The sequence below is a fragment of the Chiloscyllium plagiosum genome, chromosome 2 (genome assembly GCF_004010195.1).
Source record: "Chiloscyllium plagiosum isolate BGI_BamShark_2017 chromosome 2, ASM401019v2, whole genome shotgun sequence".
NCBI classification, from domain to species: domain Eukaryota; kingdom Metazoa; phylum Chordata; class Chondrichthyes; order Orectolobiformes; family Hemiscylliidae; genus Chiloscyllium; species Chiloscyllium plagiosum.
In genome coordinates this window covers 114,153,831-114,219,265 of record NC_057711.1, presented here as the reverse complement: position 1 = coordinate 114,219,265, position 65,435 = coordinate 114,153,831, and the positions used below count along the sequence as shown (strand labels likewise).

General features: G+C 40.7%; 2 protein-coding genes across 3 annotated transcripts in view; one reads left to right on the top strand and one right to left on the bottom strand.

Moving 5' to 3' along the window:
• Positions 1 to 12,273, top strand: part of LOC122563011 (dnaJ homolog subfamily A member 1-like) — a 15,204-nt gene extending 2,931 nt beyond the window's left edge. Inside the window, exons 2-9 of the mRNA XM_043716315.1 lie at positions 3,642 to 3,789; positions 4,621 to 4,801; positions 7,371 to 7,475; positions 8,847 to 9,074; positions 9,758 to 9,872; positions 9,986 to 10,101; positions 10,661 to 10,761; positions 11,859 to 12,273. Coding sequence (XP_043572250.1) covers positions 3,658 to 3,789; positions 4,621 to 4,801; positions 7,371 to 7,475; positions 8,847 to 9,074; positions 9,758 to 9,872; positions 9,986 to 10,101; positions 10,661 to 10,761; positions 11,859 to 12,077 — 1,197 coding nt within the window. The 5' untranslated portion in view covers positions 3,642 to 3,657 and the 3' untranslated portion in view covers positions 12,078 to 12,273. The remainder of the gene's footprint in view (positions 1 to 3,641; positions 3,790 to 4,620; positions 4,802 to 7,370; positions 7,476 to 8,846; positions 9,075 to 9,757; positions 9,873 to 9,985; positions 10,102 to 10,660; positions 10,762 to 11,858) is intronic.
• A 1,101-nt stretch (positions 12,274 to 13,374) lies between these two features.
• Positions 13,375 to 44,149, bottom strand: smu1a (SMU1 DNA replication regulator and spliceosomal factor a). 2 transcript variants are annotated; one of them, XM_043716296.1, is made up of 12 exons: positions 43,972 to 44,149; positions 39,756 to 39,966; positions 37,512 to 37,664; positions 36,320 to 36,430; positions 33,780 to 33,908; positions 33,306 to 33,425; positions 31,180 to 31,296; positions 27,041 to 27,168; positions 17,534 to 17,660; positions 17,025 to 17,192; positions 14,230 to 14,382; positions 13,375 to 14,064 (listed from the first exon to the last, which is right to left on the bottom strand). In XM_043716296.1, the coding sequence occupies exons 1-12, from the start codon at positions 43,995 to 43,997 to the stop codon at positions 13,966 to 13,968; spliced, it is 1,542 nt and encodes a 513-aa protein (XP_043572231.1). In that variant the 5' UTR covers positions 43,998 to 44,149; the 3' UTR covers positions 13,375 to 13,965. The 2 variants fall into 2 exon arrangements, with proteins under 2 accessions (XP_043572231.1, XP_043572240.1); XM_043716305.1 differs by lacking the exon at positions 36,320 to 36,430.
• Positions 44,150 to 65,435: the final 21,286 nt, after the last annotated feature.

The following is a 65,435-nucleotide window of genomic DNA, read 5'->3' as shown; positions in this document are numbered from 1 at the left end:
GTGGTATGTGTTTGGAATGAGCTGTCAGAGGATGTGGTGGAGGCTGGTACAATTGCAACATGAAGAGGCATTTGGATGGTTATATGAATAGGAAGGGTTTGGAGGGATATGGGCCGGGTGCTGGCAGGTGGGACTAGATTGGGTTGGGATATCTGGTCAGCATGGACGGGTTGGACTGAAGGGTCTGTTTCCATGCTGTACATCTCTATGACTCTAATTCCTTTACCTACCTTGACTATATGTCTTTTGTACTCTGTTTCCTGTAAGTACTCCATTCCTCCATCCCCACCCCAACCCTGATCGTTATTTTCAGGTTCTGCATTCAAGTGACCATAAATTGCCATTTCCACCGGAAACGCAATCCGTATTCTGCAGGGACCATTCCCCCAGGCCATCCTGGACAACTCCAAGTAATACCTTCTCCCTCCTCAGTATCCAAGGCTTCAGGCACTTTTTTTTAGGCAACGCTGTGATTTGCCTGCATCTCAATCTAATGTAGGAGAAGGTGAGGACTGCAGATGCTGGAGATCAGAGTCAACAGTGTGATGCTGGAAAAGCGCAGCAGGTCAAGCAGCATCTGAGGAACAGGAGAATCAATGTTTCGATCAAGAGCCCATCTTCAGGAATGCAGTGCTCATTCCGATGGAGGACTCTTGCCTGAAATGTCGGTTGCTCTAATTACAACTAGATAGGAGTGAAATTCAATCCCACTCTGCTGATTTGATTGACAGGCAGCAGAGGATTCTATGGTCAACCAGTCAAAGGCCAAAGATTGAGCACAAAAGCCTCGGAGTAGTTTACTTTGTAATCTGTGCCTTTCATTAGAGCTATTTTGGTACAATGGCAAGGGTAAAAATCTTGTGGCAGGATTCAGGCATGCTCTCATACATTCAGGTTGCTCTCTGACCTGCTGTGCTTTTCCAGCACCACACTCTCGACTCTCAATTTGATATACCATATTTGTGCAGGGCAGACTCCAATTCATTAAGGAGGCAAAATGCAGAACAGGTGACTCCTATGTGCAACACCTATGTCTTTTCTGTAAAACTGAGCCTGAGCTTCCAGCTATCTGCCACGTCAGCATACCACTCTTCCCATGCCAATTGTTTGTCTCGAGCCTACTGCTCCAGTGAGGCTCAATACAAGTTGGAAGAACAACACCTCATCTGCTTGGGGACCTTTAGCGTTCAGAATTCAACACTGTATTTAATTATTTTAGAGCACAACCAACACCTTCCATGTCTCTGAATCACTCCCTAACACCCCAGGTCCTGTCATGAAGTTGTTTTCTTTGTATGCCAACCCATTTTTGGCCATTCATAGTCCCCAATATCACCAATCAACTTCTTCCCTGGCTTGCTATCAATAATCCCTTTCTCTTTGTATCCTTTTATATATACTTGTATCTCTTTCTCCAAGCTCCCTATCCACCTAAACCCACTCCACACCCCACCCTGACCATAGACATCATAAATACCGCTTTGTACTAGCTGCTGTTAGTGCTGAAGAAAGATCCCTGAACTCTGTTAACTCTTCTTTTGTCTTCACGTATGCTGCCAAACATGCTGATTCTGATCAGTTAGCCTGTTTTTTCTTTCAGTCAGCTGAACTAAAATATAAACCCTTCTATTTGCCAGCATGTCAGTATCATATTTGGTCAGACACTTTGGCCAAAGAAAAGTTCTTAAGGGAGATGTGGGCATACTGAATCAGTCTTTGTATTCAAACCTAATTAGTAAAGACATAATTACAATTCAAATTGATACATTCAATTAACTGGAAAGAGGAAATTCCCTACCTGAAAGGACAATTAAAGTAGATTCAGAAATAGTTTGTAATTGGGATTTGGGTATACAATTGAAAATAGTTAGTTTGCAGAATTTTGGTGGAAACGCAAGAGCCATTACAAGCAATTGATGAATATTGTCGTCTTAGGAAAATGGGAATGAGAATAGGTCATTCACATCTTTGAATCTGTTCCACTATTCAATTAATGTCATCTCACTCAGTTGCATAACTTTTAATTCCCTTGTCTGCTGTATGATTGAGAGGTTGAGTTGGCTTTGCATCTTTCTTTACCATATGTTAGGTTTTGTTAGCAGAAATTGTTTTTCCCTCTTTGACAGTTAGAAGAGTTGGAACTTCAAAGAGGAGTCTGTGGGATATGTGGGGCATGCCTCTCTGAATGTCAAATATTCAGTTTCTCACTCCAGAAACACAAATGTACCAATATAACAACAGTGTGATTTTTGAATAGATACTATAGCATTTCCTGTAATCGGTGTTATCAGTTGAAGGAAGCTCTACATGTCCTCTCTACATAGTGGGTAGCAGTTGTATTGTCAGATACTACAGTTCTAGTTTGTAAAGAGTCTGAATTGTGTTTTAGCTTGATTATATACCTGGCATTACCCCTTTTTCAAATTAGCAGTCACTACTACTTTCCTCAAAAGCTCTTGACTCCATTACAAGCACCTCTTCAACTCAAGTTGTGCCTTCCAATCTCTGATTTCCATGCCTGAATCCTGCCACAAGATTTTTACCCTTGCCATTGTACCAAAATAGCTCTAATGAAAGGCACAGATTACAAAGTAAACTACTCCGAGGCTTTTGTGCTCAATCTTTGGCCTTTGACTGGTTGACCATAGAATCCTCTGCTGCCTGTCAATCAAATCAGCAGAGTGGGATTGAATTTCACTCCTATCTAGTTGTAATTAGATTCAGGTTTGGTGTTTCTCTATCCCCCAAGAACCCTTCCTTTGCCCCTCCTATATATCCAAAAATATTGTTGGTTTCCACATATACTTTGACTCAACCTCGCACCATCATTCCACTCTCTTGATTTCTGTATTGTCTGATTTCCAATACTGGAGAAGCAGAAATTTCTGGCTAAATATTGGGAACACTGAAGTCATTGCCTTGTTCAATCTGCTTCCTAGCCAATAACTAAATTCTTGCTGACTTCTAAGGCAGAACCACTGCAAATTTATTAGTGGGTCTCCAGATGAGCTTCCAAACACCTCCATGCCCCCACATTCCCATCTAATTCCAAATCTTTAACATTACCTGACTCTACCATGTCTCAGTGCTTTTGTTGAACCCCTCATTTATATCTGTTACTTCTAAACTTTTTCTAGTGTTCTTCTAACTGGCTTCTTGCATTGTTGCTTCCGTAAACTTGAAGTCTCCTAAAACTGTGCTGTCCCTGTCCTACATTTCACCGAGTTGCTGCTACCAACCTGGCTTAAACTGGCTTCAAGCTAATCCCTCAAATTTTTAAATTCTCATCCTTGTTGCACTTCTGTTTCTGTAATTTCCCCTCAGTCCACTGAGAACACTATACCACTCCAATTCTGGCCTCTTGAGCAAACACCTAGTTGTAATTGCTCCACAATTAATATCTGTGCTTTTGTCTGCTGTGAACCTGTGATCTAGGAATTTCGTCACTATATCTGTTTCTCTTAATCCTTGTAACATCGCTATTTAAAATGATCTTTCTTGACTAAGTTTTTTTTGTCCTGTAAAATGTTTGTGGTTAGTGTCCCATTTTGTATGTCTTGTTTGTCCTGAAGTAGCTCAGGGTATGCATCAATTGCAAAGTTATTTTCTATTTTTGTCTCAAAAAAAACTTTTGTTTTCAGACTGCTACTGTGAAAAATGGTGAAGGAGACTGTATTTTATGATGTTTTGGGGGTTAAGCCCAATGCAAGTGGTGAAGAACTCAAAAAGGCCTATAGGAAACTAGCTCTGAAATACCATCCTGACAAGAATCCAAATGAAGGTGAAAAGGTAGGTGTATTTATCCAAAACTGTTTGATACAAATCATTAGCAACAACAAAGTGTTGAGGGCTATTTATATTTATCTGGGATTAGTAACATTAATCTTAATTTAATTTACATTGTCATTATGAAAATTGCAAACTATTGTTGCTGTGGATTCACTCAGTAGATCTGTTTAGCCCCCACCTATTTCTGTTTCAGGAATGTACCTCTGGCAGCAGCTGTCATCAAGGCAGCCATCTAAACAAATGAATGATTTATTTGCAAAATTTGAATATCAAATTTTCCAACAGATTTTTTTGAGTAATTGTAGAATTGCACTGCTTTGAATATTACTTGTCACATTTGAATAAGCTACTGTGCTGAGTCGAAGATTATCTTAAAATTGTCATGAAGGTGTAATCAAATGTTCTAGTCCCACGGGAGTAATGTATGTATTTGTTCAGTGGTCGTGTTGATTATATTGGGTTTCATTTAAATTGAAATATTGCTCACTAGTGGTTTGACAATGATGGAGGTGGAATTGGTTGGTGAACCTGTGATTCTTTTGTGGTGACTGACCTATGAAGAGAAATTGCTGTGCATAAATCTAAACAATTTTCAGATACCTGATAAGTAAAGCTAATTTATTTAACAGATCTCTCTAACAAACGTTTGGCTCAAATGTGGATTTGAAATTATTGTAAAGACAGTCCATCATATTAACTATTTCAAATGGGCTATCTGTTATCTAATATCTGAAATGTTATTAACTTATTGGGTCATTCAGTTTTAGTACTGAGTATCTGTAGTTAAACCAATATGGCCTTGTAGGATAACTGGTTTTCTTTTGTGACAAGTTCAAACAGATTTCTCAAGCTTATGAAGTGCTGTCTGATCCCAAGAAACGAGAACTCTATGACCGAGGTGGCGAGCAAGCTATTAAGGAGGGTGGAGGCGGTAGTGGTGGATTTGGTTCGCCTATGGACATCTTCGATATGTTTTTTGGTGGTGGAGGCAGAATGCACAGAGAAAGGAGAGGTAGAGATTCTGTTTCTGATTCGTGAAGACTCCTTTTTTTTTAATTTTTTTTTAAAAAAGTTCAGTATGTGGGAGCAAAATTAGACATTTGACAGCCCCTATCACTTAGTGGGTGCATTAATGTGATGTGTAGTAAGACAATGGATAAGTAATTGACCTGTTTCAAATAGAAAATCTCACTTGTTGATGGTTTAACAAATTATCAAGTTCTGGATACAACTGTTCAACTGATCATACTGACAAGATCAGAATAGCTAATTGAACTTGCTTGAAGATCCAATTTCACCTAAGGTCAATAGAGCCTGAAAGCTTTTTCTTAATGGGATGTAATTAGCATTCTGTCTGTGTGTATTGGGGTAAGGTAGTGATGGCAGGAGGAATAAGAATATAACTGGGCAAACATTTTCCACATGGATCATAGTATGGATAAATATGAACTTTTGTTTTTAACAGGAAGACTAGGAAAGCAGTGTACCATTTAAATTGAAACTTGCTGGTACAGAGTTTTCAGTGTCCTAGTACATGAATTATATTATCAAGTGCAGCAAGTATTGAAGAAACTAAATACTGTTGTGCATGGAAGAGTAATGGAATAAGTGAATGCAATTCCTGTTGAAACTTCAATTTTTTTTTCCAAAACCTACAAAAAAAAATTGATAGGGTTCACTGGATTAAACTAGTCAGGCCTGAGTGACGTTGGAAAAGACAAAGGAGTCAACAACTCATGAGTACTACAAATGGTGGTAGAATTGGGAATAGCCAATGGGCAGTCTATCATTTCAGACTTCCAGTTACACAAGTCTGATTCCTCATTCCTGATGAAGGGCTCCTGCCCGAAACGTTGATTCTGCTGCCCCTCGGATGCTGCATGACCTGTTATGCTTTTCCAGCACCACGCACTCTCGACACTTTATCATTTCATTCCAGTCTCTGAAAGCAGTAATCAGTGGTTTTTTGTGGGATGATGGAGAATTCAAATGATCAATGTCAGTTAGATTTGCAGATGATAACCCACATTTTGTGCTTCCTAGAAGTGCTTTGAGAGCTATTAGCAATGGATATGACAGCAGCAGGATATTAGTGACCATAGGCCCCTCAAACTTTGCCAATCTTGAAGATAACTAAAACAGATTCAAATATTTAGCAACTATGATATCTAGAGATGGAAGATGCAACAAAGAATAAGGATACACGATAAAGACATTTACTTTACAAATCTAGCCAAACTTATTTGTTCTTAATGGGAGTATAATCTGCATTTTTTTTGGGGGGGGGGAGGGGGGGGGAAGAGGAGGTTGATAAAGATCTTGATTTGGATTGTTTTGAATGAATGAGAGACTCCAACCTTATCGTAGGTAGTGACCAACTTGGTATATATCTTTTGAATTGTGGGTTGGAGGAGAATGGAAAGACAAAAATGTGAAAATACAATACTATGGAGAGTGAATAAACAAATTTGTTGAATGTAGTTAGGTTGAAGAAGGGGAGGAAAAGAGACTATACTTGGAAGGAAAGTTTCAGGGAAGGCAAGAGAAATATTTGTTGGACAGCTTAAATTGATAGAAGTTATCAGCGCATAAAAGGAATGGCACAGGATAGAGAAGAATGGAAACTGTCAATGACCTGCCTTAAGGGAAAGGACGTGATTATGAAATAAAAGATGTATCTAACCTCTAAATATTTACAACATCCTGTATCAATCTGAACCTTTACAGTAAAAGTTGGATTTTAACTACTAGACCTTTGCCTAGCTGAGAGAACTGACTTTTTACACAATTTCCAATTAAGTATATCTAGGGAAAGCATCTAGTCAGTGTTTGGAGATAGTATTTTTTTTTTGTGAACTGTTTTAATGTTTGGAGAGTAATCAATTTTGAGTGCCTTTTAACTACATTGAAAACTTTTGCCATGTCACTGCCATACACTTGTATTTTCTCCAGTTGGGAAGTTTGCAATGTTAGTTTGAAATAGCAGTATTGGAAGTAATTTTAACGCACCAATCTTGATGTATTCTTACTCAGCATTAGCAGAATCCTATTAGTCTCTGACTTCTGTCCAGATGCGCGCTCATGGCATCGGCAGCAATGCTTTGAAAAGTCTGATCTCTAATTAACTTAATGGAGAAAGCAAAATGCAATGATTTTTCAGTCAATTCCTTGGCTAGAGAAAGTGATTATGTAATAAAGATAAAGTTGCATATTCCCAGAGGACGATTAGGCTGCTCTCATTAAAAAGATGACTGGGATTAACCTGAGTCACCATGTCTCCAGCAAAGGGTGAGGTTGAGAAGGTGGGATCTTCATAATGACCTCATGATATGGGAATTGAACCCACTGTTGGCATGATTGCATTGAAAATCAGCTGTCTACCTCATTGAGCTAAGCAGCCATGTAGTAAACTAAGGCAGTATTGAAACTGGATATTTATTTTGTGGGGTCTTGGTAACTTGTGCAGTTAAGGTGTTTTTCTAGGCTTTTCCTAGCAATTTTAATATGAATTATATCATGGGAATACCGTCTTTCCAGTTGATTTGATGACAGATGAAATTTCTTTTTTTAATAATCTCCAGGAAAAAATGTGGTTCATCAGCTTTCTGTATCATTGGAGGACATGTACAATGGTGCAACTAGGAAACTAGCACTGCAGAAGAATGTAATATGTGAGAAATGTGAAGGTATGCAATTTTGTTAAAATGATGGCTATGATTGGAACTTATTTTCATCAAATAGGTTACTGTAGATGTATTGAGAAATGATTCAATCTCCACATGCCTTTTTCAAATTATCGCACCATATTTTCATCACATGGTCTGCATAGATTTAGGCGAGTTGGAATACTCCTACTGACTGCTTCATCTTTATATTTCACCTTGTTGGCTTTCATATTCGATGATTCATTCTGTATCGGGTGTGATGTCACCATCGAACATAATACCTTTTAGAATTTTAAAGGAACCATTTCCTCCACAACACTTTAGTACATTCCTCAATTGCTTTCTCCCTTTCCAGTGCAAGTGCATTTCCTTCCCACCCTTCAGTGCTTCAAACAGTCCATCAGGTGAAACACCAACTTTTTGTACTTTCAATTTGGTTTACTGTTTTCTCCTCAATTATTCTGCTTTACATCGGAGATAGCAAGCACAGATAGCCGACTGTTTTGCAAGAAACCCCCCTTCAGTGTGCAAGAATAGCCTTAACAGGCACTTGTGATTATTCTCTCTACTTTCATTCTGACTTCTGTGTACTTGGTCTCTGACACTGTTCCAGTTGAGCTTTACGGAACAACGCTATCTCTTTAATTTGGGTACTTAATGACCTTCAGGACTTGACATGTCAGCTTAAAATCGTAACCTGTCTTTTTTTTTGTCCAGGTGCCAAGTGTTGTGATTCTTTTTTTTTAAACACTTTTTCAATTCCTCCAGATTTACTTTTATTGCTTTATCACATGCCTATAGCTTTGTTTATTTCTTTGTCTGCTGGCTGTCACCCTAATAAAGAGCTTCTTTCTTCTGTCTTGTTCTCTTTTCTACCCCTTCCTCAGTGCTTCCATATTTGCTTAAAATCTTAACTTTTTAATCCAGTTCTAGTATGTTGTGTCAGATGTCAAGCTCCACAATATTTTGGTTTTATAGCTTATTTTGCTTGAAATCTCTCCACTGCTAATATTGCAAAATTTCTATCACTGCAACTTAGTCCATTATCTTATTGCCACAAGTCTCCACAACCCTTTTGTCTTTCCATTAACCTCTGGAGGGTGGGGCTGAGGTTGGGAAATACTGTGTTCTCCCCCAACCATGGTATTGATGGAGCTCTACCCTGAGGATTCAATACAGGCAATCTTGATAGCAATGTAAGCTGTGTGTAAGTTATTCTGACAATTGGCCTGATATGACCGATTGCAGTATCTACCTTATTGTCACAGGAATTATATATATTAATTCTATATCCTTTCAATGATGAAATATGTGCACTAGTGGTATTTTGATTTGATAAGCTGTAGCTATTTCCCCATCTCTCTTTTTCTTTTCTATCCTCTTCCATAATAGGTCGTGGTGGTAAGAAAGGGTCTGTAGAGTGTTGTCCTGTCTGTCGTGGATCAGGCATGCAAGTAAGAATTCACCAAATTGGACCAGGCATGGTTCAGCAAATTCAGTCTGTGTGCCAAGAATGTCATGGCCAAGGAGAGCGCATCAGTCCGAAGGATAGATGTAAAAACTGTAGTGGAAGAAAAATTGTTGTGGAAAAGAAGATCCTGGAAGTTCACATTGATAAAGGTATGATAATACAGTTGTAAATGGTAGGTTTGAAACAGGGAGAGAGACTTTTCCTTCCTGTCAGCAGTTCTAGCTGACATCATCATGCAGAGCGGAAATTCAATTCAAAGTTTAATGTGATGACCTGTACAGAGGCTGGGAAGAGTTTTTCTCATCTATTTTGGTACCTTGTGCAGTACTTTGTAAGTTTTAAACTATGCAATATGTCAAAGATTTTGCAATAATAATCTGATCCATTTCTTTTCAGTACTCCGAAGCTACCTGGATGTGAATTATAATTGTATTTGACATGCTTTCGTTAAATTGCCTAAATAACTTGTTTTGCTGGAAAGCTCTTGCTAAGTCTGCTCTTGATTGATCCACATGTTGGGGATGGACCAGTTGGACTAATTTATTTTATTGTTCAAGAGCTGTATGAATATCTGAGCAACATTATGTTCAGTCTTCTGTTCATTGTCATGATCTGATGCCTTAGTAGGCTTAAAAATAGAATTTAAAGTGTACTGGCTTAATTTGCCTCCTGCCCCCTCAAATGTGTGTATCCCTATGAAGCTCTGCACTTTTAATCCTTTTGCAGCTTTCACATATTATGCAACTGGTTTTCAAGGTGTTTTTTTTTTTAAATGAAATGTTTTTGGAGAGATTCCAGTCTAACACCATTGCTTTCTTGTTGTGAAATAAAGGAATGAAGGATGGCCAGAAGCTAACATTCCATGGAGAAGGTGACCAGGAACCTGGTTTGGAACCTGGAGATATCATCATTGTTCTAGATCAAAAAGACCACAGTGTCTTCACGAGGTAATGTCTTTTTGAAGATAATAGCTGATCTCCTCATTGAGGGTAGCACATAAGCTAGTTTTATCAGTGATTTCTTGTCACATGTCTGATTTTAGTTTTTTGTTTTGCTTTAGGCAAGGTGAAGACCTTGTTATGCACATGGAACTGGAGCTGGTGGAGGCTCTGTGTGGCTTCCATCGTCCGATCACAACTTTGGATAAAAGAACAATAATCATTACATCACACCCTGGTAAGTAGGTTATTGGATAAAGATAGGACTGTCTGGTAGTACACATAACTACCATGTGTGCCTTTTTTCTGCTAACTAATATACAGTTTTCATTAGTATTGTCCGAGTGATGGAGCAGAAAATGGTGAACTTAATTGTTGTAAGAAAAACTGTTTTGAGGTAGAATAAAAGGAATTCTACTTTCACTAGCTGAAATGGGAAATGTTCCATTACATTAATTACCTGAAAAGGGTGGCACGGTGGCTCAGTGGTTAGCACTGTAGCCTCACAGCGCCAGGGACCCGGGTTCGATTCCAGCCTCTAGCAACTATCTGTGCAGAGTTTGCACATTCTCCCTGTGTCTGCATGGTTTTCCTCCCACAGTCCAAAGATGTGCAGGTTAGGTAGACTGGCTGTGTTAAATTGCCCATAGTGTTAGGTGCATTAGTCAGAGGAATGGGCTTGGTTGGGTTACTCTTTGGAGGGTAGGTGTGGACTTGGCCCTGGGCCAAAGAGCCTGTTTCCACACTGTAGGGAATCTAATCTTTTCCTAAATGATGATTCTTTGTATTTGTGACAGGTCACATTGTTAAACATGGAGATATCAAGTGTGTGCTGAATGAGGGTATACCAATTTATCGCAGGCCATATGAAAAAGGTCGTCTTATCATCCAATTCAAGGTATATAATATGTCTTATGTGCTGCTCAGTAACTTTCTCAAACTTTTGCTGAGTGTTTTAGATTTCAACGTTTACATTTGCACTTTAAATGCAGAAGTCTTACCAGCAGATTAGTCCTGTGGACTAAACCCAGTGTTGTGAAACTTCTAATATTGTCCACCCCAGTCCAACACTGACATCTTCACATCAGAACTTAAATGCACACAGAAGCATTTGGGGTGAATACTGGTTTTTACTGTTCCTAAATTGTACATAAAGTTGAGTGCAGGTGTGCATTAAATGTCAATCATTATTTCAAAAGGCCTTTTTTTTAATGTATCCTAAGAACTAATTTACAAATTTTTTTGTCAGCACATGTAGTTCCATTTTAGTGAGATCAGGTGTTTGTCTATTAAAGCTGCATATAACTTTTTTATTTTTTGAGAGTTGGAATATAAGCCTGTGATTTCGTATTGTTAGGATCACATAATATGAAATCACCCTAAAAAATCTCTGTAGCTGAAACCAGAATTGACCCCCATCAGTTTGCCTATACATTTGTGCAGTCTGGTCCATGTATAAAATTCCTGAAAATCAAAACCATTTGCTCTTGAATCTATGAAGCAAAATTGAAATGGAGTCTTATCCTCTCTGACCGGTTTCAGAGCTTCCTTTTAAATTTGTGATGCCAGTTTTTAGAATTAATAGGGCAAAGTTAATTTTTTATTGTGGGAATTGTGTGATCAAAGAGGTGGTACTAGGGATTTGATTACTGCTTTGAAATTGTTTTGGATCCCCCCTAAACAGAAATGTGGGATATGGTATTACTTGGAACAATGGCAACATTTGTGCCACAATAACAAATCAAGATTTTGAGTCATTAGTGCAACTGTTAAGCCTCTGTATGCTACAAGTATTGGGAATCTTGAAGCTTTAGGAACTACCCTAGCCTGAGCCAAAATTATCTTTCAAGCAACACCAAAAATAGATTCATTGTATTGGTGTAAATCTCTTATTCACTGCAGCTGTGGCATAGGCCTGTCTCAACAAAATTGACAGCTAACTTCTCATTTATATGCAACACAGATATGCTCTTAACACAATCATTTGCATTTTAGGTGAACTTTCCTCCAAATGGCTCCATCCAAACAGATAAACTAGCTCTTCTAGAAAAGTTACTCCCTGCACGGCATGAGGTTGATATCACTGATGATATGGAACAAGTAGACTTGGTCGATTTTGATCCACAGCAGTCGAGGCAACGCTACAATGGTGAAGCATATCATGATGATGAGGATGATCACCCTAGAACTGGAGTTCAGTGTCAGACCTCATAAAAACAAACCTTCTGTCTGACTTCAAATTGTGTTTTGTTTGTTAAAGACTTAAGACTGCAACCTCAATCATTGTACACGCTTAACATCCATGGTTGCATTTGCTGTTATTGGATGATGATGCTTTTGTGTAATGTTCATTGGTGTATTCTACAAACTTGTATTTAAATAAAACTATGCTCTTTGGGGGCTAATTTCACTTGAGACTTTTTGTGAATGTGGCTGAACAGATCAGATGAAAACACTTAAATGATTAAGGAGTAATTGGATATAGTTCTTGAGGCTAAAGAAATCAAAGGTGGGTAGTGATAGAACCTCAGCTGAAACTGTGCCAAATAGCACCAATCTACAGCTATAAACAACATTATCCTGAATTGGAACTATATCACCCTTTCAAGGAGGAGCTTAATACAATCATAAGGGCTAGCAATAAATGCTGGCCATAGGCAAAGTGTATATTATACAATGAGTTGGTTATACTAGTATTGATGAGGATTGTTGGGCTGAATGACTACAATATTTACAAAGCTAGTTGGGCATGTAAACAGGACTGCAAAAGGAGATGAAATGAGTAACATGGCAGATGAAGTATGAAAATTCTCATGGGTTTCTTTAAAAAGCATTAAATTGCTCAATGACATTCAAAAAGACTATGCTGTTAGAATTCATTTGCAAGGAATATGATCTTTATTGCACAAGTGTGTTATAACCATGTAGGGCTTTGCAACTCTTAGTACAGTATAATTTCATATCTCCAAGGATATGCTTGAGTTTGAGAGTGCACTGAAGGTTCACTAGACTGGGTCCTGTGACAAAAGCATTGTACTATCGGGCAGTGATCTCTCTCTGTGCAATCCTCAGGTTTACATGCCTAACTACCTTTGTAAATACTGACTTGACAAGAGACACTGGGTTCAACTTGCTGTGAAATAAAAAAAAAAGGTCACAAACTAGGTCAGTTATTACATACAACCGGAATTCTTCTTTAAAAGTGTTGAAAATCAAGTTGTTTTTGAACCACAGAGGGTTACGGATTCTGAGATTTTATTCTCTGGAATCAAGGCACATGAGCACACAGGAAAACTGACTTTCTTTATTCATTCATGGGATTATAGACATCACTGACAAGGTCAGTATCTGTTGCCTTGTTCCTAAATGCCCCTGAAAAGTGGCTTACTGAAGTTAATATATTTAGGGCAGCTAAGTGTCAATAACATTCCTGTGGTCTGGAGTCACATGCCAGACCAGACAAGGATAGCAGATCTTAAGACATTCATCAACCAGACTGGTTTTTAATGGCAATGGCAGATCCATATCCATCACTTGATTAGTTTTAGATTCCAGATTTTTATTGAAGATACTAGAGTGTGAACTGAGAAAAGTTCAGTGTACAGCTGTTTGTGGGTTATTAGCTACTCCTGCTCAATGTTCTTGAAAGCAAATGCCTTTTGACGGCACTAACAACAATTTTGTGAAATGTGACTTGTATTGCTTATTCGGAGGTTAATAAGTTGAATTCTGTTAAGTTCAAAGGTTGCTGCATAAAAATTCTAACAATTAGCAAAATCTTCATGAAAAATAAAATAAATCACTGCATTTAAATGAGTCTGACCACCTTCAAAATGTTGTATTTATTTTAAAATTCCTTACTGTTAAACTCCACGATGATCTCGGCTCCAACAAAAACATCCTAAAGACACTGCAAATACAGTTACTAGGTGCATTAATTACATGCCTTAAACTGAGGTTCAGCATATCAATCTATGTCAAACATTATACACTTGGAATGGGGGAATGTGAGAGCTTTAAAATTGTGTTGAAACAGGATATTCTAGAGAAAGCTCTGTGTTATAGGTGTCAGTAGATAAAGGTTTAAAAACAAACTATTCCTTTAAGGTTTCCAGAGTTTAAGGAGACCATCTTCACTGTAGGTACCAATCAAGTTCTGATGTGGATGATGAGCAATTCCAATAACATCTTTTTCATGAACCTGTAAAATTAAACAGATGGTAAATGTACCCTAATATAAATCAAAATAAAAAGATTAGAAACTGTTCATAAAACACCCCTCATTAAATTGTTGCTATCAATAATCAGCACAATGCAACTCAATAGCACTTGGATTTATAAAAATACACACAATTATTTCTCTTACCGTCAATGTTCTTTCCAGCTTTCCAGTCACTGTACTGAAACAGTACAACACAAAGTCTTCACCAACACAATAGATCCATTCACCGCGTGGAGACAGACAGCAGCATACAAAGTCACCTCCCTCTCTTTTACCAGAGCTAAAGCTTCTCACAATCTGTAACACAAAATGGATTATAGTTGTGGTCCAAATAAGAGGTTTTATTTGAAAGCTGAATCACAGAAGAGCTGCAGTGTAAAAGGCGGCCATTTGGCCACCACGTCTAAATGAGCCCTTCAAATAAGCATTATTTTGTGCCAATCTCCTGCCAACCCCCCCCCCCCCCACACAACCATACCCTTGCACACAATTTCCATCCAAATAATAATCTAATGCCCTTGTGAATGTCTCCACCACACTTCCAGGTAGTGCATGTGCAGGGTAGGTAGATTAGCCATGGTAATTGCAGGGTTAGAGGAAAACAGTGGGGGAATGTATCTGGATGTGATGCTGTTGAGGGTCAATGCAGACTCAATGGGCCTAATGGCCTTTCTGCAATGTGGGGATTCTTTGATTCTACATTCCATTGCATGATTACTCACCATATGAAAATCGTTTTGCACACATCACATTTGCTCCTTTTGCAAATCACTAAAGCTATGCCCTCTCATTTTGTTTATGTGCAGGAACAGCTTTTTTCTTTCTACTCTATGCAGCCTGCTCAATTATCAAAACCTCTATCAGATCCCCTCGTAGCTTCCTTCTCTCCAAAGACAACTGTTCCAACTTATTCGATCTTTCCTCATAGTTAAAGTTCCTAATCATTGGAACTATTCTTGTAAGTTGTCTCTGCACTCATTGCAATGAAGTCACATCCTTCCTATAATGTGGCAGCCAGAAAGGCGTACACAATATTCTAGCTGAGGTCTAAATGTGTCTTGCACAAGTTTAATATCACCTCTATGACCTTGTACTTGACACCTGTATTATTAAAGCCAAACACCATATACCTATTAACTGCTCTGCCCACCTGTCCTGCTACCTTCAATATTTGTACACAAAGAAACACACGTCCTTCCGGTCCGGCATCTCCTTCAGAATTGTACCCCTGATTTTATATTGTCTTTCAACATTCTTCCTCCCAAAATCCATCACGTCATATTTCTCTGTATTGATTTCATCTTCCATCTTTTTTGCCCATTCCACCAATTTATTTGTCCCCTTTGAGTTCTACATTGTCGTCATCACCATTTACAATTATTCTGAGTTTTGTATAATTTTTATAGAGTCATACAATATTAACAGGTGGCCATTCAGTCTATTGAGGTGAAAGTGAGGACTGCAGATGCTGGAGATTAGAGTCGAGAGTGTGGTGCTGGAAAAGCACAGCAGGTCAGGCAGCACCCGAGCAGGAAAATTGATGTTTCGGGCAAAAGTCCTTCATCAGGAATGAGGAATCAGAGTCTTCATTCTGTTCATTGAGACTACTGAATCTTTCCAAGATCCACAAGATAGTTCCACTCCTTTGCTCTTAAATCATATTCCTGTACTTTTCTGCCTCCCCCTGCCCCCAAGTATTTATGAAATTCCCCTTTGAAAGCTACTATTGAACATGTTTCCACTATGTTATTAGGCAGTGACTTCAGAATCCAACCACTCGTTCGTTCTTTTGCCAATCAAATTAAATCCATGCTCTCTAGTTAATGATATTTCAGACATTAGAAATAGTTGTTTCCTTATTTCTTCTCTCTAAAAAGCTCTCATTATTTTAAAGATCTCCATCAAATCTCTTTGCTTCCTCTGCTTTAAAGGAGAACTTTTCCAGTCTTTCCATGAGAATGTAATGCCTCATCCTTTTGATTAAAGAATCATTACATCAAATCAAATATTATCTTTAAAATAAGTAATGACAACTATTAAAACCTCAATTTTCATAGTAATTTTAAAACAATACCAGCTGATTTCATGCCTTTCCACTTAGATCATTTCGTAGAATGCCCATGACTTGAAACAAATGTGGCCCATTTGGTTTATCCCATCCCCTCTTCAATTAGTATATATTTTCTAATCCTTCCTCCCTTGTACTTCACTAGAATCCTCTAAATGCAGCTACACTATTTGCCTCAATTAAACCTCGTAATTGACATCCAGTGTTAAAATACTTTATAAAGTAATTTGTCAATTGGCATTGCACCTTTTTTCTAAACATGCCATATTAACCACAATGCTTCTGCTACTTCATCACTTTTCTCCCATTCAAGCATCGTTCCTCAAGGCTTGAGAGAGGGCCTCATGACAAAGCGGTTATTTTCTTTCTTACACAAAACTAGTTAATACTAGCAGGTTAGCAGAACCATTTGAATACCAGGTTTTGAAAACAGCCTTTTGAAAACATTAACCAGACTTTAAAGATTTTCACACTTACATACTTTTGACTAACATGTATCATGCTCACTAATATGAGAAATCAAATCCAAGGAAAGGACCAGCAGAAAAAATAAAAATTGAGATTTAAGTGAAACATGCTTTAATTTCTCCTTACACTTTTGCACATCAAAAAATTTTCTGAATTGAAAATTAAGATGATTTCAGCCTCCAAAAGTGATAACTTATATGTCTAATAATAAATGAATATCCAATAATACCCGTTTCTTAAAAAGCAACCCATCATCCCATGAAAAATCTTAAATGCTTCAATTTGAATTGAAGTAATAACTATTAAGGTTATGTAAGCTTCCTTCATAGGACTGAGGAAAGTGAAACATGATACTTATTTCATTGAAAATAAATCACTACATTGATCTAGTATGTTGCCTTACCTGTCCCTGCATATTCATGATGACTACTGTATTTGACCGATTACACACTACAAAATGTTCAGGATTCTTTGGCAGCAGGTGTACGCTGTTCACTGTGATATCAGTACCAGCAGAGCTGCCCAATGACTTGAAGGTATTTGCACACTCTGTTGTTTTCACGTTCCAGATCTGCAAGTGAGGTGATAAAAATATTTCACTCGACTCAAAAGAGATCAGCCTTTTATTGATTCAGCATGTGGAAACATACTGTTGAACATTTATGGTGCTCATTTTTGTGTCAGCCACATAGATCACACAAATTTTACGATAAACAATTCCAAATGATTTGAATAAAATAATATGGATAATTTAGAGTCAACTTGAAAACTTTAGCTGTATCTTCTCAATTCCAACACCAGAAGCATGTAATACCTTTGGCCTAATAGCACACATTAACCAGACTTTAAAGGTTTTCACACTTACATATTTTTCACTAACATGCGTCATGCTCACTGATATTATTTACATACCTTTACACTACCATCCGATGATGCACTTAAAATGTAATGTCCATCTTGTGTAAATGTTACTTCATTAACGAATGATGTATGACCTCTAAATTCCTTTAAGGTTTTTCCAGACTTCAGACCATGAATCCTACCAAAAGATCGAATATTCACATTATATTTAGACATCAGTACAGTTACCGTCTCCTCAATGTGGACCATAAGGAGGAGTAAGGTTTCTGGAAGAGTCGCAGCAGACAGTGGTCACTCCACATTGTGATAGGCAGGCAATTAGGAGTGCAGGGGAATGAGTGACCATTCGCCAGAAAGAAAGGAGACAGAATATCCAGGAAACCCAGGACTCCTTGGAGCTGTCTGACTGGTATGAAATTTTAGATGTCTATTTAGTTAGCAATATGACTGAGTTGGAGGTGAATGAATAGAGGGAAAACCACAGCACCATGGTGATTGAGGCCACTCTAGGAAAAGAGGCTGGTAACTTGATTAGGTAGTAGTAGTAGTGGGTATAGTTCAAGGGATATACTGTCTAGTTTGAAGCTGGGTTTGAGAGTCCTGTATGGTCTATTCCCTCAAATGCAAGGGTTCAGGACATAACAGAATGGCTGGATAAACTTCTAGAAGTGGAGGGTGAATAACCAGTGGCTGTGGTTCATGTGGGAACCAATAACATAGGGAGGGATAGCATGCATGACTTGCAGGATCAGTTTTAGGAGTTAGGAAATAGTTGAAAATCAGGCTTTCCAAGATGGCAATCTCAGAGATACTACCTATACCTAAGTGGTGGAAGTTGTAGCAAAGGTAAATCAAGGAGGTAAATTGAGGGATGGTGTAAAAGAGAAGGGGTTTATGGGTTTATGGGGCTTTGGGATCACTTTTGGATGTTCAGAAGTGATCAGCTTCACTTGGAGATAGCTGAGAGGGTAAATACTGCAGTGGGCTTGGATCTAAACCTATGAGACTGGGGGGGTTGGGGGAGGGGGGGGGTAAGTTCCCTAATGGGCATAGTTTTGGAAGTACTAGAGAGGGCAAAAAAGAAAAACAGACAAACAGATAAAAAGAAGTCAGGGAAGACTTGAGTGTTGACAGTGAACAAGGAAATGGTTCCTTCCAGTGGGCATGGAAGAGGTAAGTATGTACGTAAATAGTATGTATGTAAAATGTATGTCAATTGGGGAACTGGAACAGAGATTGCTCTGGGGGATATGACAAAGTGGCACGGACAGATATGTGGCTCAAATCAAAACAAAACTAGATATTTAACATCCCAAGTTATAAGGCTTTTAGTAAAAACAGGGTGGGTGAAAAAGGAGGAGGTATAGCAGTTTTGGTTAAAGGTAGTACCTTTGCCCTTGAAGATGAAGTTCCTGAATCAGAATCTATATAGTTAGAGGTGAGAAACAGGAAGGGAATAGCGACCTTATGGAGAGAATGTAGAAGAGGACATTTGTAGGCAGATTACAGCAATTTGCAAGACAAGTTGGGTTGTGCTAGTGTGGTGTAAAATTCCAAGCAGTGGAATGTGGTGAAACGGTTAAAAATTATGTCCCAATACATGTGTGAATCTAACCGGAATGGAGGTGTTGCTTAGTCCCGTGTGAATCTTATTACACACCTCCCCGTGTGAATCTTCTTATCTGTATGTAACCAGAATGGAATGTGTTTTTTAGCCTTGCTCTGCTGTTCACATGAATGTTTATATCTGGAAAAGAATAAAAAGCTGGAAAAGTCTCCAGTTCGGTGAGTCTGCTCCGGGGTTACGTTTAACCGCCGAGCGTGGGTTGTTGGCAACCGCTCTACAAGAACTGACGGCTCCCAGTTTTTGTAACATGTAGAGTGAATATAAGCCAGACCCGGGAGTCTGCTCCGGGGTTACGTTGAACCGCCGAGCGTGGGTTGTTGGCAACCGCTCTACAAGAACTGACGGCTCCCAGTTTTTGTAACATGTAGAGTGAATATAAGCCAGACCCGCAGAATTGAATGGGATTGAACTGAACTGAGTGGAACTGAAGTGAATCTAATTGAACGGAACAAAATGGAACTGAGCTAAATTGAATTGCAATGGACGGAACTGAATTGAACACAATTGAATTGTACTGAACAGACCTGAACTGAGCTGAATTGAACTACACTGAATTGACTGAACTGAAATTAACTGAAACGAATTGAACTGAATTAATCATAATGTAACACATGTATTGGGCCAAGCAGTGGAATGTGGTGTAGAATTCCAAGCAGTGGAATGTGGTGGAACGGTTAAAAATTATGTCCCAATACATGTGTGAATCTAACCGGAATGGAGGTGTTGCTTAGTCCCGTGTGAATCTTATTACACACCTCCCCGTGTGAATCTTCTTATCTGTATGTAACCAGAATGGAATGTGTTTTTTAGCCTTGCTCTGCTGTTCACATGAATGTTTATATCTGGAAAAGAGTATATCAGCTGGAAAAGTCTCCAGTTCGGTGAGTCTGCTCCGGGGTTACGTTTAACCGCCGAGCGTGGGTTGTTGGCAACCGCTCTACGAGAACTGACGGCTCCCAGTTCCGGTAACATGTAGAGTGAGTATAAATAAGCCAGACCCGTTGTGGCGACGCTGCGGGGAATAAAATGCCCATATTCTAGCAGACTCGCCTCTTGGTCGTTTGTTCTGTGTCAGACTACTCTCCTACGAACCTGACCTTGAGAATTTTTTAAAACAGCTAGCCAGTGATTTCAATTACCCAAGGGTAGATTGGGTAAAAGGTAGAGGGTTGGAGCACAGAAGGGGAGAACTTTCTTCAATGCATGCAGAACTCTACAGTGCAGTCCAGGCCCTTCGGCCCTCGACGTTGCGCCAACTTGTGGAACCAATCTGTAGCCTTCTATCCTACACTATTCCATTCTCACCCATATATTTATCTAATGACCCTTAAAGTTGGCAAGTCTACTACTGTTGCAGGCAGTGCATTCCACGCACCTACTACTGAGTAAAGAAATTACCTCTGACATCTGACCTAAATCTATCACCCCTCAACTTAATATGTCCTCTCACGCTAGCCACTACCAACTGAGGAAAAAGGCTCTCACTGTCCACCCTATCTCACCTTCTGATTATGCGTCTCAATTAAGTCACCTTCCAACCTTCTTCTCTCTAATGAAATAGCCTCAAATCCCTCAGCTTTTCTTCATAAGATGTTCCCCCCAATACTGGGCAACACCCTAGTAAATCTCCTCTGAACTCTTTCCAAAGCTTCCACATCTTTCCTATAATGCAGTGACCAGAACCATACGCAATACTCCAAGTGCGGCCGCACCAGAGTTTTGTATAGCTGCAGCATGATCACATGGCTCCGAAACTCAATCCCTCTACCAACAAAAGCTAACACACCGTATTCCTTCTTAACAACCCTATCAATCTGGGTGACAATCTTCAGGGATCTATGTACATGCACACCAAGATATCTCTGCTCATCTACACCGCCAAGAATCTTACCGTTAACCCAGTACTCTTTATTCCAGTTGTTCCTTCCAAAGTGAATCACCTCACACTTTTCCACATTAAACTCCATTTGCCACCTCTCAGACCAGCTCTGCAGCTTATCTATGTCCCTCTGTAACCTGCAACAGCCTTCAGCATGATCCACAATGCCACCGACCTTACTGTCATCTGCAAATTTACTAACCTACCCTTCTATGCCTCATCTAGGTCATTTATAAGAATGACAAACAGTGGTTCCAAAACAGATCCTTGTGGTACACCACAAGTAACTGAACTACAGGATGAACATTTCCCATCAACCACCACCCTCTTTCAGCTAGCCAATTTTTGATCCAAATCGCTAAATCACCCTCAATCCCATGCCTCCATATTTTGTGCAATAGCCTACAGTGGGGAACCTCATCAAATGCCTTACTGAAATCCACATAAACACCATCTACCATCTTCATCCATATTTCTTTTGTATTTTTTTAATTGAAAAAGATTTTGAATTTTTTTTACAAATTATAAAATTACAATAAAATAACAATCTTATAGCATAACAACAATAATAAAAAAACTACTCCTCTACTTCACAAATAAATTAAAGAAAAAAATCTACCCACACTACAATTCAATAAATAATGAAACAAAATAAAAATAGATTGAGCCAAGTTAAATTTTAGCACTCAGTGCAACCCCACCAAAGCTCACCAACACCGGGAGCATCAGTTGGCATAACCATATTTATTCAGGATTCTTCCTCTCAGGGGCCCCCGGCCTGCCAGACACAGTCCTGGCAGCTATACAAAGACCCAAACCAATACAACCAACAAGTCTGCGTCTATACAGTTTAGAAAGGGCCGCCATGTTCTATAAAAAAGTTGCGTTTACTGGTGCACCATTCTTGTAAGTAAGTCTAGGGAGAACTAACATGTGCCATCCCAAATGTCCCGGGTGATTTTCTGATATCCAGCTCATCAGAATGCTCTTCCTCGCACAACATGAAAGAATATTAAACAGCTTCTTCCCATGCACATCTGAAGACGGCAAATTCAGCAGACCCAAGAGGAGGAATACCAGATCTACCTTGATCTCGGTTCTCAAGATTGCTTCGAAAACACTCGCTGTCGCGCCCCCAATACCTACGAAGCTTGTGGCAAAACCACAAGCAATGAGTAAGAGTGCCAATATCTGTTTCATATTTAGGACACATTGGAGCGGTTTCTTTTTTAAAATTTCACAAGCCACTTTGGAGCCAAATATAGACCCTGTGGAGAACCTTCAGTTGCATAGCCTACGCTCTATTACAAATTGAAATCTTCCTCATGTTCTCCCAAATATCCTCCCGTTCTTCTGATGAGACCTCCACACCCCCCTGATAAAATTCACTCGGAAATCCAGTTAGACTAGGTGCTTTACCACTTTGTAGCTGAGTCACCGCCTCCTGTATCCCTTGGATTGTCAGAGGGGCATTCAAAAGAGACGCCTGCTCCATTGTTACACCTGGGAGGTCCAAGTTCTTAAAAAAGAACTCCATCTTCACCAACTTGTCCTCACAGCCCCCTGACTGGTACAACTCAGAACAGAATTTCCTAAATGTCACATTAATCTTTTTGGAATCACAATTAAAAGTACCAGCACACTCTCTGATGGACGTGATAGATTGGGGGGCACTCTTCTTACTGGCCAGATATGATTAGATTAGATTACTTACAGTGTGGAAACAGGCCCTTCGGCCCAACAAGTCCACACCGACCCGCCGAAGAGCACCCACCCAGACCCATTCCCCTACACCTAACACTACAGGCAATTTAGCATGACCAATTCACCTAACCTGCACATCTTTGGACTGTGGGAGGAAACCAGAGCACCCAGAGGAAACCCACGCAGACACGGGGAGAATGTGCAAACTCCACACAGACAGTTGCCCGAGGCGGGAATTGAATCCGGCTCTCTGACGCTGTGAGGCAGCAGTGCTAACCACTGTCCACCGTGCCGCCCTAGATATGCCAGGTATCAACCCGGTTTATCACCATGCTTGAATAACTTCTGTTTCCCAAAAGAGATCTCCCTCTTGGCTGTCTGAGTGAGCGCAGAGTTCAGAGCAGCCCTGAGGGCTATAATCCACTACAACTTGGTCACAGACGGCCTATCAAAGTATGCAGCTTCGGCTGCATTCAAATGGGCCACAAGCATACGCTGGTGCTCTCCCCTCTGCCGCTTCCGGGTCGCCGAGTAAGAAATAATCAAACCCTTTGCACAGGTCTTGACAGTCTCCCAGAGCACCGACGGGTTACTGGCATTACTCGAATTAACACCCCCAAAACAATTTAAAATCACGCGAAAAGTATTCAATAAATTTACTGTCCTTCAGGAGAAAAGGATCCATGTGTCAATGTTGCAAGCCTGTCCCACTGCCTCTAGCCTTAACCTCCAGATGCACTGCCGCATGATCAGAAATGGCTATGTTCCCAATTCGCCCATCTGTTTGGTCACCATCTCGAAGAACTCAATAAAGGTTTGTGAGGCACAACCTACCCTTCACAAAACCGTGTTGACTATCCCTAATCAAGTTATTCCTCTCCAGCTGATTATAAATCCTATTTCTTGTAACCTTTTCTAACACTTTACCCACAACCGAAGTAAGGCTCACTGGTCTATAATTACCAGGGTTGTTCTACTCCCCTTCTTGAACAAGGGGATTACATTTGCTATCCTCCAGTCTTCTGGCACTATTCATGTAGACAATGATGACAAAGATCAAAGCCAAAGGCTCTGCAATCTCCTCCCTGGCTTCCCAGAGAATCCTAAAATAAATCCCATCCGGCCTGGGGGTGTATCTATTTTCATATTTTCCAGAATTGCTAACACCTCCTCCTTATGAACCATAATCCCATCTCGTTTAATAATCTGTATATCTGTATTGTCCTCGACAACATTGTCTTTTTCTAGTGTGAATACTGATGAACACTTCCCCTATCTCTTCGGACTTCATGCACAACTTCCACTACTATCCTTAATTGGCCCTAATCTTTCTCGAGTCATTTTTAAAGTCCTGATATACCTCTAGAAAGCTCGAGGGCTTTCCTTGATCCTACATGCCAATGACTTCTCATGTCCTCTGTCCCCTACCAGGATACAGCTGCACTGGATCTGGTCCTAGGAAATGAACCAAACCAAATGGAGAATGTCGGAGTGGGGCAGCAGTTGAGAAACAGCGAGAAGAAATTTAAATATTAATTTGGGAGAAAAATAAAAACCAGTCAGCAATTAGGATCACAGACTGGAAAAGGGCAATTTTAGGGATCAGAAAATTGAACTGGAGGAGGTTGACTTTGGTGGATACAAAAAGTGGACGAGAAATGGGAGAATTTCAAAAGAAATGAATAGGTGCATGCTAGTACATACCCATGAGAAAAGGAAGAAAGAGCAAGGAGCCGTATGATTCACTCCAGAATACTAATAGCAATAGAAATCAGGAAGAGAGGCTAAGGCTGGAATAAGGAAGCTGAAAGGAAGTATGAGGAAAGGATGCGCAGGCTGCACTAAAACAAATAGTGAAATGTTCTTCAAACATACGAATATTAAATCAGTGAAGCAGAGTGGGGCCCATAAGGAACAAGCAGGCAAAGCTGTTCACTGAAGTAAAGAGTTTGGCAGAAGTATAAATGAAAACTTTGCTTGCCTTTACCAAATTAGAAAATGGTGACAATGACCTATTTGAGAATGTGAGTATTGAATAATTGAGTAGTACAGCAATTGATAATGAAGTGCTAAAAAGGCTGGCAGCACTCTAGGTGGAGAAGTCGTCACGCTGGGATGGGATGGAATGCATCCTAAATTGCTGAGGGTCAAATTGCAGAGCCACTGACAGAAGTTTTCCAGGCCTCTCTGAGCACAGGATTAGACCCAAGCGACTAAAGGATTGCAAGTGTGATACCGCTGTTTCAGAAAGGGGCAAAGGATAACCCATGAAACTGTAGACTTGCCAGTTTTAAATCAATAGTGGGAAAACTGATTAAACTGATGGGAGAATACAATATGGGATAAGGTTAATATACATGTAGAGGAAAACAAGTTAATACTGCACGGTCAATATAGCTTTGTCAAGGGCTGGTCCGGTGTGACAGATTTGCTTAAGTTATTTGACTAGATGGCACAGGCAGTGGATGAGGTTAGTGCTGTGGATGTTGTATATGTGGGCTTTCAGTAAGCATTTGATACAGTGTCACAGGGCAGGTAGGTTAGAAAGTTAGGAATGTTTGAGACTGATGAATCCTTGGTGACATGAATTAGAATTGGCTAAAAGGAAATAGAGTGCCTGTATTGATAGGCACTTCTCAGAGTTGAGACAAGTTGAAAGTGGTGCTCCCCAAGGATGGGTTAAGACTCTTGGTTTTTTCTGATTTAAATTAAAAAAATTGGATTTCTCCCTTCTCCCAGGGGCATGGAGAAGGAAGGAAGAAAGAAACAAAAAGCATTCCATCTCTGCTGACTCATGCCTGTATATGCTTCTCATCTATCAGATCAGTAACTTGAATATGGCCTTCAAATCGACATAGCATATAGCATACACATCTAATTCATATTGCATTGCAACATTAACGCCCTGTATTCTACGAGTTGGGGCTTCCCAAACTATGGGTCACTGCCCCAAAGGGTTTGACAGTTGAAACTTTGGGGTTGCAAACTCAGGACTAGTAATGGCTGCTATGGAGCTCTGGATCTTAAAAGATTAGATCAGATTAGATTCCCTACAATGTGGAAATAGGCCCTTCGGCCCAACCAGTTTACACCGACCCATTTCCCTCTGACTAATGCACCTAGAACTGTGGGCAATTTGACATGGCAAATTCACCTAACTTGCACATCTTTGGACTGTGGGAGAAAACCGGAGCACCCGGAGGAAACCCACACAGACACGGGGAGAATGTGCAAACTCCACAGTCAGTTGTCCAAAAAATGGTGAGTTAGATCTAACAGGCCAAATCTAGGGGCCTGATTATTGTTCTTAAGAAAAAAGGCAGTTCTTCTCTAACGCTGTAATTGCATTCCAGCGAAACTTCACTTAATAAAAATAATGGGACCGATGGGAAAAGTGGAGTTAGGGATAGACCAGCAAAGAATATCACTCATGATCACTCAAAAATCAACCAAAAAGTTTAACACAAAGTATAGCACAGCCTGAATGAAGGCATAAATTAGATTTATCAACAAAACAAACATGAATTTAACACAGCATATTTGAAAAATATTGTTAATGCAGGGACAGAGGGTCATGATGGTGGTAAGGTAGACTCCCTCATTCCTGTTAAGCAAGCTATATAACATTCTCTCCTTACATTGCATTCACCACCTGCAATTTTATCACCAGGACACTTCTTGTTAACATTCTTGTCACAATGCCCCTCCAGGTTTTCAAAAAAAAAAAGTGATAATCTAGGAGTAGTGTATCTTTCACAGGAATCTGCTCAAGGCATCTCTCTCAGAAAGCTGCTCCCTGAACAGTAGTACCTCTCACGGCAGCTCACATCAGCACATGTGCAGAACGGCGCAGAGACTTCGGCGCATGCGCAGAATGAAGCGCACAAAATGATTACAGCTGGAATCACACTATTGCAAACAAAGATAATCGTTTTCAAAAATACCATTCCTTAATTCCTCACCGACATTATAAGCAAACTGCGCCACGGAATGTGCATTATCTGAGAACCACCTGTAATTGAAAGGGTTTTTTAAAAAAAAAAGAATTTGAATAAAATAACTTTTCCCCCCATAGTGCTGATCTCAAAAGGTCTTTGACCCCACTTTCTCCATCCTTGCTCTGAGGTCCACCTTCTAACCTGTCTCAAAGATCAAAACACCCTCTACCTGCAATTCTGTTCTCACTGGTCCATGCTCTCAGCAACTTGCAAGCTTCAAAATGGGGTCTCAATGGGGAAAAAAGTTTGAGAAACACTGTTCTAGGTCATCAATCTTAGCCCTGCCTTTTGTGATTAAAATCTGAGAGTACTAAAAATATCCCAATTTATCAAATTAAAATACATCTCACCGAATGGTCTGATCAAAGGAGGCACTGAGAATCTGACTACTGTCTTTGGAGAAGCTCAGGCAGGTAACTCCCTTACTGTGAGCACGTTCAAATCGGCGTAGGCACTGACCACTCTGAATCTTCCACACCTGTGGAGCAACCAACAATTCTGTTAGCAATTTTAAATTTATAGTACAAAAATCCTGTAATTGAAAACCATCTTTTCCATTCTTGTTTAGAAAGAAGTGAATGTGGTTGACCCACACTCTGCTGCCTCCACGTTGAGAGGGAACTAAGGTTAGGGGTAGTGAAATCAGCACTACTGAGGAGTTTGGAGGTCAAGTTGCAGCTGTACAGAATATTGGTTTGGCCACTTTTGGAATATTGTGTACAATTCTGGTCTTCTCCCTATCAGAAAGATGTTGTGAAACCTGGAAGGGTTCAGAAAAGATTTACAAGGATGTTGCCAGGGTCGGAGGGTTTGAGCTATAGGGAGAGGCTGAATAGGCTGGGGCTATTTTCCCTGGAGCATTGGAGGCTGAGGGGGGAACCTTATAGGTGTTTATAAACATCATGAGAGGCATGGATAAGGTAAATAGACAAGGTATTTTCCCTCGTCCAGAACTGGAGGGCATAGATTTAGGGTGAGGGGAGAAAGATTTAAAAGGAACCTAAGGGGCAATGTTTTCACACAGAGTGGTGCGTGTATGGAATGAACTTCCAGAGGAAGTAATAGAGGTTGGCATAATTACAACATTTAAAAGGCATCTGGATGGATACATGGATAGGAAGGGTTTAGAGGTATATGGTTCAGGTCCTGGCAAAAGGGACTAGATTAATTTAGGATATCTGGTCAGCATGAACAGGTTGGACCGAAGGGTCCGTTTCCATGCTGTACAACTTTATGGCCTCTATGTTATACAAAACTCAGCAAGCGTGTGAGCACCATTACAAAACACTTTCAATGTATTGATTCATTTTGCTCTCTTTACAGGAAAAGAATAGAAAGGGAGTCATTGTAATATAGATCAAATAAATATTTAATTGCTATTAGAAATTAGCATTTTAAACATATGAACATATGAATTAAGAATAGGAGTAGGTATATGGCCCCTTGAGCCTGCGCCGTTATTTGTCAAAACCATGACTGAGCTATTTGTGGGCGCTCTCAACTACCTTCCCCCCAGCCCCAAACCCCTCCCATTTTTCTCTCCACCCCCTGGGCTCACATTCCTGATGAAGGACTCTTGCCCAAAACGTCAATTCTCCTGCTCCTCAGATGCTGCCTGACCTGCTGTGCTTTTCCAGCACCACACTCTCGACGACAATATATTCCAAATCAGGATGGTGTAGATAGGAACAAAGATTTCCCTTGATGGAGGTATCAATGACCCAGGGCTTAGATTTATGGCATGGAAACAGGCCATTTGGCCCAATTTGTCCGTACCAACTGGGTTTCTTAAACTGAACTCGTCCCATTTGCCTGCGTTTGGCCCATATCCCTCTGGACTTTTCCTATCCATGTACCTGTCCAAATGGCTTTTAAATATTGTAATTGTACCTGCAACTACCACTTCCTCTGGCAAATTATCCTATATTCGCACCACACTGTGTGAAAATACTGCCCCTCAGATCCCTTTTAAATCCTTCCCTTCTCACCTTAAACCTCTGCCCTCCAGTTTTGGACTATCCTATCCAAGGGAAAAGACCTTGGCTATTCATCTTATCTATGCACCTTGTGATTTTATAAACCTCTAGAAGGTCACCCCTGAGCCTGCTACACTCCAGGGAAAAAAAGTTCCAACCTATTCTTATAACTCAAACCTTCTAGTCTCTGTAACCTCCTTGTAAATCTTTTTTGCACCCGTTCCAATTTAATAACATTCTTCCTATACCAAAATTATACACAGTACTCCAAACGTTGGTAACATGACACCCCAACGCCTGCACTCAATGCTTTGACTGATGAAGGTAAGTGTGCCAAAAGCTTGCTTCACCACGCTGTTGATGTGTGACACCACGTTCAAGGAACTATGTACCTGCACCCCTAGGTCTCTCTTTTCAACAAAACTCCCCAGACCCCCACCATTAACTGTGTTAGTCCTGCCGCGGTTTGTCTTATCAAAATGCATTTATTGGAATTAAACTCTTTCTGCCATTCCTCTGCGCACTGGTCTAGTTGAAGAAGATCCTGTTGTATTCTTAGATCAGTTTCTTCCTATCCACTATACCACCAATTTTGGTGTCATCTACAAACTAACCATGCCTCCTACACCCTCATCCAAATTGTTTCTGTGAATGATGTACAACAGTGGACCCAGCACCAATCCACTTGATGGACCGCTGGTCACAGACCTCCAGTCTAAACAATACTACCACCACCATCACCTGTCTCAAGTCAATTTTGTATCCAATTGGCTAGCTCTTCGTGGATCCCATGTAATCTAACCTGTTAACCAATCTACCTTGTGGAACTTGCAGAAGGCCTTCCTAAAGTCTATGTAAATGTTGACCACTTTGCCTTCATCCACCTTCCTGGTCACCTCTCCAAAAAGTCTTTCAAGTTTATGAGATATAATTTCCCACACAAAAAGCCATGCTGACTATCCCCAAGCAGTCCTTGCCCTTACAAATGCATGTAGATTCCGTCTCTCAGAATCCACTCCAACACCCTACCCATCACTGATCAGAGGCTTACCAGTCTGTAGTTCCCTGACATTTCCTTGCAGCCTTTTTAAAAATAATGGCACATTATCTATGTTCCAGTCTTCTAGCACCTCATCTGTCAATGATACAAACGTCTCTGCTGGAGGCTCTGTAATTTCCTCCCTAGCTTCCTACAATGTCTTGGAATATACTAGATCAGGCGCCAGGAATTTATCTACCTATTTGTGCTTTAAGGCCTCCAGCACCTCCTCTTCTGTAATGTGGATCCTTTTCAAGTCATCACTATTTATTTTCCTGACTTCCTGAGCTTTGATGTCTTTTGCCATGACAAACACTGACGCAAAATATTTATTTGGGATCTCATCCATCTGCTGTGGTTCCACACACAGACAACCGCATTAAACTGTAAAGGGCCCTATTCTCTCCCTAGTTACTCTTTTGCCCTTAGATACTTGTAGAATTTCTTTGATTCTCCTTTATCCTATCAGCCAAAGCTATGGTCTCCTTTTTGCCTTCCTTATTTCCCTCTTAACTGTATTCCTAAACTCCATCTACTCAAGGGATTCATTTGTTCCCAGCTGTTATCAGATCTTAAAGTCCAACTCTACACAAAATTGGGAAATAACATTAACCTTGAAGCTGATGACCACTACGTTGTTTATTTGTGCCAGTCACATTTTACTCAATTGAATGAGTTAACTTCCCAAGTTGAACAGCTATTGCAGATTGGGTTAGGAAACAGTGTCTGTTTTGCAAAACAAAGTTCATGATTTTTGGATGGAACTTTAAGACTTTGCCCTCCAGCTCTTCTTATTTGAAGAAAAGTTTTTTTTCTATGCCTAACACATGTCTCCTCCATTTTCTTAACCTGAGATTCAATATCTTGAGTCATTCAGTGCTCCCTATTCCTGCTAGCCTTGCTGTTCACATTAACAGGTACATGCTAGTCCTGAACTCTCGTCACCTCGCTTTTGAAAGCCTCCCACTTGTCCCTTTACCTATGAACTGCTTCCTCCAGTCAAAAAAAAGGGGTAGAAGATTTAGAGGAAATACGACAAAAAAAATCCATTTCACCCAGACAGTGGTGGGAATCTGGAGCTCATTGCCTAGTAAGGGTGATAGAGGCACATCATAACATTCAAAATGTACTTAGACATGCACATTCAAAATGCCTTTAGACAAGGCATACAAGGTTGTGGGCCAAGTGCTGGAAAAGGAAAAGGGGATTAAATTAATTAGGCAGTCAGTTTTGACTGGCATGAACACAATTGACTGAAGACCTTCTTCTGTGCTTTAGATCTCGGACTCTAAGACACTATGAATGATTTGAAGGAGAACTTGTAAGGTGGCAATGTTGCAGAACTACTTAATGAGAATAATATCCAATGTGGTGAAACTTTTGCTGTTACAAGTAAATTCATAGGGATAATGCAAAAGAAAAAACTTTGAAAGTTTTATAATTTGCATGAAATTTCCTCAATTTAGTTACCCACCTTAATCTTTCCATCCTGTGCTCCTGTTGCCAACATTTCAGTATCACGACTGAAACACATGCAAAGAACTGCATCATCCATCATCATGAAGTTATCTTGTGCTTGGTACTTTAGATCCTAGAGAATAACATTAAAGGGGTAAAGAATCAAGTATCCATCACTGGTGCAACAGCAACACAGCCATTTGCTAACCAACCTTACTGTTGCAAAACCTTACTAACAAGATAAAACAAGTGGGAGAGATCTCTACCTAGTATGTCCACCATTTCCATCAATAAACAGCTAATGGGAAACACAAACTAACAATTCATAATACATTAATATTGATCCATTCTGTCAAATTGTACAGTTCAATCATAAGAAACAGGAACTGAAGTAAGCCATTATATCCTTCAAGCCTGCTTCCCCATTAAATAGGATCAAGCCTGATTCGGTACTCCTCATATCTACTTCCCTATCCAAAGAGTTGAGCCCCAACCTGTTCAACCTTTGCTCATAAGACAATTCCTTTATACTGGGAATCATATTAGTTACCCTTCTCTGAACAGCCTCCAATGAATTGATACTTTTCCTTAAATAAGGGAACCAAAACTACTCACTGTACTCCAGGTGTGGTCTCATCAGCACCTTGTACAGTTGCAGTAAGACTTCTTACCCTTATACTCCAACACCCTTAAAAGGGCAAACATTCCAGTAGCCTTCATGATTACCTGCTGCACCTGTGTACTAGCTTTCTGTTTTTCATGCAAGTACCCCCAAGTCCCTTTGTATAGCATGTTTCTGCAGTTTTCTCCATTTAAGTAATATGTTCTTTTGTACTCCCTTCCAAAATGAACAATTTTGCATTTTCTCCACACTGTACTCCATTTCCTAACTTCTTGCCCAATTCCTTACCTATCAACTTCTCTCTGTAAACTATTTGTATACCTTTCAGAACTTGCTTTTCCACCTATTTTTGTGTCATATGCAAAATTGGCTATAGTATTCACCTCCTTCCTCCAAGTCATAAATACACATTGTAAACAGCACTGATCCCGGTGGTACCCTACTGGCTATAGGTCAAACTGAAAAAGAACGCTTTATTCCACTTGCTCTTTCCTGCCCATGAGCCAATTCTCTACCAGTGGCAATACATTACCCTCCAACACCATGAGCTCTTCAATGACATGGTAGCTATCTGATAAAAAAATACTGCAGTACCATTTCCTGACATTCCACAAAAATACACTGCCAGCAATTGAAAATTATGGGTGCATAAGTACGAGTGGAATTGGGAGAGACCATGACTTCCTTCACAAAATTAACAAGACAATACACCTAATCATCTAAAATTAAAAAGTATTTACAGATTCCATATAACTAACTCAGCGTGTTATTCTATTATAAGCAAAGCAGTTTATAAAATCTGGATTTGGATGGTTATTTTGTACGCTTTTGTTCAGCAGTTACCAAATTGATTGACTTATTGAGCATCAGTACAGCATTCCAATTTGTTACTAAAAGAAAATCTTGCTGCTGACCTTCAGCATACAAAGTAATTTGCATTTTAAACCATTCAAAATCAAACTAAATTTACTGCAGGTAGAATTCAAAAATGTTCATGTATACTTTCTGTCATATTTGAATATTCATTTCAAATCAAAGAAAGTTTTGCCAAAAATACTCAATTTTCCAAAGCAATTCTTCTACTATTTAAATTTCACTTGCCAACCAATCAGCACCCTTTTTACTTGGTATAAATTGTCCTCTTTGATATTTAGCATCCTTCTGATTATCTTGACCAGTGCAAGACAAAAAGCTTTCACAGCATGTTTCTTTTCAGCAATAAAGAAAAACATGCTTAAATGAATCACTTCTATACATGTATTCATGTGTGCCCAGGAATTCTTTTAAACAATATTCACCTGAGCCCTAAGAATACTGAATGGTCTACCTGGGAAAAATCCTCTGAATTCAACAGCAGGAATGAGTGAACAGAACTTTGCAATTGTCAAAACACCAGAAACAGTGACAAGTTCATGCTAATTAGTTAAATTGATTTAATTCTTGGCAGTGGGGTGGGGGTGAAGAACTTGATCTACAAACTATCAGAAGATAACTCCACTAAGCCCCCTTTTTGTACTTACTTTTCTAATTTTGCCAGTGGTGAAGTTCCACACTTCAATAAAGCCATCCACAGAACCAGTAACAAGATACTGGCCATCTGGCGAGAATCGAGCACACTCTACATGGGACTTTTGACCAAACTGTTAAAACAAAAATTGCTCACATCATTCAATGCAAGTGTGTCATTCTGAATATTCCAAAGAACTGTGTTACCTATATGGCGTCTAGATTTTCTGAGTTAAAGGCACTTAAGTCCCCTAACTTCCTTCAAATATCAATGTTACACTTAAATAATGAATGAAACTTATTTCAATATCATTTCTCACCCACAGGAAATTTATGATAAGTTCTTAAAGACTTGAAAACAAAACATCAAGACAAGTTTAGTTGTACTTGGTTATTAAATGGATGCTTGCATGAATGGATTTCCAAAATTTCCATTTTGGGATGGGTGCAGGCACCAGGTATTTCACAAATCAATATAAAACTTTTACCTTGATGTGCCTGCTAAGTTGAGTTGGGAATTTCTCCTCTTCTACATCTTTCACAGCTGCTTTACCTCTAAACAAGTCAATTGTCATACCTGGAGGCAGAAGCCCCTGGTGTTGCTGCCATTTTAATGCCTGGAACAATAAAAAAGTTACAAGAGGAATAGCATTTTTCTGTATTATAAAATGATTTTAAACACACTGTAAAGGAGAGAAAGCTGGTCATAAATAGTTTCTATTCTTTAGTTGTTGCCTAGGTTTTCCAGTGACAACACTGATTTAAACTGGACAGGTTTCAATGTGTTACCATGGAAATTATTGAACTATATCAATATTCCTCTTATGGCTTTAAATTGCCAATGTACAAGAACTAAATGACTTTTGCAGTGCAATCACTCTCGCTACTCAAATGAATGAAGAACACAGCACCGGAACAGGCCCTTTGGCCCTCCAAGCCTGTGTCGACACATGCTGCCCTACCTTACGAAAGCTGTCTTCACTTACAAGATCCGTATCCTTTTATCCCCTTCTTATTCATTTATTCATCCAGATGCTTCTTGAATGTAGTAACAAGAACTGCACACAATATTCCAAGTGTGGCCTAAAGTTCTATAAAGCTACAGCATAACTTGCCTATCCTTATACTTAATGCTCCTTCCAACGAAGGCAAGCACGTCACAGGCCTTTTTTTTTTTACGACCTTTCTACCTGCACAGCCACCTTCAGTGATCTGTGGACCTGCACACCCACATCCTTCAGCATATCAATACTTCTGTCGGTTCTGCCATTCACTGAATAATTACCTGTACTTGATCTTCCAAAATGCATCACCTCACATTTATCCAGATTAAACTGCATCTGCCATTTCTCTGCTGATACCTCTAACTGATCTATATTCTGCTGTGTGTTCTGACAATCCTCTCACTATTCACAACTCCTCAAATCTTTGTATCATCTGCAAACTTGCTAATTAGGCCAGCCAAGTTTTTCTCCAAATCATTTATTTAGACCACCAACAGTAGAGGTTCCAGCACTGATCCCTTTGGAACTCCACTAGTCACAATCCTCCATTCCAAAAAGCATTCTTCCACTGCTATCCTCTCTCCTATGACTAAGCCAGTTTTATATTCATCTTGCCCTGATACCAAGTGACTTCACCTTTTGTACCAATCTGTCATGAGGGACTTTGTCAAAAGGCTTGACTGAAGACCCTGTTGACAACAACGGCTTTTCCCTCAATCATCTCCATCACGTCCTCAAAACATTTGATCAAGTTAGCGAGGTACAACCTCCCCCACACAAAACCATGTTGTCTATCGCTAACAAGTCCATTTGCTTCTAAATGCATATAGATCTTGTCTCTAAGAACCTTTTCTCATAATTTCCCTAACACAGACATGAGGCTGAAAGGCCTGTAATTTCCTAGGTTATCCCTGATACCCTTCTTAACTAATGGGGCAACGTTGGCTTTTCTCCAGTCCTCTGGGACCTGACCTGTGCCCAAAGAGGATACAAAGATGTTTGTTAATGCTAAACCTAAATGCTTTTCTCGAGAAATTTCATGGCAATTATTAGCACTAAATTATCACAGAAAATGTAAAACACTTACTTGCACGCAGAAGTCAGGAAAAGGTCAATGTCATTCAACCCAAGCTTGTTCCATCATTCAATTAAATCAACAAACGACCTACTACTTAACAGAACTACCCGCTGTAGTTTTATAAACATCAATACCCTTGCCTAATAAAAATCCACTTCAAACTTTGTGTCCAAATATCTCAAAATATGCTCATTCCATAACAAGGGCTTCTGATAAGATTTGAGGAATAAATGTCTGAATGCATGAAAGTCTCATTTTATTTTTTTCTTGTGACTGTTCCACAGTGGTATTAGAGTCAGATACATTAGGGACATTTAAGAGACTCTTGGATAGGCACATGGATGATAGTAAAATGAAGGGTACGTAGGATCGTTTGATCTTAGAGTAGGATAAAAGGTCAGCACAACATCGAGGGCCAAAGGGCCTGTACTGTGCTGTACTATTCAACGTTTTATGTTCCATTTCTGATAGCAAACCCAACGCAGACTTGTTTCAGGGTATTTTCATTCTGAAACCAGTTTCATATCTCATCCAAGATATGTGATGTTGGCTATAATTTTAACCCCAGTTTGAAGATTTAATTGGTTATAAAGTCAAAGTTACAACCATTCAGATCAAGTTGCTCTCCGTTCCCTCCCTTAGAATAATTAAGAATATTGAACATTCAATTAGCATGGAAGAAATTTGTAATAATGTGATGAGAAGAAATAGAGTTGTGTTATACCTGAATGGAAAAACAAATAACATTGTCATCTACCATCCATTATACTTTATAGATTAGTTACAGCATGGGAGTAGCAGTTCTACTAATCTCAAAAAAATACAACAACGGAGGATATGCCTTTTGAAGCTTTCACTATTTATCATTTAACACCTAAATTTTATTTACCTTCCACGCAGGAACATAAACAGAATGCAACAGGTATAGCAAAACAGGCACATTTACCTGACCCAACAAAGCCATGAGACGCGAAGGGGGCACTACACTGACTTCCCCTGCCAAAGCCTGAGCAATGGCTGCTCTTCGCTTCTCTTTACTACTGCCATCTGGGTAAGCCTAAAAAGTAGCAAACAACAATGCAATGAGGCATGATGGATAATCAAGTAGCAAACGTCTCGGTGTCAACTTACCATACTTGGTTAAATATATTCCATTCACCTACCTCATACCACCTCTGCTACTATACAGCTGGCAAGGTGCTTTTAAGGTTTTTTTCTAAAATGCATAAACATATTCAGGAGGATGCAGCTGCAAGATGCTGGATGTTACACTGACATGAAGCCAAAAGGACTTCTAAAAAGTGAGTTGCCGTGATCTAGAATGAATGTTACGTGAACGGGTGAAAACAGATTTACTAGCTCCTTTCAAAAGGGCACTGGATAAATATTAAAAGGGTACAAAAAATGTAGGGCTGTGGGAAAGAAACTGAATAATTAGATTGGTCTTTCAAATTGCTGACAGCCACAATGGAACAAATGGCTTTTGTGGGAGCACAATAAGACACCCACAAGTCCATGCATTTGCATGGAAATACCACTGCCATGCCATTGAAAAGGAAGCAGCGATCAGAGATCAATTAGATTTGTAGTTTGAAACACATATGAAGCATTGCAATCGGGAGCATCTGATGTCCACTACACTCCTTTAACATAAAACTACCTGTGGCAACAAAGTGCAGTAGTGTTCAAACAAAAACCCCTTGATATGCACATCAGGAATGAACAGGTTTCATGTGGCTACATCATGACCCTGCTTTTCAAATGGTTATAACCTCATTGCAATTGCCAAAGTGACAATGGTCTGAATATGCAGCACAGAAATAAAATACACTTCCGCTTCATCTAATATTCAAAAGACACTAATTAAATATGGATCATTAAAATTATTATAAATTTAAAACTCATCTTTATTCAGGTGGTACATTTGGCAAAGAAAATTAGTTGGGCAGTACATGGCAATGAAGGGTGGAGGAAACATTGCAGATTTTACTGAGAGTAATTTGGAAATTCACCAGTAAAAACAATAGAAAGTTATTAATAATCTACACTTGTACATGAAAAGTAGTATGCATTCAACAGTTCTCTCAACACTGTTACCCTTGTGCCTTCTAAAAGCTTGATGAGAGAAGTTCAAGTACCTCACGTGGATCAAAGTAGGATCTTGCTAACAGGTTCTCCAGATGAATATACCTCTCTGGTTGGGTTTGTTTTAGCATAATCATGGGGTCAGTCTGTCGAAGCAAAGATCGAGCAGCACCTAACTCACGAAGTTCAATCAGCTCTAAAACCACCTACAGAATGAACAAAAAAAATTTCAAAACTTTCAGTAACATAGTGAAGCTTATTTTTGGATACACAGAAAATATGTTTTTTTAGTTAACCCCACAAAAAGGAAAGATATGCACAAAAACAGGAAATATCTGGATTCTAAAGTCATTTGCCCTACATAAGACCACTTGTTAAACCAATCATGAAATCATACATTTTAAGTCGAGATAAGTCGAGCTATAATTTGTTTTGCATTCATCTGAGACAGCAGATAGAGGTGCAATTCAAGAAAACATCTAAAAGATCACTTGTTCAATAGAACACAGGAGGTGTGGTTAGTAAATTTGGAGACGACACCAAAATTGGAGATGTAGTGGACAACAAAGAAGGTTACCTCAGAGAACAACAGGACCTTGATCGAATGGGACAATGGGCCGATAAGTGGCTGATGGAGTTTAATTTAGATAAATGTGAGGTGCTGCATTTTGGAAAGGCAAGTCAGGGAAGGACTTATACACTTAACGGTAAGGTCTTGGGGACTATTGCTGAACAAAGAGACCTTGGAGCACAGGTTCATAGCTCCTTGAATGGAGTCACAGGGAGATAGGATATTGAAGGTGGCATTTGGTATGCTTGCCTTTATTGGTCAGTGCATTGATTGTAGGAGTTGTTGTGGCGGGCGGGCGAGGGGAGGGGTGTAATGTTGCAGCTGTACAGGACGTTGGTTTAACCACTTTTGGAATACTGCATGCAGATCTGGTCTCCCTGCTATAGAAAGGACATTTTCAAACTTGAAAGGGTTCAGAAAAGATGTACAAGGATGTTGTCAGGGTTGGAGGGTTTGAGCTTGAGGGAGGGGCTGCTTAGACGGGGCTATTTTCCCTGGAGCATCAAAGGCTGAGGGGTGACCTTGTGAGATTTATAGTCATGGGGGAATGGATAAGGTGAACAGTCAATGTCTTTTCCCTGGGGTGGGAGAGTCCAAAATTAGAGGACACAGGCTTAAGATGAGAGAGAAAAGACTTAAAAGGGATCAAAAAAGCAAATTTTCACGCAGAGGATGGTGCATAGAATGAGCTGCCAGAGGAAGTGGAGGAGACTGGTACAATTACAACATTTAAAGGCAACTAGATGGATATATGAATAGGATGGGTTTAGAGGGATATGGGCCAAATGCTAGCAGATGGGACGAGATTTATTTGGGATATCTGGTCGGCATGGACGAGTTGGACTAAAGGGTCTGTTTCTGTGCTGTCCAACTCTATGACTCTACAGTACTCGCTCAAGTCTTGCAACAGAAGTATTACCTAGTGATTGCGCACAAGTGAACTTTGCTGTTCTCACACTAAGAGACCGATGGTAAAATACTATTGTCGGAGGTATCTCTGTTTACATGGCTTCCAACACAAAAAATTGCATTGATTGTTTATTATTTCCAATGCATTGTCAAATAATGTTAATACCATTTTAACTTTTAAAATGCTTTTTCCTAGCATCAATTTTGTCTCACTGCACATTGTGCTTGGTGCATGATTGTTGAGATCATGTGCTATCTGCCTTGATACAGGATTTGTACAATTTGCAATAATGCAATCTTAATCCAATGAGAAATAAAAAAGCTTGATCACTGAAGAAATGTGACTCCTTGGTGAAAGCTATAAAATGTCTTTTGATGGTAATTAGTTAAAAATCGCAACACCAGGTCGTAGCCCAACAGGTTAATTTGGAAGCACTAGCTTTCAGAGGTGACAACCACTTGATGAAGAAGCAGCGGTCTGAAAGCTAGTGCTTCCAAATAAACCTGTTGGACTATAGGTGTTGTGTGATTTTTAACTTTGTACACCCCAGTCCAACACCAGCACCTCCAAACAATGGTAATTAGCTTTCAGTAACAGTGGAAATTGCTTGCTACCTTTAGCATTGGCACTGGGAGCCTTAATATTCCTGTCAGATTTAGAGAACTGATAATTAAAAGAGTGGGAGGGCAAATGGGGCAGGAATGAAAAAGTCACAAACACATTTTCTCTTTCAGGTAAGAATTACCCACCACAGTACAGAAACATCAACACAATCCCTTTCTCTATCTATTAATCATGTTTGATCAATAATCTTACCTGTTCATACAAATCAATAAGTGTTTTATCAGGCAGCTTCAGTGACTGTATGGCCTGTAATACAGTGTCCCAGTGGCCACTGTTTATATCTGCTACAAAACTCTCAATACTGTCCACAGTGTTTAAAGACACTGTGGTCTCTTCTTGTAGAGTTGCTAGGGTCCGATGCAAATTATTCTCCTTCAAGTACTGCATGATCAGACGGACAACACTATGAATAAAGAAAAGCAACCCTATTAAACATTAAGAGACCAGATTTGTTAAATGTATTTATATTACAAATCTTGCACCTGCATTTACTTCCTAATTTTCCTTTCATAAATGCCTATCTCTATACTTCGAAAAAAATAAACTTGTACTCTACCTTTTGCAACCTCAGGGCATCTCAAGGTACTTTACCTAGCAACTGAATGCTTCTGAAGTACGGTCATTGTTGTAAGGTAGGAAATAGGGTACCCACTACATTCACAGCAAGCTCCCACAAATAGCAGTGTGGTAACCATTGGGAAAGGATGCGTACAAAATAAAGCTGTATGTTTTGGAATTTTGGAGGGCCTTCCTAAAAGCACTGGAAGTACTTGCACCAGATAAACTGAAGTGGCTCAAAAGGTGGCTCCCCACCATTATTTTTTCACAGGCAACTAGAGATAGACAACAAATGCTGGCCTTGTCACGAGCACCCACAGTCATATACGTGAAATAATTTTTAATATAAGATCAAGGGTGATTTGATTTAACTTTCAGACATTGAGGGAAACAAACTATTTCCACTGATTGGGGACTCTTGGACTAAGGAATATAATCTAAAATTAGAATCAGATCCCAGAGGAGAAATAAGGAATAATTTCTACACACAAAGGAAGTTAGGTGCTTGGAACTCTGTTACACAAATAACATGCTTGATCAATTGATAACTTAAATTCTAAGACTGATAGATTATTAAATTATTCCACAGTAAGTGATACGGTGCAAAAACAGGTAGATGGAGTTAGATCAAATCAGCCAGAATCTCACTGAATACTGGAACAGGCCCAAGGAGATGAAAAGCCTGTACATTAATGCCTAATGGCTCCTGCGGCCAAGTTACCTGCTCTTTCCCCTAGTTCATGCATACATATGCTGTCAATAGTGGACAGAAGTACTGACAAAACCAGACATTACTCATTTTACAGAAATTGTATTCTAATTTCATTTTCCAGCTCTTGATACATAGCCTTGCATGCTTTCGCATCCAAGTGCATATCTAAATAATTCTTAAATGTTATGAGGGCTTCTGCTTCTAGCATCCTTTTAGGCAGAGAGTTCCAGTTTCCCATTACCCTCTGGGTGAGTTTTTTCCCTCCCAGATACCCTCTAAACCTCTTGGCCCTTACTTTAAATCCATATCCCCAGTCACTGATCCCTCCAACAAAGGGGACAAGGTATCACAATCAGCAAGAGCCCCAACACTGATCCCTGCAGAACACCACTGGACATAGGCTTGTAGTCACAATAACACTCCTCTACCATCACCCTCTTCTTCCTGCCACTCAGCCAATTCTGGATCCAATTAACCAAAGTTCCTTGGATCCCATGGGCTCTCATCTCCCATGTGAGACTTTATCAAAACTCTTGCTGAAGTCCAACTAAATTATTCCAAATGCATTGCCCACATCAACACATCTGGTCATCTCTTTGAAAAATGACATGATCTCCCTTAACAAAACCATACTGATGCTCCTTGATTAGTCAATGCCTCACCGAGTGCAGATTAACAAGACTTCTTGGAAATTACAAAGTTCTTCCAGTTTGCTGATCAACAGCTAGTACTCACAAACATGTAAATTCCAGGAAGAGGTAAGATCTGTACATTGACACTTCAACGTAGAAACATGCCATTTGGCTTATACTGGTGTTCACGCTCCACACAAGCCTGGGTCACCTCTCTTCATCTCATCACAAAAGCATATCCTTATATTGCTTCCTTGTATTTTATTCAACGTCCATTTCAAATGCTTCAATATTACTTGTTCCCCAAGATCCACAAGCCCAAAGACACCGGCTGACCCATCGTCTCCGCAAGCTCCTGCCCCACTGAACTCAAGTCGTCCTATCTCGACTCCATCCTCTCCCTCTTGGTTCAGGCACTTCCCATCTCCACCTGCTACCAACCGCGCCCTCCACCTTTTCAGTAACTTCCAGTTCCCCAGCTGCCCTCGTGCTTCATCTTCACAATGGATGTGCAGCCCTTATACCTATCCACACCCCACAATGATGGCCTTCAGGCCCTCAGCTTCTTCCACTCCAACAGATTCATCTAGTCCCCCTTCACTAATATCCTCCTCCACCTCACCAAACTAGTCCTAGCCCTTAGTAATTTTTCCTTTAACTCCTCCCATTTCCTCCAAATCCAAGGGGTTGCCATTGGCACTCGTCTGGGCCCCAGATACACCTTATCGGCTAGGTTGAACAGTCCCTCTTCAATACCTACATAGGCACTGTGCCCCAACTCTTCTGCTGTTAGATCGTGACCTCATCGGTGTAGCATCCTGCACACAGGCTGAACTGGAGCAGTTCATCAACTTCGCTCACAACTTCCACCCCATCCTCAAATTAACTTGACCCATCTCGGACACCTCTCTCCCATCTTGACCTCCATTTCCATCTCTGGTGACAGCCTCCAGCCGGACGTTTACTATAAACCCACAGACTCTCAACTATCTGGACAAGACCTTCTTCCACACAGCATCCTGCAAGAACTCAATCCCGTTCTCCCAATTCCTCTGCTGCATCTGCTCGGATGAGGAGACATTCCACTCCCAAGCATCCCAGATGTCCACCTATTTCGAACAATGTGCTTTTACCCCCTGTCATCCAGACAGCCCTCCATTCCACTGGTCTAACCCACGCCCTCCAAACTCAATAAAGACAGGGCCCCACATGTTCTCACCTACCAGCCCACCAGTCTCCACATCCAATGCATCATCTTCCCCTCCCCACCCCTCTTTGCCTTCTGCAGGGACTATTCCCTTTGCCAATCCTTGGTTTGCACCACTCTACCCACCACCACCTCCTTCCCCGCTCCCCTCCCAAACCCCCAGGTACCTTCGCCTGCAAGCGTGAAAAATGCAAAACTTGCTTGCACACCTCCCCACTCACCTCCATCCAGGGCCCAAAACTGTCTTTCCAGGTGAGACAGAGGTTCATCTGCCTCTCCTCCAACCTAGTTTACCGTATCCAGTGCTCCGAATGAGGTCTTCTCTACATCAGGGAGACCAAATGTAAACTAAGGGAATGTTTTGCTGAGCATTCAGCTGGGCCCATGGGGTAGACCTAACCTCCCAATCACCGCCAATTTTAATTCCCTTTCCTATTCCCTTTCAGACATGACCATCCTTGGCCTCCTCATTGCCACAACGAATTAAACTGCAAAAGGGAAGAATAATACCTCATCTTCCGCTTGGGCAGTCTACAGCCTGACAGACTCAACATCGAGTTCTCCAATTTTATATAACTTACCTTCCCATCACCCGACTCCCTTCCCAGCCCCTTGCTACTCCTTTCCATTCCACTCATCGACCCTCACTTCTAGCTACCAAGTGGATTCATTCTTCCCATCGAACAACCAGGTCGTACCCTTTACCCATCTTCACCTATCCCCACTTCACCACCCTGCCCCTCCACCTCCTTTATCTGCAGCTTCCCTTACACCAACCCCCAGTTCTGAAGAGTTACACCCAAAATGTTGACTTCTCAAGCTCCACTTGCTGCCTGGCTTGCTGTGTTCTTCCAACCTCCTGTTTGTCTACCTCAATATTACTTTTCTCATCTAATCACTGTGGTAGCAAATTCCAGAACCTCACCACTCACGGGCTGAGGAAACCTCTTTTGAACTTGCCATCGTATTTATTATTGATTGTCCTATATTGAGGCCCCTTTAGTTTTGGTCTAAACCACAAGGAGGAACATCTCCCTGCCTGACAATAATATGGTAATGTGAGCCAGGTTGTAATAAACAGCTCCAGGCTTCTTACTAATGCAAATTCAGAGCGACTATATTATCAAACACAGCCACGAATGCAAATTACAAATTAATTAATTTAGTTCACTACACTGGGATGTATGTGTTAAACAAATAGCTCAGGTTGTGGCGGCCTTGTTTTTGTCCACAGTCACAAACCGCCCCACGTTCCATTAACGGTTAACTCTGAGTTTGAACTCAAACTGCTTCGCTTACTCCGCCGATTCGATTTCGATCGACATGTTGGCCTGCACCCAGGACGCTGCCTGCCTCCTTCACCGTCCAAACAATAAAAAGAGGAAAAAAAATATATGATCCAGAGAAACAACTCCTAAAGGCCCGCTGCTTCAAACAGCGAACTTCCAGTTTCCCCGATCATCTACTTCCGGGGTAAGTGTAAACGATGTCAGATCTCCGCCAATCAGTGAAGAGGATCCTGTTACACGTCCAACAAACCTTAAAGGGAAAGGACATCTCGTTTAACAGTATAAGACCTTCAGAAAAAGGAACAGGAGGAGGAAATCTAACCCCTTCAGTCTACTCCATCATTCAATAGGATAATGGTTGATCTGAAACTCCTGACATCCACATTCCTGCACTTTGCCCATAACCCTTGATTCCTCTACTGACCAAGAATCTATCTATCTCAGCCTTAAATATATACAAAGACTCTTAGCCCACAGTTCTAATGGCAATGAGTTCCAAAGACTCACAGAAGAAATTTGTGCTCAACTCAGTCTAAAATTGGCACCCTTTAATTCTGACATTATGGACACTGGTCCAAGACTCTCCCATGAAGGGAAACATCCTAGGACAGAGAACATTTATAGCGCAGTACAGACCCTTCAGCCCTTGATGCTGTGCCAACCTGTGAAACCAGTCTGGAGCAATCTAACCTACACTATTTCATTATTGTCCCTATGCCTCCTGAATGACCATTTAAATGCCCTTAAATATGGTGAGTCTACTACTATTGCAGGCAGTGCATTCCATACACCTACTACTCTCTGAGTAAAGAAACTACCTCTGATATCTGTCCTCTATCTATCACCCCTCAATTTAAAGCTATGTCCCCTCGTGCTAGCCATCACCATCCAAGGAAAAAGCTCTCACTGTCCACCCTCTCTAATCTCTGACTATTTTATGTCTCAATTAAGTCACCTCTCAACCTTCTCTCTAACGAAAACAGCCTCAAGTCCCTCAGCCTTTCCTCTTAAGACCTCTTCATACCCGGCAACATTCTGGAAAATCTCCTTTGAACCCTTTCCAAAGCTTCCACATCCTTCCTGTAATGCAGTGACCAGAACTGTACACAATACACCAAGTGCAGCCGCACCAGAGTTTTGTACAGCTGCAGCATGATCATATTGTTTCTGAAACTCAATCCCTCTACCAATAAAAGCTAACACATTGTATGCCTTCTTAATAGCCCTGAAGATTGGGATAAATTTAGAATCCAGCAAAATAGGACTGCAAATATATAGACAGAGCAAATTATCTCTGAGGGCAAACTAGCAAAGAATATAAAAACTGACAATAAGAACTTGTTTAAATATATGAAAAGGAAGATAGATGTCAAAGTGAACATAGTCACTTCAGAAAATGAATCTGACAAGACATCGTTGGGGAACAAGGAAATGGCAGAGGAGATAAACAATTATTTGGTATCAGTCTTTATGGTGGAAGATCCCATTAATACTAAAGAATGCAGGGGAGGAATTAAGTAACATCACCATCAAAGAAGTAGTATTCGGCAAACTAATAAAGCTAAAGGCAGATAAATCCCAATGCCTTGATGGCTTGCATCATTTGGATCCTAAAAGCGATAGCAACAGAAATAATGGATACATTATCATTGAATTTTGGAGAAGTACCAGAGGATTGGAAAACTGCCGATGTGGCACCCCTATTCAAAAAGGGAGGGAGGCAAAATGTGGGTAACTTTAAGCTGATTAGCCTGAATTCTATTGTGGAAAAAATATTGAAATTAATTATTAAATAAATAACCACAGGCTGTTTGGAAAGTCATAATCTAATCAAACATGGCTTCCTGAAAAGGAAATCACGTATGACTAATCGAGGTTTTTTGAGAAAGGCTCAATCAGAGTGGATAGAGGGGGACCAGTAGATATGTTCAATTTGGACTTTCAGAAGGCATTTGACAAGGTACTTCACAGAAGATTAAATCATTAGAGCTCATGGCTTTGGCAGGGTAGTGAATTGGCTAATGGGTGGGATACAGCAAGTGGGGATAAGAGGTTCATTTACAGGTAGTTGATCCATGATAGTGGTGTTCCACAGGGATCAGTGCTGGGATCACAACTGTTTACAATTTATTAAAGACTTGGAGGAAGAAAGGGAATATGCTTTAGCCAGATTTGCAGATAACACAAAAATAGCTGGAAAGGTGGGTTGTGAGAGATAAAAATTGTTTACAGAGAGATATTTATAGGTTACGTAAGTGGGCAAAAAATTGGCAAATAGAATATAATTCCTGAAGAAGGGCTTATGCCCGAAACGTCGATTCTCCTCCTCCTCAGATGCTGCCTGGCCTACAGTGTTTTTCCAGCACCACATTTTCAACTCTGGTCTCCAGCATCTGCAGTCCTCACTTTCTCCAAATAGAGTATAATGTGGAGTTCATTTTGGAAAGGAGAACAAATGAACATAATGCTATTTAAATGGAGAATAACTGCAGAAAGCTTTAACAGAAAGGGACTTGGGGTGTTTGTACAGAAAGCTAGCACACAGGTGCAGCAGGTAATCAGGAAGACTAATGGAACATTAGTTCTTATTTCAAGATGGTTGGAGTACCATAGTAGGGAAGTCTTACAAGTTGCTGGTGAAACCACTGTGAGTAGGTTTGGGCCCCTTATTTAACGAAAGACATCATTTCATTGGAGACAGTTCAGAGATAGTTGTGAGAAACAAAGCTCACTCACTTCAATAATTTCAGTCCGAGACAAAAATCTGAATCACTAGTGTCATTTATTTTACACTTGCAAGTGGGTGTGATGTCACAAGGCAGGGACAAAACACACACCGAATTCAACAAACCCTCGATATTTATATAATTTGAGTCCCTACATATTTTTTCTTATTTCATTGTTTGCCCCCCCCACCCGCTTACGTCACTCATTTCCCTAAGACTGATCCCACAACTTCTGTTCCGGCCTTGTCCGTGACAAATGCCTATTTCTGGCCCCATAAGGTCATTTGACGTCATCCCATCCTTTGCTTACCATTATCTACTCCCTCCATCTGCGCTGCCCCTCACAGCATCTTATCACTAAGCCCTTTTAATTGGGGTTTGTTCCTGTGTCTCTGTACAAGTGGGAAACCTACTGTTTATACAGGCGTCTCTTCACAGCATTTTATCTAGTGCCTGTATTTCTACCATTGTTTTGTAATCACGTCTCATGCTGACATACCATTTTTAACGGATTATATATTTCCTCTATATAGTCCCCTTTCTTGTTATCTCAGCTCTTGGCCGAAACAATTACACACTGATGTGAATTCATTTACTCTGTATCAGAACTTATAATTGCAGAAATAACACTAATTCACCTATATCCCACATAGTTAACTTGGATGATCCCTGGTATGGAGGGATTACCGAATGAGCAAAGGCTAAACAGATTAGGAGTCTACTGACTGGAACTTCAAAGAATTAAGGGTGATCTCATTGAAACATATAGGATTCTTAAGGGACTTAACAGGGTAAAAGCTGAGAGGGCATTTCTCCTCATGGGAGAGACTATGACCAAAGGTATAGTCTCAGAATTAAGGGGCATCAATTTAAGACTGAGATGAGAAGGAATTTGTTCTCTCAGAGGATTGTGAGTCATTGGAACTCCTTGCCAGTAAGGGAATCAAGGGTTACGGGGTAAATGCAGGAAAGTGGATGTGATGATCCAATTCAATAGAGGAACAGGCCTGCACTGCCAAATAATCTACTTCTGTTCCTATTTCTTATAGTCAAAAGTGAGGAAAGAGAGCTAGCGAGAACTGGGGGCATAAATGGATGTGGACTGTTGAGAAGTTGAGCGAGTAGGGTAAGAATAGATTAAGTGTGGCTTTCAGGGAAAAGGAAATAAGGAGATGAGTGAGGGGAGGGGTGAGGTGGAGAAAGTACAAAATGCACAAGAATAAGTATTAGAGTAGGGAGAGATCAGTAACAGCAAACTAGGTGACATCTATATATCACTTTAGATGGGATGAAATCCAATGTAAAATGATGGGATGAATATCTGGTCACGGTATTAGACATTTGGATCCAATGTGAAGTGAGTTGCCGAGTCTAGTTGGACCTTATCATGGAAGTGTATTTCATGAATTACTTCCTCCAACAATTCCATCACTGTGCTCCTTCTGTTGATCATCCAACATCTTATTCATCACGGCATGCAACATTCCCGCACCAAACAGTTAATGAATAAACACTTTCATTACTCAGTTAGATGATTCTTGACTAACAATCAGAGAACTTGTACACCAATCTTCAATATTATTTAAACTGGTAAACAAAAGTATTTAAAGAATTTTAAATTTTATTCTCCTCATAATGTTTTTCTAGATTTTGCGCACAGCGAGTCTTGGAGTTTAATTTTTAGTTCCTGGACATTCCTGGGGAATCCAGCAGTGGTACATAACAATGCGAAATATTGAGCAGATACATGCCCAAAATGGAAATCTGTACTCTTTGGAATTGAGAGAGAGTTCCTGAAGCATGGAAGATATAGATTGAGTAAAAAATACATAACTTCAACCCATTATTTTCCACCCACAGACAAAAAACATGTGGACTGAGGTGCTCAATTTCCAAATGGAAGTTCCATCCTGCACACGGGACTCCAAAGTGCAAAATCTCACCAACCTGTCACTCTCACTTATAAAGAGTGAGGACAGTTTGATTTGAGAAATTTTCATTTGTATAAAGAGAAGTTAGGTGTTAAAGTTAGGCACCAATACATTACTAGGCAGAGTAGCATTATAGGTTGCATTGTTGTCCTCAATCCTAGACTGCTTAATGTTGCTATTGTCTGAGAATCTAAATGTTCTCTATTCTCCATCGTCAACCTTCTTACAGAATCACAGAATTGTTATGGTGTGAAAAAAGCCATTCATTCCATCGTGTCTGTACTTGCTGTAATTTTAACTTAGTGCCAATCTTCTGCCTTTTTCATAACTCTTCACATTGTTTCTAATTAAGCATTAATTCAATGCCATCTTGAATGCCACAACTGTCTCCATCACATTTCAATGCAGTACATTTCTTATCCTAACTACTTGCAGAAAAAAGTATTTTTTCTGTCATATTTGCATCTTTTGCAAAGTGCTTTAAAACTGTGCCCTGGTTCTCAACCCAGTTATGAGTGGAACCAGTTTCTCCTTATTCACTTTGTCTAGATGCCTCATGACATTGAGAATTTCTATCCAATCTCCTCTTATCCTCCTTCTCTCCAAGTAAAACAGTCCCAATTTCTCCAATCTTTTCTCATAAGAAGTATTTGATCATGGAACTATTTTTGGACTGTTTCATTCTTCCTCAGTCAAAAAAAGTCCATAAAATCTTTTATTTCTGCCATTCACCCTGCAAGTCTCCTCCTGAGATCAAACTCCAACATGTCATGTCGTGCAGCGGTGAAGACAAGGTGAGCATGCCCTCCGTTCATTACCCATTGTGAGCTCTTTTCAATGTATTCACATCCTTCCTGTAATGTGGTGCCCAGATCTGTATGCAATGCTTGAGTAGACATCTAACTGGCGTCTTGCAATAATTAATCAGAACTTTACTCCTCTTGTACTCTGTACCCCTTTTTATGAAGTCTAGAATATTGTGTACTTTAGTAATAGATCTGTCTAACTGTCTTGCCACCTTTAATGCACACAGCATCAGCAGCTCTCCTTTCATCATCCATCCAGCAAGTTATTTTTGTATGAGTTTTCCTTAATGAATCTATGCTGACTCTTCTAAATGACTTTTAATTCTATCCTGAATGATTGTTTCCAGAAGTTTCCCCATCACTGAAATTAAACTGATTTGTAATTGCTGGGCCAATATTTACGATCTATTTTGAACAAGGGTACAAAGTTTGCAATTCATCAGTTCTTTGGCACCACTTGACAAGGTTGAATTCTCCAGCAATTTAAGCTTCCTGCTTAAGATATCCTTTGTCAAAGAGTCTGGTGTTTAATATTTATACATAAAATCCAGTGACTGGAAGGGAGGCTGATTTTATAAAAATGAATGTTCCTCTTGTTTTGAATTGGTAAATGAGGAGTATCTTTATTTTAATTAGCTCTCAGTCCCCTTAGGTCAGCTCATAATTTGTTGGAACATCGATGATCCTGGTAGTTTAGGATGACAGAATTGAATTATACATGTCTAGCATTGTTACTCAGAGTCGAGAGTATGGTGCTGGAAAAGGGCTTATGCCTGAAATGTCGATTCTCCTGCTCCTCAGATTTTGCCTGACCTGCTATGCTTTTCCAGCACCACACTCTCAACTCTGATCTCCTGCGTCTGCAGTGCTCACTTTCTCCTTGCAAAATCAATCTGTCAACTCATGTTACTCAGCCTATCCACTGGTGACATTTATGGTCCTTAGCTATGGCATTGCAGAAATCTATCACTGGTTTGGGAGCTGTAAAAGTTAACTAATCTGATTTTGGATGGCAACAATTTTACTTCACATGTTAAGTTTGCTTGTCTGCTGAGTCTCACCACCCTGTGGATAAAGTTAGTAACTTGACTAAAAGCTTTCCACAGATCAGGTGGGGTATACGTACATTTAAAGCATATTTTTGTTTTTGATATTCTGATTGTGACTGCCAGCATATTAGTCACATTTCAGAGAACAAAATATCTGCTAACTGATCAGCAATAAGTTCAAGAACAATAATAAAAAAGCTCTTGCATTTGATTGAAATGATCTTTTTGGCGTATTACAAACCAATAAAGCTAAATTTACCAAGTCACCCCCAAAAGAAGAAATTACCACCAAGATTCTTTTATAGCTTTTACTTATAACATAAATCAGAACCAATGCAAATTACACATGTAGTAAATTGCACTCAATACTTTAAATAAAAAGATAAATTTCACTTTAAATAGTTGATATAACAAACATACATTTTACAGAACCACAGATACTTGTGTCAGTCCCTGTACAAATGGAATGCTGTATAGCTACACAGTTCCACAGTAAACTGTTCCTTATACACACAAGGAACCATGGAGCAGGGTGTACCAGTCGCAGGAGAATAGTGTGCCAGTCGCAGGAGGGATGTGGCCAATGGACAGAATTTAGTTTGGCAGGATGATCGCACGAAGACAGCAAACTATGCCAGGATAGTCACATATAAGGAATAAGATAAATAAGAAGCAAAAGTAACCAATGGGGTAAAGGGGAAGACTGAGAGACACAGCTGAACTGCATAAATCAGAATGTAACCCTCAGATCAGGGTGCCTCCTCGTTAGACACCCGTCTTGCAAGTACGTTTCAATAAAATTCGCTGCTTCAGAATTTGACTCGGACTGAAATTTATTGACATGTGAGCTTTGTTTCTCACAATGAGTTTTCTGAATGATAATCAAACTTCAACAAGATGAGGTCAACTGTAATATAAAAAAGAATCTGCTTGATTTGCCCAAAATAGTTGATGTACTCGACATATTTTTAAGATGCATGTTTGTAATTGGTTCCTGTTTGTGATAAATGCATAAAGCATTCACCTAACACAGATTGCCATCCAGGATAGCCAATAACAATGTTATTAATAAGGACTGTAATTTAAATCCGTGGCATTTAAAGCAAGATATGTTTCTGTAGACCAGAAAAAGTGATGTAAATTATCAATTTAATTCTCATGTACAGTTCATTGAATTGTAGAATTATATCACACAGGAAGAAACTATTCTGCCCATTGAGTCATGCCAGCTTTTTAAAAGAGCTCTTAAGTTGATCACACCCCAATGACCCTGTAACTTTGTCCCCCTCAAGTATTTATGTAATTCCTTTTATTCAATTTTGACTGTGGAGAAAAAATAAATGGAGTCACTAGGTGTCACTACACTCTAACCTTTGAAAGGAAACTGACCTCCTTTCACAAACTCATTGTAAAGATTTCTTCTGATGACTGGGCAGAATGAATGATTTTAAGCCTTTACTGATCTGTTTGATAGGCCGAGGTGAAGAAGAGTGGAAGGAGTCTTATGTGCAGTCTAAGTGACCAGTAGAACAAATGACTTCTCTGTTCTAAAAGTCTATTTTATTTTTCCACTTTTGGTAGATTTCAGTGTTGCTAATACTATTATGAAGGACTGTTACAGCTTATAATATATATTATATTACTCTGAATTTTTAACTTGTGGCTATCCATAAGAACACCAGGACATTGGTTTCAAGTAAAGGCATTCTATACATCTTAGGGACAGGATTGGCAGCTTAACATTCTGGGTTATCGATGTTTTGGGCAAGACAGAGGAGGAAGCAAAAGAGCTTGGCGAGTTGCATTCTATCACAGCTGTGTTGAGGGAGGACAGCCTGGAGGGATTTTGCAGTGACGCACTATGGGTAGAGCTCAAGAATAGGACAGGTGCAGTCACAATGCTGTGAATGTACTATAGACCTCCCAGCTACTAGTGGGAGATGGAGGAGAAGAAATGTAGTCAGATTCTGGAAGGATGTGAAAATAACATCTGGATTGTTCTGGGTGATTTTAATTTCCCCCATATTGACTGGGATTCCCTTAGTGCTGAGGGTTTAGATGTGGAGCAATTTGTTAGGTGTGTCCAGGAGAATTCTTTTGAAACAGTATGTGGATAATCCCATGAGGGAAAGGGCCTAGTATTGAGAAATGAGCCTGGCCAGGTGATCTAAGTTTCATCAGTCGAGCATTTTGGGAATAGTGACCATAATTACGGTTTCAGTTACTTATGGATAAGGACAAGAGTGGACCTTGAATGAAGGTATTAAATTGAGGGGAAGACCTACTATAACCAAATTAGGCAAGAATTGGAGAATGTGATTGGGAGCGGCACAATGGGAGAGGATAAATCCACATAAGTCACGCAGAAGTCTTTTAAGACTAGTTGATTAGAATATAGGACAGGCATGTTCCAATGTAAATGAAGGACAATAATGGCTGGATTCTGGAACCTTGGCTGACAGGGGAAATTTTCGAGGAGAAGGGCCTGTGCCCGAAACGTCGAATCTCCTGTTCCCTGGATGCTGCCTGACCTGCTGTGCTGTTCCAGCAATAAAGTTTCAGCTTTGACAGGGGAAATTACCTGCTTGGTCAAAAAAAGGAAATATACCTAAGGTCCAGGCAACTAAACACAGACAAAGTCCTTGAAGAATATAAAGAAAGTGGGAAGGAGCTCAAAAGGGAATTAGGAGGGCTAAAATGGGCGATGAAATGTTCTTGACCAGCAAGGTTAAGGAGAATTCCAAGGCATTTTATACATATATTAGGAGCAAGAGGGTAGCTAGGGAAAGAGTAGGCTCACTTAAGGATAAAGGGGGGAGTTTACATGCGAAGCCAGAGGAAATGGGTGGGCTCCTTAATGAGTACTTTACATCAGTATTCACCAAAGGGAGGGATGTTGAGATTTGGGAAGGTTGCATTTAGGTCAACATAATAAAGGAGGAAGTGTTAGTTGTCTTGAAATACATTACAATAGACATGTCCGCAGGCCAGACACATTCTATCCTAGGATACTGTGGGAGACAAGGGAGGAAATAGCTGAAGCCTTAATTGATATCTTTGCATCCTCTTTGACTCACTGGAGAATGGCCAGTGATTTTCTCTTGTTTTAAGAATGGAAACAGAGATAATCCAGGTAATTATAGGATGCTGAGCTTGTCGTCAGTGATGGGGAAGCTGTTGGAGAAGATACTGAGAGACAGAATTCACTAACATTTGGAAGTGAATGGATTTGTTAGTGATAAGCAGCATGGGTTTGTGTGGGGAAGTTTGTGTCTCACCAATTTGATTGAGTTTTTTGAGGACGTGACAAGAATGATTGAAGAGGAAACAGCAGTGGATGTTGTCTACATGGACTTTAGTAAGGCATTTGACAAGGTACCTCATGACAGGCTGGTACAGAAGGTAGCATGGGATCTGGGTGAGCTGGCTAGATGGATACAAAACAGGCTTGGTTACAGAAGACAGAGTGTTGTGGTGGAAGGGTACTTTTCAGAATGGAGATCAGTAACTACTGGTGTTCTGCAGGGATCAGAACTGGGACCTTTGTTTTTTGCAATATATATTTATGATCTGGAAGGAAACATAGTACGTTTGTGGATAACACTAAAATTGGTGGATTTGCACATAGAGAGAAGGATTGTCAAAGGATACAGCAGGATATAGATAGAATGCAGATTTGGACAGAGAAATGGCAGATGCCATTCTAAACAAATGCGAAGTGTTGTATTTTAGAAGATCAAATTTAGGTTTCGAATTATGCAATAAATGGTAGAACATTGACATACAGAAAGATCCAGGAGTACAGGTCCACAGATTCCTCAAAGTGGCAATACAGGCAGATAAGATGGTCAAGAAGACAAACAGCATGCTTGCCTTCGTTGGCTGAGGCATTGGATATAAAAGTTGGCAAGTTATGTACAAACCTTTAGTTAGGCCACTTGGAATATTGTGTGCCATTCTGGTCATCACACTATCAGAAGGGCGTAAATGCTTTGGCAAGGATGCAGAGAAGGTTTGCCAGGATGTTGCCTGGTCTGGAGGATTTTAGCTATAAAAAGAGGTTGGATAAACTCAGATTGTTTTCACTGGAAAGAAAGAAAGAGGCTGAGGGGCGATGTGATAAAGATCTACAAAATTATGAGAGGCATAGATAAGATGGATAATCAGAATCTCTTTCCCAGAGTGGAAATGTCAACTACAAGAGAGCACGGTTCAATGTGAGGGGGGAAGTTTAAGGGAGAAGTGGGGGGGAAACTTTTTCCAACAGAGGCTGGTGGGTGTCTGGAATACATTGCGAGTGGAGGTGGCACATTAGCAATGTTTTAGGCATAAAACAGGAGGCAAACATAGGGACAGAAACTGTGTATGGGCAATAAGTAGCGGATCTAAATAGGGATTGGAATCGGCACAGGGTTGGTGGGCCAAAGGGCCTGTTCCTGTGCTGTATTGAATTGTATTGTATATATCATGTAGTTGGAGATTAATTCATTTACTTTCTTTACCTTTTTTGTTTCTTTTTAAAAAGAATAAGTTGTGTGACGATTGCTATTGTTATTCTCCTCATATTGCAAGCAGTGTCAGTCCTTGCTGTTCTGTGTATTTATTGTATCTATACCTCATTGTGAGGCTAAAGTATATTGAGCATGGCTCTCAGGGTGAAGGAGCTTCAGTATCATTTTCTGTTGTACCAGAAGATGTCCTTTTTTCCATGAGTACAATGGATCCCTAACACTTTCTATGCCATGGCAAACTGTTTGGGTGAGGTGGAAACATGGTTGAACAAATGTAACCTTATCTTTTGAGACATTGTGTAAAGCCCTGCTTATCTGTTGCTATTTACTACTCAACATTAGTCAGCAATCAGACATTCAATCCCTCCTAATGTTCACCCAGACAAGAGGAGATGCTACTGTATTTTCCATTTGAGGAAGATAATTTTAATCCATTTGGAAACTCACAGGACTTGATGGATGCTGGTTTTACATACTTCCCAAAAATATTTTCTGCTGACTCTTCATCTTCAAGTGGATATGTTCCTTTTCTGCAACTTAAGGGATAAAAACCTCCAGGGCGTTTTGCTCAAAAAGACCATTCCTTTAAATATCCCCAGAGCGCCATTCTTTATTAAGTGCAAGTAACAGTGCTTAAAGAACTGATGTCAACTTGTCAAGTATCTAACCAGAAGGCACAAGCACATAGTGCTCCTGTTCCAATGGACAAAGTGTTGCAGTCAATCTATTGATATTATTAAAATGACCTGAAAGACTACTTAAACTATTTGAGGGTTCATTATCATTCTGAGTATGAAGACAAGAGCAGTACAGTCACTGCAAGCATCTAAATAGTTAACACCTACTGCAATTAAACGTATATAAAAGAACAGACATAGCAGTGCACCAGTTTGCTATCTGTTTCAAAACTGCCAAATAACAGCTTACCGTTGTCTTTCTCATGAACAAGCATGCTGCTGTATTTTTGTGAACAGGTTTGACAAATTTAAAGTGCAATTTAAGTTTGAATGATAAATTTAATACACAATTATTTTGCATATGAAACATTCCTGAAGGATTCTAAGCTTGATTCACAATGGGGCTGCATCAGGCTACTTCAATGAAGGAAGTTTACAAGATTATCTAGATTATAGGTGAGTAGTAACGTTCAGTAAGCATTGTGCATACAGACTAATCAACCAAAAGAATTAAAATCAAGGTAAACACCTCCCTCCCCTTCCTGGACCTCTCCACCTCCATTAATGACGACCGACTTGACACTGACATTTTTTACAAACCCACCGACTCCCATAGCTACCTGGATTACACCTCTTCACACCCTACCTCTTGCAAAAATGCCATCCCGTATTCCCAATTCCTCCGCCTCCGCCGTATCTGCTCCCAGGAGGAGCGGTTCCACCATAGAACACACCAGATGGCCTCCTTCTTTAGAGAACGCAATTTCCCTTCCCACGTGGTTAAAGATGCCCCCCAACGCATCTCATCCACATCCCGCACCTCCGCCCTCAGACCCAACCCCTACAACCGCAACAAGGACAGAACGCCCCTGGTGCCCACCTTCCACCCTACCAACCTCCGCATAAACCAAATCATCCGCCGACATTTCCGCCACCTCCAAACAGACACCACCACCAGGGATATATTTCCCTCCCCACCCCTCTCCGCCTCCAAACAGACCCCACCACCAGGGATATATTTCCCTCCCCACCCCTCTCCGCCTCCAAACAGACCCCACCACCAGGGATATATTTCCCTCCCCACCCCTCTCCGCCTCCAAACAGACCCCACCACCAGGGATATATTTCCCTCCCCACCCCTCTCCGCCTCCAAACAGACCCCACCACCAGGGATATATTTCCCTCCCCACCCCTCTCCGCCTCCAAACAGACCCCACCACCAGGGATATATTTCCCTCCCCACCCCTCTCCGCCTCCAAACAGACCCCACCACCAGGGATATATTTCCCTCCCCACCCCTCTCCGCCTCCAAACAGACCCCACCACCAGGGATATATTTCCCTCCCCACCCCTCTCCGCCTCCAAACAGACCCCACCACCAGGGATATATTTCCCTCCCCACCCCTCTCCGCCTCCAAACAGACCCCACCACCAGGGATATATTTCCCTCCCCACCCCTCTCCGCCTCCAAACAGACCCCACCACCAGGGATATATTTCCCTCCCCACCCCTCTCCGCCTCCAAACAGACCCCACCACCAGGGATATATTTCCCTCCCCACCCCTCTCCGCCTCCAAACAGACCCCACCACCAGGGATATATTTCCCTCCCCACCCCTCTCCGCCTCCAAACAGACCCCACCACCAGGGATATATTTCCCTCCCCACCCCTCTCCGCCTCCAAACAGACCCCACCACCAGGGATATATTTCCCTCCCCACCCCTCTCCGCCTTCCGCAAAGACCGTTCCCCCCGTGACTACCTGGTCAGGTCCACGCCCCCCTACGACCCACCCTCCCATCCTGGCACATTCCCCTGCCACCGCAGGAACTGTAAAACCAGCGCCCACACCTCCTCCCTCACCTCCATCCAAGGACCTAAAGGAGCCTTCCACATCCATCAAAATTTTACCTGCACATCCACTAATATCATCTATTGTATCCGTTGCTCCCGATGCAGTCTAGCTTATCTCTCCACGCTCCAGGCTCACTGCCTTTATTCCTGATGAAGGGCTTTTGCCCGAAACGTCGATTTCGAAGCTCCTTGGATGCTGCCTGAACTGCTGCGCTCTTCCAGCACCACTAATCCAGAACCAAAAGAATTATACAAGTGTGACTACAAGAAGAATGGTCAAGCAGAATTTCACATTTAAGTTAATGGATAAATCTGATGAAGCCCTGCAACACATCTTGAGAATATGTATAGCTCCATGCTTTCACTTTAACATCCCAACATGGAAAATCTTGCTGCTTCCTGAACTCAAGGCAATGATAAAGAAGAGGAGATTGGAAGGACTGCTCTTAAGTGGCTGAGGAAATCCTCACATATTCAATATAAACCCGGGGAGACCATCCAGCCCCTGAATGTTGCACCAATTATTTAAATCATGACTGATTTCTATCTTCACTTAATTCATAAGCATGTACAAGAAAGTCTTCTGACTTAATGTGTGGATGTACCTATGAGAGAAGGTGCAAAACTTGATCCACTCTTGGGAAATAAGGCTGGGCAAGTGACTGAGGAGTCAGTGGGGGAGCACTTTGTGTCCATCAACCATAATTCTATTAGTTTTAAAATAGTGATGGAAAAAGATAGACCAGATCTAAAAGTGAAGTTCTAAATTGGAGAAAGGTCAATTTTGAAGGTATTAGGCAAGAACTTTCAAAAGCTGATTGGAGGCAGATGTTCTCAGGTAAAGGGATGGCTGGAAAATGGGAAGCCATCAGAAATAAGATAACGAGAATCCAGAGAAAGTATGTTCCTGTCAGGGTGAAAGGGAAGGCTGGTAGATATAGGGAATGCTGGATGACTAAAGAAGTTGAGGGTTTGGTTAAGAAAAAGAAAGAAGCATATGTCAGGCATAGACAGGAGAGATTGAGTGAATCCTTAGAAGAGTATAAAGGCAGTAGATGTACTTAAGAGGGAAATCAGGAGGGCAAAAAGGGGACATGAGATAGCTTTGGCAAATAGAGTTAAGGAGAATCCAAAGGGTTTTTACAAATACATTAAAGACAAAAAGGTAACTATGGAGAGAATAGGGTCCCTCAAATATCAGCAAGACAGCAGGAGATGGGGGAGATACTAAACAAGTATTTTGCATCAATGTTTACTGTTGAAAAGGATATAGAAGATATAGAATGTGGGGAAATAGATGGTGATATCTTGCAAAATGTCCAGATTACAGAGGAGGAAATGTTGCATAAAAGTGGATAAATCCCCAGGACCTTATCAGGTGTACCCTAGAACTCTGTGGGAAGCTAGGGAAGTGATTGCTGGGCCCCTTGCTGAGATATTTATATCATCGATAGTCACAGGTGAGGTGCCGGAAGACTGGAGGTTGGCTAACGGGGTGCCACTGTTTAAGAAGGGTGGTAAGGATAAGCCAGGGAACTATAGACCAGTGAGCCTGACGTTGGTGGTGGGCAAGTTGTTGGAGATAATCCTGAGGGATCCAGGATGTACATGTATTTGGCAAGGCAAGGACTGTTTGGGAATAGTCAACATGGCTTTGTCCTTGGGAAATCATGTCTCACAAGCTTGATTGAGTTTTTTGAAGAAATAACAAAGAGGATTGATGAGGGAAGAGTGGTAGATGTGATCTATATGGACTTCAGTAAGGCGTTCGACAAGGTTCCTCATGGGAGACTGATTAGCAAGGTTAGGTCTCAATGGAATACAGGGAGAACTAGCCATTTGGATACAGAACTGGCCAACGGTAGAAGACAGAGGGTGGTGGTGGAGGGTTGTTTTTCCTATTGGAGGCCTGTAACCAGTGGAATGCCACAAGATCGGTGCTGGGTCCATTACTTTTCATCATTTATATAAATGATTTGTATGTGAGCATAAGAGGTATAGTTAGTAAGTTTGCAGGTGACACCAAAATTGGAGGTGTAGTGGACAGTGAAGAGGGTTACCTCGGAATTCAGCGGGATTTTGATCAGATAAGCCAACAGCCTGAGGAGTGGCAGATGGAGTTTAATTTAGATAAATGCAAGATGCTGCATTTTGGGAAAGCAAATCTTAGCAGGACTTATACACTTAATGGTCAGGTCCTAGGGAGTATTGCTGAACAAAGAGACCTTGGAGTGCAGGTTCATACCTCCTTAAAAGTGGAGTTGCAGTTGATAGGATAGTGAAGAAGGCATTTTGTATGTTTTCCTTTATTGGTCAGAGTATTGAGTACAGGAGTTGGGAGGTCATGTTGCATCTTTTGGAATATTGCATGTAATTCTGGCCTCCTTCCTATCAGAAGGATGTTGTGAAACTTGAAAGGGTTCAGAAAAGATTTACAAGGACATTATCAAGATTGGAGGATTTGAGCAATAGGGAGAGGTTGAATAGGCTAAGGGTGTTTTCCCTGGAGCGTCAGAGGCTGAGGGGTGACCTTATAGAGGTTTATAAAATAATGAAAGGCATGGATAGGGTAAATAGACAAGGTCTTTTCCCTGAGGTGGGGGAGTCCAGAACTAGAGGGCATAGGTTTAGGGTGAGAGGGGAAAGATATAAAAGAGACCTAAGGGGCAACTTTTTCACGCAGAGGGTGGTGGATGTGTGGAATGGGCTACTAGAGGAAGTGGTGGAGGCTAGTACTATTGCAACATTTAAAAGGCATTTGGATAGTTATATGAATAGGAAGCATTTGGAGGGATATGGGCGGGACTGGCAGGTGGGACCAGATTGGATTGGGATATCTGATCGGCATGGATGAGTTAGACTGAAGGGTCTGTTTCCGTGCTGTACATCTCTATGACTCTATGAGTCTAATATTTCTTTGTACATGTTGATTTCAGTTGACATTTTCAGTTCATCCCTAGCCTCAACAGCATTTTTGGAAAGAGAAATCCAAATTTCCACTGTCCTTTGTGCTTCCCAAAATGACTCCTTAATGGCCTGGCAATCCTTGTAAAGTTATGCCTCTTTTCTGGATTCCTTTCTCTCCCTCCCATTCCAGCAGAGGAAATAATTTCTCTCCATCTAGCCTAAGGACTACTTCAATCATGTTAAACACCTCAATTAGATTATCCTTTAATCTTCTATATACAAGGAAATGCAAAGTAAATCTCTATAATCTGTCCTCGTAATTTAACCCTTTATGCTCAGTGTAATTCTGCACCCCCCATACTTTCATCTACTGCATTACAACAATTCTTCAAAAGTACTTAATTGGCTGTAATGCACTTTCAGATGTCCCTTGAGTTTTTACACAAATGCAAGTTGGTAAATTATTCAAAGAGAAGTAAAGTACTGTGGATGCTGGAGATCTCAAATATAAACAGGAACAAAAAGAAACAGAAAATGCTTAAGAAACTCCAGGCGTGGCAGCGTTCATAGAATTATACAGCATGGAAACAAACCCTTTGTCCACCCAGTCCACGTCGACCATAAGCCCAAACTAAACTAGTCACACCTGCCTGCACTTGGCCCATATCCTTCCAAACTTTTCTTATTCGTATACTTATCTGAATATCTTTTAAATATTGTAACTGTACCCAAATCCACCACTTCCTCGGGATGTTCATTCCAAACATGAACCAGTCTTTGTGTAAAGAAATTGCCCCTCACGTCTTTTTAAAATCTTTCTCCTCTCACCTTAAAAATATGGCCCCTAGTCTTGAAATTCCCCACCCTAAGGAAAAGACTCCTGCCAATCACCTTACTTATACCCCTCATTATTTTATAAACTTCTTTGAAGTCACCCCTCAACCTCCTATGCTCCAGTGGAAAAATGTCCCAGCCTATCTAGCCTCTCGTTGTACCTAAAACCCTCCATTTCCAGCAATATCCTGGTAAACCTTTTCTGAACCCTCTCCAGCTTAATAATATCCTTCCTAAAAGGAAGGGTGACCTGAACTGGACACAATACTCCATATAAGACCTCACCAATGTAAAACAATTAAAACAAATACATGGAGACAAAAGCAGCGTTAACATTCTAAGTCTGAAATTACTCTTCTTTAGAACACAGGACTCAAAATTATATCAGATTTGAAACATTCACTTTGTTGCTCTTTCTACTGATTCTGCCAGACCGGCTGAATTTTTCCAGTACCTTGTGTATTTTACTGCTAAAGTATCAGATGCTTATCAGACATCCTGCATTGGATAAGCATAGATTTCCTCCAAATAAATATCAGGAAGAATGAAGTTCATTGTTTTCACTCCATGCTTCAAACTCAACTCTCTAGACACCAACTCCATCTCTCTCCCTTGGCAATATGTTGAGATGAAGCCAGTTGTTTTGCAATCTTGGTGTTACATTTAATTCCAAAATGGTTTTCTGGTTTTTGTATGTCACAACTCTAAAACTGCCTATTTCTACTTCTACAACATCACTTATTTCACTTCGGTCTTAGTTCATTCATGCTTTTGTTACCTCCAGACTCAATATTCCAGTGCTCAGCTGGTCTCCCATATTCTAGCCTCCATAAATTTAATGTCATTGTAAAGCTTGCTGAAAATATATTGAGGTACAGGTAATGTGCAGAAACACTGCTGAGTTAAGCTGCCTGTATTACCTCCTCCAAAGCTTCAGGTCATGTTTAAACAATTAGTCACAGCTATTTGATACCCCAATGTTGAGAGCTATAATCAGAAGTCACATGACAACAGGTTGTAGTTCAACAGAAGCACACAGCTACAGAATTTATAGGCGGAGAGATCAAGGGCAGAGGGATCAAACGATCATATAAATGCTGTGAGTGGAGTGTCGAATAATAAGTCTCTGCAGGTGATCAAAAGTTCAACTCCCCCTCCCACTCTGCCAAGGACATGCAGGTCCTGGGGCCTCCTCCAACGCCGCTCCCTCACCACCCGACGCCTGGAGGAAGAATGCCTCATCTTCCGCCTCGGAACACTTCAACCCCAGGGTATCAATGTGGACTTCACCAGTTTCCTCATTTTGCCTCCCCCCACCTTACCCCAGTTCCAACCTCCCTCAGCACTATCCTCATGACCTGTCCTACCTGCCAATCTCCCTTCCCATCTATCCACTCCAGCCTCCCCTCTGACCTATCACCTCCATCCCCACCCCTATTCACCTATTGTACTCTTTGCTACCTTCTCCCCAACTCCTCCCCCCCACGCCCATTTATCTCTCCACCCTGGATGCTCCCTGCTTCTATTCCTGACGAAGGAAATGTCAATTTTCCTGCTCCTCGGAAGCTGCCTGACCTGCTGTGCTTTTCCAGCACCACTTTAATCTAAACTAAGGTGATCAAAAGTGTCAGACTGTGTGAGCAAAGTGTCAACAGCTGAATAACACGTGAAGAGAGAGTCTGTGTGTGGGAGTATGTAGTGTAGTGGACTTACCTGTCACGTGACATGAGTCCAAGATCACAGGTGAGGCCGTCCTCATGGGTGCAGAACTTAGCTGTCAGTCTCTGCTCAGCGATTTTGCGTTGTTAAATACCTCAAAGTCTGTCTTGGAGGATGCTCACACGAAGATTGGAGACTGAACATTCTGGACCGCCGAAGTGCTCCCCCACTGGAATGGAACACCCCTGTGTATTGATCTTTGTATGGTCTTCATTCATCCGTTGCCATAGTGTCTGAATGGTCTCGGGCATAAGCCCGAAACGTCGTTTCTCCTGCTCCTTGGATGCTGCCTGACCTGCTGCGCTTTTCCAGCAACACATTTTCAGCTCTGATCTCCAGCATCTGCAGTCCTCACTTTCTCCTGTCTGAATGGCCTCGCCAATGTATCATGCTCATGGGACATCCTTGCCTGCATCATATAAGATAGACAACATTGGCTGGATCACATGAGTACCTGTTGTGTATGTGGTGGCTGGTGTTCCCATGTGTGATGGTAGTATCCATGTCAATGATCTGAAATGTCTTGCAGAGGTTGCCATGGCAGAGTTGTGTGGCGTTGTGGTGGGTGTTGTCCTGAAGGCTGGGTAGTTTGCTGTGAACAACGGTCTATTTAAGGTTCAGCGGTTGTTTGATGGCAAGAAGTGAAGGCTTAGAAAAGATTGTGGCAAGGTAGCTATAAAGAAAGTTTAGTGAAAATATCGAAGGCTAAATATCTAACCACCTGATGAAGGAGCAGCGCTCTGAAAGCTAGTGCTTCCAAATAAACCTGTTGGACTATAACCTGGTGTTGTGTGATTTTTAACTTTGTCTATCTCAGTCCAACATCGGCTCCTCCACATCATATCTAAGGCTTTGGATGTAGTGTTTGTTACAGTCCTTGCACAGTATTTTGTAAATGACGTTAGTTTTGCTCATTGTCTGTATAGGCTCTTTCAAGTTCATTAGCTGCTATTTTAGTGTGTTGGTGGGTTTGTGGGCTACCATGATGCCAAGGGGTCTGAGTAGACTGGCAGTCATTTCCAAGAGGGCTTGGAAGAAGCCTGAAGAAGGGCTTATGCCCAAAACGTCGATTCTCCTGTTCCCTGGATGCTGCCTGACCTGCTGCGCTTTTCCAGCAACACATTTTCAGCAATCATTTCCAAGATGTCTTTGATGTAGGGGAGAGTGGCTAGGGTTTCTGGACGTGTTTTGTCTGCTTGTTTGGGTTTGTTGTGAAGAAATCGGCAGACTGTGTTCATTGGGTACCCATTCTTTTTTAATACACTGTATAGATGATTTTCCTCTGCTCTGCATAGTTCCTCTGTGCTGCAGTGTGTGTTGGCTCATTGAACATTGGACAAACAGGCAGAAAACTAGCCACCAGGATACATGAACACCAACTAGCCACAAAAAGACATGACCCTCTCTCACTAGTATCTTCACATACGGATGAGGAAGGATACCACTTCAACTGGACAACACATCCATGCTAGGACAAGCCAAACAAAGACACGCATGAGAATTCCTAGAAGCATGGTATTCCAACTGGAACTCTATCAACAAACACACTGAGTTAGTCTCCATCTACTACCCCCTGAGAAAAGGAACAGGAAGTGACTTCACCACAGGAAATGACATCACCAACCCAAAGAAACCCAAACATATAAGTAGAAAGCATGAAGTGCATTGAAGATGTTATCTAGTAAGGTAATGAAACGTCTGGAAATGAACCTTTCAGACAGTGAGCAAATCTACATCCAAAACCTCAACCTGAGCTACAAATCTTCTCAAAACTCACTAATATCTAAGGCTAGTTCATACAGTGTCTGTGTTGAAGGTGCAACAAAAGGAAAATGGAGTGAACATATTGAAGATATATTTCACACTTCACACAGAGTCATAGAGATGTACAGCATGGAAACAGACCCTTCCCTGAGCTACAAATCTTCTCAAAACTCACTAATATCTAAGGCTAGTTCATACAGTGTCTGTGTTGAAGGTGCAACAAAAGGAAAATGGAGTGAACATATTGAAGATATATTTCACACTTCACACAGAGTCATAGAGATGTACAGCATGGAAACAGACCCTTCGGTCCAACCTGTCCACGCCAACCAGATATCCCAACACAATCTAGTCCCACCTGCCAGCACCCGCCCATATCCCTCCAAACCCTTCCTATTCATATACCCACCCAAATGCCTCTTAAATGTTGCGATTGTACCAGCCTCCACCACATCATCTGGCAGCTCATTCCATACATGTACCACCCTCTGCGTGAAAAAGTTTCCCCTTAGGTCTCTTTTATATTTTTCCCCCCTCACCCTAAACCTATGCTCTCTAGTTCTGGACTCCCCGACCCCAGGGAAAAGACCTTGTCTATTTATCTTATCCATGCCCCTTATAATTTTGTAAACCTCTATAAGGTCACCCCTCAGCCTCCAACGCTCCAGGGAAAACAGCCCCAGCCTGTTCAGCCTCT

Bases quoted from the DNA above. Each gene is read 5' to 3' on its own strand.
- smu1a (XM_043716296.1), bottom strand. From the start codon at position 43,997: ATGTCGATCGAAATCGAATCGGCGGA. The intron at 36,431-37,511 runs GTACTTGAACTT...GCTACTTTTTAG, and splicing joins CCTACTTTGATCCACGTGAG to GCTTACCCAGATGGCAGTAG. The intron at 17,193-17,533 runs GTATGTAAATAA...CCTCACTTGCAG, and splicing joins CATCGGATGGTAGTGTAAAG to ATCTGGAACGTGAAAACAAC.